The sequence below is a fragment of the Cetorhinus maximus genome, chromosome 14 (genome assembly GCF_964194155.1).
Source record: "Cetorhinus maximus chromosome 14, sCetMax3.hap1.1, whole genome shotgun sequence".
NCBI classification, from domain to species: domain Eukaryota; kingdom Metazoa; phylum Chordata; class Chondrichthyes; order Lamniformes; family Cetorhinidae; genus Cetorhinus; species Cetorhinus maximus.
The window spans coordinates 5,079,348-5,151,436 of NC_135892.1; positions in this window are offsets into that span (position 1 = coordinate 5,079,348).

The following is a 72,089-nucleotide window of genomic DNA, read 5'->3' on the forward strand; positions in this document are numbered from 1 at the left end:
CATTCTTGCCACGTGTATTTTTTTCAGCAATACTCAAGTTCTTTTCAGTTCTATCTTGGTTCTCATACTCGCCAATTTGACAATTTTTCCTTCCCTTAGCTATTATTAGGGATCGACTTCCTTTTTTGTCTTGTTGTTCAAAGCTGTCCAGATGCAGGGAATGAAGTCTGGGATTCTCCCGATTTGCATTCCTCAGTTCCTCACTCAGGATTGCAATTTTCCAGCTGAGCTATTGGGAGAGCCACAAGGATGATTTGCAAATTATTTTCCCACAAGCGGTGACACCTACATTCGAGAATGACCTAATGTTTGCGGCGGGCAGTGACTTTCAAAGCCAACTACTCTTTAGCCAACAAGAACATACACTGGATCCATGCTCTCCTACATATCTGTAATAAGTAATTGTTTTGATCACTTATGCTTCAGTCTAGCATGTCCATGCAACAAAGCTTCCATTGTTGAATTGTTCCCTCAGTTAAATTTTAGCCGACATTTTCTTTATTTTCATGTTCACTGAATTCAAGTCGTTCAATATTTAGAATTCCTTAAGTATGATCAACACCACATTCCTGACAGGATTAACTGTGATAACTATTGTTAGGGCAAAAGATTGATCCAGTAATTCAGTGCAATGTTTCACTGCACACATGTATGTTTTTGCACTGATGGTTCTGTTGAACTCCCATTTGTACAGGTCTAAAAACCTCTGTGAAAGTGCAACCTGTACACTGAATTTTACGGCATAATGAAAAATAACAAATACCACTGAGTAATTAAGAGGCTGTAATCTTATCTAATGTCAGGGGTTCAGATGACAGAGCCAAGCTTCTCAAACTTAGCTCTGATAGCTTATGACATCATCTGAACCCTTCAATTAGATTACTGCCTTGTAATCACTCCCAGGTGTCCATTATTTGATGAATACTCCAAAACATTTTTTCCTCATTAACTTTTCTTCACTCCTTGAGTCCTTACTGAGATATAATGGCCACCCTGTGGGATCTTAATCAAGCGGCTATTCTGTCTCAGCTCATCTGCTGCTGAATCCCTCACCCATGCCTTTGTGCTCCCTAAAATATTCCAATGTATTTTTGCCGGCCTCCCAGCTTCCAACCTCCAACAAACCTCCACAGTCTACGGTTCTAACTTACACCAAGTCCCATTCGCCCATTACCTCTCTGCTCACTAAACCACATTGGCCCACGGTTAAGCAACAGACTTTAAAACTCTCATTGTTTGTTTACAAATCCTTCCATGGCATAGGCTCTCTCTCTATCTCTGTAACCTCCTCCAGCCCTACAACTCTCCGAGATCTCTGCACTCCCCCAATTCAAGCCTCTTGTGCATCTCCTATTGTAATCGCTCCACCATTGGTGACTCTGCCTTCAGCTGCCAATGGCAAAAGCTCTGGAATTCCCTTCCTAAACCTGTCCGCCTCGCTACCATGCTTCCCTTCTTGAAGGCTCTGCTTCAAACCTATCTCTTTGATCAAGCTTTTGGTCATCTGCATTAAAACCCCCTTATATGACTTGGTGTCAAAATCTGTTTGGTAATGGTTCTTTGAAATGCCCTGGAACTTTTTATGACATTAAAGGGTGCTATGTAAATGCAAGTTGGTGTTTTTCTTGTGTTTTTGTGTGAGACTAGATGGTGAGAGTTGCCATGATGTCTTACCAAAGGGGAGTTTCATACCAGATCAATCCTATTCTCACCTGATTTTGACAAGTGCATGTGTTAGGATGGGACGCTGGATGATGATCAGGAGTGGAAGCCAAGGTTATTTTTCTTTTTAACTCTTCAATAATCCAGGGAATCTGTAATGTCTGAGCGATTGAGAATTACAACAGACATTTTAGTAATTTTCGAAAACATACTGTTACCCCCTAGGTTGACTGCAATTTGATTGGATCCAATATGCCTAAGATTGCTCCTACGCCAGGAGGACTTGCTCGTTGGTGGTCTCACTCCCCAATAGTGCTGTGCCGAAGGGTTCTTAGCCTCCCTTTTATCCTTTGATCAGTCTTTGATTGGTCCACGTTGAGTTTGACTTTAGTCCAAAATATCATGCATAGTTGGTTTTCCCCCTAGTCATTTCCCTGGCATGCTTAACCAGAGGATATATGATGCAATCGGTGAGTTTTCCCTTCATTGCTTTCAAAAGGGGAGGCAGTGGCATAGTGGTATTGTCACTGGACTAGTATTCCAGGGATCTAGAGGAATATCCTGGGGGCCCTTGCTCAATCCCACCATGGCAGATGGTGAAATTTGAATTCAATATAATTCTGGAATTAGAAGTCTGGGGATGACTGTGAAACCATTGATGTAGGAAACCCACCTGTATCACTAATTCCCTTTAGGGAAGGAAATTGGCTGTCCTTACTTGGACCTGACCTACATGTGACTCCAGACCCACAGCAATGTGGTTGATTCTTAAATGTCCTTTGAACAAGGGCAATAAATGCTGACCTAGCCAGTGACGCCCACACCAATAGAAAAGTTTTCAGCTGTGTCTCAGGTAGGTGTGAGATCACCCAAGTTATGAATATCAAATGCCGTTTGAGAAAACACAATAGTATGACATCATCCTGGACCATGACCATGACATTTGTCTTCCTGATGCTGATGGTCAATCCAAACCATTGACAGGTGTGAAGAGAGCCTGTCCATTTGCAGCTGAAGGTGTTCTTGGTGTGAAATGCTAATCATCAGCATAGAGCAACATTCTGAGAAGGACTTGGCATATCTTTATCTTGGATTTCAGGTGGGCAAGGCTAAACAGCTCTCTGTCAGTTCTGGTATATAAGTAGGCTCACTCTGTAGATGACCTCAAGGCATACGTCAACAGCAAAGAGCAGTGTCAACACCAGAATACTGTCGCTGGGTGAAAATCCTGGAACTCTCGCCCTACCCGCACTGTGGGTGTGCCTACACCACATGGGACTGCAGCGGTTCAAGAAGGCGGCTCACCACCACCTTCTCTAGGGGCAACTCGGGATGGGCATTAAATGCCCGTGAAGAATACATTTGTCTTTAAAAATCGAAAAGACAATTTTTTTTAAAGCAAACCACATGAATGATCAGCCTCTTTCCATTACACCCCTTGCAGCAATTGTAAGCCTGTTCTTACAGAATTTGAGATGCCAGTATTAGTGATCCCTGCTGCTACCCTTTCTGAGTGCTGACCCTGGACAGGGCCGGCGTTATGTGTCCGTCCAGCCTGGCTGTCTCATTATCCATTAGCCCATGTAAGGAAAGGAGATGAGGGGGAAGGAAATTTCAAATATGACAATTATTAATCAATAATGATGATCCACACAGCAGTACTCGGCAATTCTGTCTGTGCAGGGCAGCTTTGCTAAAGTGACAGATTTTGCCTTTCACACACATGATTGAATTCCTGTTGTCTTTTCTCATTATTCTGCCGCATAATTGTAACAAAGCACTTTCAATTTTAGTTTTGTCTACGTTTGTCTTACACTTGGCAGCTTCTTCTCTCAAACTTCTTTTTCATAAAAAAAATATAACAGATTGTCTTGTTTCGCCAAGTTCCAGTGTTCGGGGCATGGATGATGTCAGTCACAGGTGTATTGGCACAGTCCGTTCACTGAGCTCTGGGATGGCTGTGTAATTACTTCGAGAGCTCATTAGGAGACTTTCAAAAAGGGGGGGGCGGTGGTGGGGGGCGGGTGCAGTTGGTTGGAGAATGAATGTGGTACATTAAACTGTAGTGAGGGCATTGGGTGGGAATGGTCAGGTATGCAGTGATTGGGACAACACTTTGACATTTCTCTGATCGCAAAACACTTTCCAAATATTTAATTTTCATAGAAGGGTCATATTTTCTCTGGAGTAAACAGTTGTTAATCATACATTAAAGTTTCTCACAAAAGTCCAAGGCTTTTAAAAAATTTTATAAACCTGAGTTATTTCCTTTTCCAAATTATATCCTGTCCCCCACACCCTCTTCCCCACACCCTCCTCCCCTACACCCTCCTCCCCTACACCCTCTTCCCCACAGCCTCCTCCCCTTCACCCTCCTCCCCACCCTCCTCCCCAATCCCTCTTCCCCTCCACCCTCTCTTCCCCACACCCTCTTCCCCTCCACCCTCCTCCCCACACCCTCCTCCCCACACCCTCCTCCCCACCCTCTCTTCCCCACACCCTCTTCCCCTCCACCCTCCCCCCCACACCCTCCTCCCCTCCACCATCCTCCCCACACCCTCCTCCCCACACCCTCCTCCCCTTCACCCTCCTCCCCTTCACCCTCCTCCCCACCCTCTCTTCCCCACACCCTCTTCCCCACCCCCTCCTCCCCTTCACCCTCCTCCCCTTCACCCTCCTCCCCACCCTCTCCTCCCCTTCGCCCTCCACCCCACCCACTCTTCCCCACACCCTTTTCCCCTTCATCCTCCTCCTCACACCTTCCTCCCCTCCACCCTCCTCCTCACCCTCTCTTCCACTTCACCCTCCTCCCCACCCCTCTTCCCCTTCACCCTCCTCCCCTTCACCCTCCTCCCCACCCCTCTTCCCCTTCACCCTCCTCCTCACAGCCTCCTCCCCTCCACCCTCCTCCTCACCCTCTCTTCCACTTCACCCTCCTCCCCACCCTTCTTCCGCTTCACCCTCCTCCCCACACCCTCCTCCCCTCCACCCTCCTCCCCACCTCCTCTTCTCCTTCACCCTCCTCCCCACACCGTCTCCCCTTCCACCCACCTCCCTACCCGCTCTCTCCCCTCGTCTCTGCCCTCACTCCTCTCTCCACCCTGGTCAGAACCCCCTTTCCCCTTCCAACCACCTCCCGACCAACTCTCCACCCTTCTCCTCACTCCCTCTTCCCCTCCATCCTCCTCCTCACCCCTTCCCCCTCCACCACGACCCTCCTCACCTCCTCCCCTCCTCCCCTCCTCCTTGCTCCTCACCTCCTCTTCCCTTCCACCCTCAACCTCCCTACCCCCACATCCCCTTCATCCTCCTCCCCAACTCCTTCTCCCCTCCACACCCTTCTCACCCCTTCACCTTCCACCCTCTTCCTGAACCCCTCTTCCTGCTCCACTCTCCTCTTCACCTCCTCTTCTCCTCCACCCACCTCTCCACCTCCTCCTCCTCTCCACCCTCCTCCCCAACCCCTCTTCCCCCTCAACCCTCCTCTACACCCCCTCTTCTCCCTCCACCCTCCTCCCAATCCCCTCTTCCCCTCAACCCCTTCCCACCTGCACCTCCCCACCACCCTCCTCCACATCCCCACATCACCGTTCACTCTCCTGCCCACCTCCTCTTCCCCTCCACCCTCCTCCACACCCCCTTCCCCCTCCACTCTCCTCCCCACCTCCTCCTCCCTACCACCCTCCTCCACATCCCCACATCACCGTTCACTCTTCTCCCCACCTCCTCTTCCCCTCTACCCTCCTTCCCACCTCCTCAGGTGTTTATTCAATTCCCTATTGAAGGTCCACAATTGATTCTGCCTCCACTACCCTTTCAGACGGTGCATTCCAGACTCTAACCAGTCTCCGCATTAAAAAAAATTCCTTTTGTCACTCATGGTTTCTTGGCCAGGCACCATAAACCAGTGTGGTCTGGTTCTTGACCCTTAAATGGACTTTCCATCCATTAAAGAGAAAAATAACAAATTTATATCACGCCTTTCAGGTGTCCAAAAATGCCTTACAATGAATAATGTCCAGATGCAGCAAGACCTGGACGATATCCAGGCTTGGGCTGACAAGTGGCAAGTAACATTCACGCCACAGAAATGTCAGGCAATGACCATCTTCAACAAGAGAGAATCCAATCATCTCCCCTTGACGTTCAATGTTATTACCATCATTGAATCCCCCACTATCAACATCCTGGGGGTTACCATTGACCAGAAACTGAACTGGACTAGCCATATAAATACTATGGCTACAAAAGCAGGTCAGGGGTTAGGAATTGTGCAACGAATAACCCACCCCCTGACTCCCCAAAGCCTGTCCACCATCTACAAGGCACAAGTCAGGAGTGTGATGGAATACTCTCCACTTGCCTGGATGAGTGCAGCTCCCACAACACTCAAGAAGCTTGACACCATCCAGGATTAAGTAGCCCATTTGATTGGCACCCCATCCACAAACATTCACTCCCTCCACCACCGATGCACAGTCTACAAGGTGCACTGAGGGGCACACCAAGGCTCCTTAGACAGCACCTTCCAAACCACGACCAGTACCATCTAGAAGTACAAGGGCAGCAGATACATGGAAACATCACCAGCTGCAAGTTCCCCTCCAAGCCACTCAGCACCCTGACTTGGAAATGTATCGCTGTTCCTTCACTGTCGCTAGACCAGAGAACTTGTTTTTGTAATATTGATTGAGGGATAAATATTGGCCGGAACACTGGCATAAGTCTCCTCTATACTTTGACAGAGTGCCATGGGATCTTTTACATCCACTTGATAATGCTGAAGGGGCCTCGGAGTGACAGGTTTTCACATCCACATTATGTATATAAGTGCAAGTTGATAAGTGAGCTGATATTTATTTGTCCACACGATATAACTGATGTACAACTTCTCTATAAATGGATCGATTTTCATTATCACATGGTATTCCATGTCAGGAGGGCTCAGTACCACAATGGGGCTACCTGAATTTTAGAGTTACGCGCGTCACCATGGAGTTGTTATTTTCTTCCATCCATTAACTTTAGTGGGAAAGCAAATCGATATAGAAATTCCTGAAGTTCCTCAGTGAGAAGCAGACACAGAAACACAGGGGGGAATTATCTCCCCATCGGTGGGGGGCGGTGGGGCTGAGCGGGAGCGGGCGTGGGCAGGAGTGCAGCCGATTACTGCCCGTGATCGGTTGCGCGCCGTCATTTTATGTGAGCCGGCCAATTAAGGACCGCCCAGCGTGTTGCGCACCCGGAAGCGCCGAGCGCTCCTTGTGCGGGCGGGGGGGAGGAGGGAGAGTTGGGGCCTGTGGTCTTTCACGTACGCATGCAGAAGAGCGCAGAAATCTCCCTGAGGCACAGAGCTGCCCAGGGACTTTCATTTCATTGTGAAAAATTTAAATAAAGAAATAAAAAATTTCCAGACATGTTCCCTCATGAGCTGGGACATGTCAATGAATTTTAACGAAAAAATTTATTTGATTTATAAAAAATCGTGAAACTGCATCCCGCCCGTGGATGAGGTTTCATGATAAATGCGAAGGCCGCCTGGGCTCTTCGCCTGCCGCCAACCTTAAGGTTGGACGGGCAGCTCTGTTAATCCTTTCAATTAGTTTTTAAATGGCCTTATTAGGCCTTTGACAGTTCAGCGGGTACGCAGCCGATTCTGGCGCGCCCGCCAAAGTGAAGATTGGAATGGCGCGCGGTAAAGTTGGGACGCACGCCCCGATGTCACCGCGCATCATTTTACGTGTCGGTGAGCGGGGCCAGCCCCCACATGCCAACCCGAAGACTCTGGCCACAGATGTCATGATGCTCAGGTTGTGTGTGTGCAGCCTGCACTATGGTGGGGTTCAGAGACATAAAGGATGGATATGGACAGTATATTCAAGCTGAGGGCAGGAAACATATAACAGGAACATCAACTTTTATTTACTCTTTCATTGGACGTGAGCTTTGGTGGCAAGGCCAGCATTTGTTGCCCATCCCTAATTGCCCTTGAACTGAGTGGCTTGCTCAGCCATTTCGGAGGGCAGTTGAGAGTCAACCACATTACTGTGTGGGTGTGGAGTCACATATAGGTCAGACCATGTAAGGACAGTAGATTTCCTTCCCTCAAGGGCACCAGTGAACCGGGTGGATTTTTACAACAATTGGTGATAGTTTCATGCTCACCATTACTGAGACTGGCCTCCAATTCCAGATTTATTAATTGAATTTAAATTCCACCAGCTGCCCTGATGAGATTTGAACCCATATCCCCAGAACATTAACCTGGGCTTCTGGATTACTAGACCAGTGACATCACCACTACGCCACCATCTAACCCCTGTCCCACTGAAGATGTGTAACTTAGGCCGATAAACAAGTCATACGTTTACCGCTTTGGGTGAAGTCTTCCAACAATACAACAGTGACTAAACTTCAAAAGCACTTCATTGGCTGTGAAGTGCATTGGGGCATCCTGTGCTCATGCAAGGTGCTATATAAATGCAAGATGTTCAGTGCTTATGTCTCTGGTATATCAAAGCAACATTTTCATATTTTATAAGATGGCTCTCTGTCAAGCAACGTCTTGATTTTAAAATTCTCATGCCTGTTTTCAAACCCTCCATGACTGGGTCCCTTCCCGGCTATGTAATATCTTCCAACCCCAGAACCCTCCAAACCCAAGACCACCACCATCTAGAAGGGCAAGGGCAATAGACACATGGGAACACCACCACCTGCAAGTTCCCCTCCAAGCCACTCACCATCCTGACCTTGGAAATATGTCGCTGTTCCTTCACTGTCGCTGGGTCAAAACCCTGGAACTCCCTCCCTAACAGCACTGTGGGTGTACCTACACGACATGGACTGCAGCAGGTCAAGAAGGCAGCTCACCACCACCTCAAGGGCAATTAGGGTTGGGCAATAAATGCTGGCCCAGCCAGTGATGCCCACATCCCAAGAATAAATTAGAAAAAATTACCTGTGCTCCTTAAATTCTGGCCTATTGTGTATTCGAAATCATTATTGCTCCAATATTGGAGGCCATGCTTTCAGTTGCCTAGGCCCCAAGCTCTGGAATTCCCTCCCTACACCTCTCTGTCTCTCTACCTCGCTTTCCTCCTTTAAGACATTTCTTAACCCTACTTGTTTGACCAAATGTTTGGTCATCTGACCTAATATCTCCTTACATGCCTTGGTGCCATATTTTGTTTTAGGATGCTCCTGTGAAGCACCTTGGGATGTTTCATTCTGTTAAAGGTGCTATATAAATGTAGGTTGTTGTTGTTCAACCTACTGCGTGTATTTTAACAGGTGTGGAGGAGGGCTTGGGGGAACCATCCTGTCCTCACCTGATGTTTACACCTCAACACTTTCCAGTAGACCTCGATGGGCAGCAATCGGGAGAGGGAACCCCAGCTGATATTTTCTTGTCCTTAGCCCAAGGCTGCTCATCCCAACTGGAGCCCTTCCTCAGGTCACAACAGCTGAGAGAGATTGACCGACTCAATACAGACTAGAAGCTGCGCATTGAACCTTTCAGGTGTACATGGCTCAGTACATGGGGGACTTCATTCACCGATTGAGCATTCGGGGCAGTTATACCGAGTATTAACACCAACGACATGTAGAAGTAGTTCCATTTTGCTTCATTCCTCCAATCCCAGCTTTTTCGAAATGAAACATTCGCAATTTAATTTGCCGGCATCATTTTCTTGTGCAACCATATATAACTCTGTGATATTGGTGCTTTTAAATTGCCGCTATAACATATACTGTAATTTGCAGGAGCCCTAGACTTTTGCTGGCCACAATCACAACTAGCCTAGACCTTTAATCAAGAAAGGTGAATAGTGATAGAATGCAACAATTTCATAAGGACAATTACTCGTTTAGAAGCAATTGTATGGAAACATGTCTGAAACAACCCTTGCTCCTTTGAACACATTCCTCACAAAGCTAGGATCAATCCTACATACTGAGCCTATTATATAACTAATATAGAACATCTATTAAGTTCAAAACTGAGACAGACCATGTCCAGCAGTAGATGGCAGCACTGAAACCTCAAATTACCACATTTTTGGTATGCATTCGTGTTGGAGTCTATTTGTAATTAAGTCAGGGTCTCATTAAAATGAAACATGATAAGACACATATAGCTGTCTTATAAGTACTTTGTAGTCACAATTAATGGTTTCTGAAGATCAAACTGCTGGATAACAAAAATCACCCCATTCACAAGCAGAAGTGTAACACTGAGGGTATTCATGATATACGAATTAGGATTGTGCTGCTGCAACATTTTACAATATTAGTTCAAGTTGTCAGTGTAAGTTTGACTCTGCCGCTAAAATAGTACAGGCAATATTAACGGGAGGGACCTGATAAAGTTAAGTGCATTCAAATATTATGAAAAGTAGATTGTACTTTTTAACAGCCTTTGCCTATAATGCCTGTAAATATTTCAGCTATATCTCAGAAGATTATTAGTTGAAGTTTACAGCACATGAGGTGCCTGACAGTGCCTAAAGATTTAATACAAAGTGCTCCTTCCAAATGGTTTTTGCTCCCCCCACCCCATAGTACTGAAATAGCCCTAACCAAAGTCCTGAATGGTTTGACTCTGACCTTAGTACATGATTGTGGCTCATCCACTTTACCTTCTCTGCAGCCTTTGACACAGCTGACCTCACCATCTTTCTCTTCCAATGTCTAGCTTAATGAGATTGGCCTCACTCTCAGCAATCCTATCATAGCCAAAGCATATCCAGCAATGGCTTCTCTTCCCAGTTGTGTACTGTTACCTTCTAAATCCACCGAGGAGCTTTCCTTTGCCTCCCACCACCTTCTTTCACATCTACCCGCCGCCTATTAGCATTACTGATATAGGAATGACTTCCACATGTACAGTGATGGCACCCAAGCTTTGCCTGACCACCATTTCTCTCAGCTCCTCCTGTTCCTGTGCTGTCACATTGATTCTCTGGCATTGAGTCCGTGCGAGCTGCAATTTCCTTCAGCTAGACATCAGGAAAACAAAAATCAACATCTTTGGCATCCGTCACAAACTTTCACTTGTATCCTTAAGCATGGTAACTTCCTGCTCCGCAATGGGAAACTGATCACGTGAAACCCACCGTGTGTCCCCCTTCACCCCCCCTCCTCGCCCTCCTCTCCACCCCCCAGGGAACATTTTATTTTACAGGCACTATATAAATACAAGCTGTTGTTGTAAGTGCCAATAGACTTTTATTAAGTGGATTTAAATGGCAGCACCTTTGCCTCTCAATCAGACAGTTATGGGTTCACGCCCTAGTCTTGAAACATGAGCATGTTTTCTAAGTTGACACTCTGGTAGAATAATGTGGGGGAGTGCTGCTCTTTCAGCTGAGGGCTAATTTAAACCAAGGCCCCGTCAGGTAGGCCACCAAGAAAATTAGGGATCGAGGTTGGGGCCCAAGCTGTGTTCATTGTGTGCAGCAGGTCCGAGGCGGGGAGGCGCTGAGTGAACAAGGGATGCGCTGAAGAGCAGCACTCCCTGTGGGCCTGGGGAAGCCTTCGGCCTCCTCCATCCCCCAACACGATCCCAGTGTTCTCTCCTTTTCTTCTTCCTGCTGATGGTCCTGACGTCTTTGCTCCGTGTCCCCCAGTCCCGATCGTGGCCCAGAACACCCAGGCTTTACTGACTGCCAGGGAACTTTCCCAAGGGTTCCATGCACCTGGCTTCCTGCCACTTGTTTATTTTCCTGCCCGGCTGTCAATTTGGCCACCTGTCCAGCGGGAGTTTGCAACAACTTATTTAAATGAGGACCTCCACATTCTTGTTGTTGGGTATTTCCTCTCACTCCCCGTATATTCTCTACCCCCTTGCAAATACTGAGGCCAGTGTCCCTCGGGTCAAGTGCAGTGTTCGTGTCCCTCTACCCATGGGCTCTAACTGTTTGACTTGTATTCTCCCTCTCCGCTCAGTCTGTCTGAGGGCTATGCCCTGAATGTGCCAATGCTGTGCTCTATCTAACCCAGTGACTGCTGACTGCCTCTGCAATGTTTGGGGCAAAATTGTTCTACTTTGGTGTGTTAGTTTGCCTCTGGCCTTGAATCGGAGGATTGTGGATTCAAGTCCCATTTCGGAGCTGGAATACCATTGTTCAAAGTGGCATCTTTTGGATGAGATCCTAAGGCCCTGCCTACCTGTTCAGGTGATTAAAGAACCCATGACATTCTGCGTAGAGCAGGGAGTTGTCTCAGTGTCCTAGCCAGCATTCCTCACTCAACCAGCACTACCACCAACAGATTAAATGATTATTGATCTCATTGTGCTGCTTTGAGGGAAACTGCTGTATGCAAATTGGTTGTTTTATTTGCCTGCATAACAACAGTTAATTAAAGGTTAATTAGCTGGGTGTGAAATGCTTTTGGCCTGTCCTGAAGATGCGATGGCATGATGTAAACATGGCTTCTTTTCTTTCCCTCTTACTTTGCTACCATTGTAATAAAGAGTTTTTTTTTTGTCCTGAACTTTTCTGAGGTTCTCCCAATCTCCTGCCATATCTTTGGCAGAAGATGGGTGGAAAGCCTGGAGATATTGCTGTTTTTAGCCAGTTATACCACATTTCTGGGAATGATGCCAATATCCTGTCAGAGAGGCACCACAAGTAGAAACTTCAAGTATTTCTCAAGAAGCTGTTAATTTTGTAAACGATCTTTCACAATCTGGTCAGATATCTAAGTAAAGCTATTCTGTACCACAGCATATGCAAGTACAGAGGAATTCCTCCTCTTCTTTGAGGTACTGTACTCTAAGCAGACATTGACAACTATGGACTTCTATTGGATTGGTCCATGATTATGCTTGGCAAAGTACTGCTGTGGTTTGCTTCTGTAGCATGGCTGACCAGGAAACTCTCCTGCCCTTACCGCCTGCCAGCAGGCATAATGGAATTTACAAGCTGATAATCAACCGATTTAACCATGTGATGAACACACCTCCTGTGACCATCAAGTCCAGAAGTGGGACTTGAACCCAGGGCTTCTATGCCTAGAGGTAGAAAGGTTACCATTGTGCCACAGGTCTACAATGGAGTTGCTAGGTTAAAAGAAGGCCAATGTCTATCCAATTCACCTTCGACCGTACAGGTAGAATGATGTAAGGATAATGGAGTTATTGATGAATCACAGCAATCAATCTCTATCAACTCGTCTAAAACAGCCCCCGACAGGACATGAGGAAAACTCCAGTGGTGGAGGACTTTGGGAACCACAGTTCCAAGGTCACCTGTTCTTCCCAAGCTATACTACATAACTTAGAAGTTACAATTTGAACAGTGGGTCAGTTTTCCTTTCTCCTCTAGTGAAGGTTTTACCACATACTGAGGCACCATCAACAGACAGCACAAGCTGACCTTTGCTCATGGTCATTGAGTAGTCAGCACATTATTCAACTGTGGGAGCATCATAGTTAGCTATGGTCCTATCCTAATCAGTGCCAGAGCAATTCCAGTTATGTAGGCCATACATTGCAAAGATTGGCTGATCAAAACAAACAACAAGTTACTTTGTTTGTTTATAACAGGCAACTGAGACTAACTTCTTGGTCCAGGTTGATTTAATGAATTGAAATTCTCCAACTGCTGTGATGGGGTTTGAACTCACATCTCTGGATCATTAGGCCAGCTCTCTAGATTACCAGTGCAGCGACATAACCACAATGCTACTGAACCCTATGGCTAACTACATGACCAGGAATCAGATGTACCAGTTAGGTCATCTGACTTTGCTACTCCTTTATCATTAAGTGCACCAAAGCTGTTTACAAACATTATGATTACCAGCTTGCTATTAAATAGCCAAGGGAATAGAACGTACGACCTGTTCCTTCATGGTCAGGGTAAAGGGATACTCCTTCTGTCATAAGACTATCTGGGAAAGGAATGTCTATCCATCATATAGATCCCACCATGAGTGTCAGGAGAACAGAATTTATATCCCATCACTAGATTCTTATGGAAAAGGAGCTGTACCTGAATATTCAACAACACAACAACTTATATTTATATAGCACCCTTATCTCTCTTCCTAACAGCACCGTGGGTACACCTACACCACATAGAATGCAGCGGCTCAAGAAGGCAGCTCACTACTACCTTCTCAGGGGCAATTAAAGGTGGGAAATAAATGTGGGCCTAGTCAGCGATGCCCATGTCCTGTGAATGAATAAAAAAAAATGTAATGAAATGTCTCAGGGCCGTTCATGGGAGCATTATAAACCAAAGTATGACATCAAGTCACATAAGAGGATATTAGGTCAGATGACCGAAAGCTAAGTCAAAGATGCCGGTTTTAAGCAGTGTCTGAAAGGAGGGGAGAGATGTTGGGAGGTGGAGAGGTTTAGGGAGGGAATTCCAGAGCTCGGGGCCCGTGAAAACACGGCCACCAATGGTGGAGCAATTAAAATTGGGAATGCACAAGAGGTCAGAATTGGAGGAGCGCAGATATCTCTGGCTACAGAGATAGGGAGGGAACAAGGTCATGGTAGGATTTGAAAGCAAGAATGCAATTTTTAAAATCAAGGTGCTGCTTGCCCAGGAGCCAATATAAGTCAGCGAGCACAAGGGTGATAAGGCAACGGGACTTGCTGTGAGTTAAAACTGGGCAGCAGAGTTTTGGATGATCTCAAGTTTAAGGAGGGTAGAATGTGACCAGTCAGGAGAGTGCTGGACTTGTCTAGGGGTACCAAAGACATGAATGAAGGTTTCAGCAGCAGATGCATTGACGCGGGTAAAGTTGGAGATGGGAAGAGGTGGAAATATGAGGAGAAAAAGCCAGGTATCACATCACTAGGGAAAAATGCCACGTACCCTATCGCTAGACCAACCCTCCAGGATTGGCCTGGACTCTCCACGAATTGAAGATCAATCTCCAGGTCACTGCTGTGTACAACACTGTAGAAAAATCATCGGGACATTCAAAAAGATAGTTTCCAAAAAAAAAAAAATTCTTTGAACATTTCTCTTTACCAGATATAAAAATATTGACAATGGAAAAAATAAGGCTGTTTGGCTGATAGTCAAGAATCATGTGATTGGGTAATGAGTCTTTTTGCTTTCCAGTTGGCAGAGGAAGGCAGTACATCACAAGGATGGATGTGTTGGCCGACTAATGGCTGGAGTGTGGGGGCAAGTCATGTGATTAAACCTTTAGGAATACATTTAATCACAGCCGGCAACCCTACTAGATCTTTAAGATAAAGGGTCCTACATCGAATGAGTAGGTGAAAGGACTGGGTACTCCACCATTAAAAGTTATAGGAGAAAGATCCATAATCGTCACTAGGCTGTCATGGAAATGGGTGTGCACCACGTCACTAGACTCTCAGGGAAAAATGATACACACCCATCATTAAGCTTCTTGGAAAAAGGGTTGTGTCAGCTATTATTGGATTGTCGGTGGGAAGGGTTGGTGCCCCATCAATTTCCTCATTCTTAGTGAACATTCCCTACTTTAATATGAGACCATGTTCACTTGCTTAAGAATTTGCAGAGAAGCCCAAGAAACCAGCAAGGTTTTGCCAATCTGACGACAGGTTTAGCTCGCGACAACAACAGAGGAAAGCAAGAAAATGGATCACTGTGAATTGTGGAATGCTTAGCGATTACATCAACATCTTGTAATGTATTGCTCAAGCCTTGCTAAATTGGTTTGATTTAAGAGTGGATCATCCCGTGTTGCTAACTGAATAATGCCATAACTTGCCTTCCCACTTAGCTAGGTTGCTGCCTTTGTCACGGCTCCTACTCAAAAGTCATTTTAATTCCTGTGGTAAATCACAGTGAGTTTAAGCAGCAAGAACCAGGCAAAGCCTGTAGCATCATTTCAGAAGCTTTCTATTAGCTGTTATTAATATGAAGGATTGCCTGCAATTTGAACTGAAATTTTTAGACTTATTCGTCTAGCAGTTTTGGCATCTTTTATGTATGCCAGTAATTATCCACAATTTTCTGATTTGTAATGTCGATCCTTGAGCACAAAATGGTTGATACTGATTGGAAATGGAGTTCGTCATTCCAAATATCTGCCTCTGTTCCCCATTATGTGTACATCTCCCATAAGGGCCGTGGAATTGGCATTGGAAAGCGATTTCTGAGATAGGCAGGAACTCATCTGAGTATGTTAGTGAAATCCTGCTAATGTAATTTGGGCACATGTCTGTCAATGAGACCATCTAGCTGCTCATAAAGAGTGGACGCTCAGGGTTGTGAAGCTGTATGTACAGAAATTCAAGGACCACCCTCTGGTGCTGCTGCATAACTTTGCCCTGCGAGGAAGTACTGTCATGGAGAAGGCAGGCTCTCAGCTGGATCTCAGTTAGTCACAAAGAGGAACAGGAGGAGATTGAAGAACAAACCCAGGACCTCTACCATCTACAGGGACAAGGGCAGCAGACGCCTGGGAACACCACAACCTGGAAGTTCCCCTCCAAGCTCACACACCATCCTGACTTGAAACAATCTCGCCGTTCCTTCACTGTCACTGGGTCAAAATCCTGGATCTCCCTTCCAAACAGCGCTGTGGGTGTACCTACACCACACGGACTGCAGCAGTTCAAGAATTCTCAAGGGCAATTATGGATGGGCAATAAATGCTGGCCTAGCCAGCGACGCCCATGTCTCATGAATTAATAGGTTAGAAAAAACTATCCAGTTTTAGCTGTTCTGAGCAATCTCATAAAGGGTACTCTCTCCTAATTGCAAATGTGGACACTCCATTAATGATGAAGCTTATATCCTTCTACATCCATCCCCAAAACCCTTCACCTTCAATGTTTTAAATGTTACAGGAAAATCACACATTTCACACAGGAACATCGGAATTGCTAGACAAGAGAAACCAAAGTTTTGGCCCAGGGGAATCTGGCACCTCCCGTATGTCTTGTTATTTGAGCCCTAGCAAGCACTGGGGACCAGAAAGTGTCAGGGATATTCCAAAAGAAATAAAAAACATTTTAGCCCATGGACTCATAGACGTTTACAGCACGGAAGGAGTCCATTCGGCCCATCGTGTCCGCACCAGTCAACAAAGATCTGACGCCACTAATCCCATTTTCCAGCGCTTGGCCCATTGCCTTGGAGGCTATGGCAATGCAACTGAATATCTAAATACTTCTTAAATGTTACGAGAGTTTCTGACTCAACCACCCTTTCAGGCAGTGAGCTCCAGACTCCCACCACCCTCTGGGTGAAAAAATTTCTCCTCATCTCCTCTCTTAGCCTTCTACCTCTTACCTTAAATCTATGCCCCCTGGTTATTGACCCCTCTACTAATGGCAAAAGTACCTTCCTATCCACGCCCCTCATAATCTTATACACCTTGTCCTTGTACACCTTATATACCTTAGCTTGTCCAATTGATTTGAATTTTTGGGCTTGAAGCACAGAAGAATGGGGAAGGAAGCTCAAACCATAGCACTTCCATGTTACACAACATGCTTTCACACAAATTTTCTTATTAATGCACAGTAGATTAAATTGGAAAGAATGAAACATTTACCCTTGCTCCCTTATTATCCCGCGCATTGTTAATGAATAGAATATTATTTATGTATTAGCAGGATTGATTGCAAGCCAGGTAACCTTTGTGTTAGAGCCAGATACAGATACCGATAGATAGATATTTATGTTGAAACTCCTCCCACTCGATCTCCCCGAGCTTCCACTACACACTGCCCTCCTTGGCACCGAGCGTGAATTAGTGTCCATGATGCCACTTTACTCAGGTGCCATCATTCGCAATGCTTGATCGACTTCCTTACCAGCTGTTCTTGGGTAATAATTTATGGGACAACTTCTCCCTAGGTGCTTTGGCCTGCTTTGCTTCCTGGGAGACATTGAGGGGAAAATACCTTTCCAGGTGTTGCCATCTGCTTTTGCATCCCACTGTAGGTAAATTAAACGTTTAATCGCATTTAATCTGTTGCTCAAACCAGGGCTGGAAATTGGGTTGTCAACTCTGGCGAGGCAGAAGCCGGGAGGCGCAGTGAGAATGTCACGGAATCCTGTCGGCGTGGGGCAAGCGTTTGAGCCCATCCAGGGTGGGGCAAAGTTCAAAGCCCTGAACACTAGCGGGGCGGGTTGGGTTTCTGTGATACACATAAATGAACAGAAGTACTTTGTATCCTTGTTTGGAATTGGCTAGTTCAGGGTACTCGCTGTAAGCACGATCGTGTGTTCCTGCTGAATACGAACATACGAATTGGGAGCAGGAGTAGACCACTGGGCCTCTCGAGCCTGCTCCACCATTCAATAATATCATGACTGATCTCTCCCGCCTACCCCGATAACCTTTCACCCCCTTGTTCATCAAGAATCTATCTACCTCTGTCTTAAAACTATTCAAAGACTCTGCTTCCACCGCCTTTTGAGGAAAAGAGCTCCAAAGACTCACGACCCTCTGAGAGAAAAGAAGTTCTCCTCACCTCTGTCTTAAATGAGCGACCCTTTATTTTTAAGCAGTGACCCCTAATTGTAGATGCTCCCACAAGAGGAAACATCCTCTCCACACCCACCCTGTCAAGGCCCCTCAGGATCTTAAAGATTTCAATCCTCGCCCCTTTGGCTCAGACTCCAGACTTTCCACTTGCCCCCCACCCTACACATGCACACCTGGTGGCTCCTGAAGGATGCTCCCCCGAACATACACACACAGAGGGCACACAGAGGGCACCATCCACACTGGGTTCCAGTGGCGGCTCTGGCCTGTGCCCTCATGATCTTTACATTGGCAAACTTGCGCGCTCTGACCCCCCGGGGCCTTGGCATCGCGGCCCATGCCTGCTTCCTGCAGAGGTGCCGATTCCGCTTCTGCCTCACACTGCACTCACCTCAGGGCTGGTGGGAGAAACACAGGCAGGGCAGCAAACAGAAATGTCCATGGGCTCAGTACATGAACAGGGCTGCGATGAAATGTGCCATGTCGTCACGCTGGCTGCGCCTACGCACAAGTGCTTCCTATAGCCTGCCGGTGAAATGCCGTTCAGTGAAGTGGAGTCTGTTGCTGCTGGGACGGGAGTCGATCAATTAATGGGGACCCCATCATTTTAAAATTTCCCACACTGCTTTTAATAGCCGCCGGGAGACAGGGGCGTTTCTGGGAGTCTCCCGGCCATTCTGGGAAGGTTGGCAAACCAGGCTGGAAATGATAGGTAGATAGAGAGACAGATAAATAGATGAACAGATAGATAGACAGACAGGCAGGCAGGTGGGCAGGCAGAGCTAGACAGAAGCTAGACAGAAGCTAGACTGAAGCTAGACTTCATATTGGACCGGTGCACAGACCGCCTGGAGGACCCTCGCGGACCACACATCGAGAACCCACTACCCTAAAGTGTAACTCGGCAGTGACATTTAGCTTGTCGCTTGATTTGGGGAAGTGCTGATTGTTCTCTGGAAATACTGTACTCTAATCTGGAATATTTAAACAAAGGGCTATAGCTGCCTTTCAACATCTTCAATCGTTTGGAAAAGTTGCAAAAAAAATCCGTTTTTGCACTTTAACAGTATGGAATCCAAAACATAAAGTCACATTGTCTGGCTGAAAGTTTTCACTGAACAGCTCAACAGGAAGTTTCAGCTGCAAGAATTTAAAATTAATCTTGAGGGTGAAGATAGAAAATTGCTTGTGGCTTTCTTTATTGTTTTAGTTTGTCGTTACTTGACTGTCATGATATTAAATTAGCAGGAATTCATGTCTGTTTATTTTATTGTAAAACTTTCTGCGTTGTGGGATATTCCCCGGTGGTAGAAAATACTCCAGGGGAAGGAGGATGCTCCCAGTATAGGATGTTTCAGGGAGGGTTAGTGTTGGTTTCATCCCAGCTATCGTCAAGATTTCACTGGTCGTGCCTGGATTAGACTCAGACATTGGGAAAGTGCAATTTTTTAAATGCTTTGTGGGTTTGAGTTGTTCTTTTGAGACTGAGTTGTCTAAGGATCCAAATTCCTCTGGGTGTTCTGCAATCGTGTGCCCTGCTGGGTGTTGTCACATGCTTTTGCATCCCACTGGAGGTAAGGTTAAATATTTAATTGTATTAACTCCGTTGCTCAAACCAGAGCTGGAATTGATAGATAGATAGACAGACAGACAGACAGACAGAGAGACAGACAGGTAGATAGATAGATAGACAGACAGACACAGACAGATAGATAGATAGACAGACAGACAGATAGATAGAGAGACAGCTAAATAGATAGACAGACAGACAGACAGATAGATAGATAGATAGATAGATGAAAGTCACCGTAGTCCCAGAGGACCATAGGCTGCTCTCTCATCAGAGAGCGACGACTGGCAGTGAGTTTAACCTGAGGGTCACCATACCTCAGTTGAGGGGCAAGGCTGAGGAGGCGGGGCCTTCATGGATGACCTCAAACAGTATGAGGATTGAACCCATGCTGTTGGCGTCAACTCTGCATCACAAACCAGCTGCCTAGCCAGATAGACAGACAGAGAGTCAGGTAGACAGACAGATAGATAGACAGACAGACAGAGAAAGAGAGATAGATTAAACAGACAGATAGATAGAGGGATAGATAGAGACAGATAGATAGAGATAGATAGAGAGAGATAGATGGATGGATGACAGACAGATGATGGCAGACAGATATAACTGAATAGAACCTAGATAGACCAACAGGCAGACAGACAGATGGAGAGAAAGAAAGGTGCAATAATAATTTTACATATTGTTACTACCCAGCAAAATGGGCAACAGCTTAATTTTGATATCATGATGGATGTTAACGCTTTCCGATGCAATTTTTGTCCTTTTAGGATGGGATCACACTGTGCATTCTGCTCACTCATCTGGAGTGGGTCTAAATAGTAGACCACAAGGTGGATTTTTCCACTCCACTCCTGGGGCTTGAGCCCAAAAATCAAGGTTGACACTCCAGTGCATTACTGAGTGAGTGCTGCACTGTCAGAAGTGCAGTCTTTCACATGAGATATAAACCAAGGTCCCATCTGCCTGTTTGGATGGATGCAAAAGATCCCATGGCACCACTTTGAAGAAGAGTGGGGGTGTTATTCCTGGTGTCCTTTTCAACCATTAAAAAAAAACCAGATTGTCTGGTCACTATCATATTGCTGTCTTTAGGAGTTTGCTGCATGCACATTGGCTGCTACTTTTCCTGCTTTGCAACAGTAACTACACAACAAAACTTAGTGGCAGGAATGGCCATTGCCACTGGGGCAACCCTTTGTGGGCCATGGAGCACCCATCAAGGAGGGCCCCACACAACCACCTCCCCCGGGTACCCCAGGGAGGCTGCCAATGTTTACCTCCAGATGTGAGAAAAATTCTACTGGGGACAGGGAGTGGCCCTTTATCAACCGCTCAGTGGGCGGCCATGTTAGTGAGGTGCCCACCGTTGGTAATATGCCATGGCAGTGAGAAGAAGTCGGGCCCTCCACCCTGTGGCTTCCCCCACCAGACTGCCAGTCCCACAGCCTCCTGGCTGGTCGCCACAGGGTTGGTAAAATTGAGCCCATGGTTTGACCACCTCTATGGACTTCTCTGCATGGCTGCTTCATCCGATCCCCGCTGGTGATTTTTAGAATCAACTCATCAACTTGCGGTGGTTATCCCTTGTCTCCTGGCAGCCAGCCTGGGACATGCTGCTCCTCGCTGGACTGAGGGTTGCTAGAAAGCAGGAATGCACCTACCCGAACCGCAGTCGCGGCTAGAAATCAAGGCAATGGTTGTGATTCGGGAAAGTGCCCTGCTTGTGGGAAGGGACCCCAATGGAATGGCTGTAACAGCTGCAAACACCCATAGCTCTTTCTGGCTGAGGTCTATGGGAACACAGTGAAATCATTAGCCCTGGCAAACACTGTGTCTGTGGCCTGCTTTGTGAAGGAATTCACTGATATTGCCTCTCCCCAGCTACAGCCTAAATGACACCAGATGCGTAGAAATTCAGGGCTACAGTGACCTTAACAGCGACAGGTCCTGCAGATTTCTAACTGCTCCAGCAATTAGCACTCACTAGCCCCCATTGGGTGAAAGTGCCATTGGGTTCCGATTGATGTCAGAAGATTGTGATTTACATATTTTAATGAAGCTCCTGCCTGTTTCAGGCAGCTGCAGTGGCCGCCTATGTTTAGGCCCTGATGAAAATGGCGGCGAGGGGATTGGCGATGAGAGTGCGTTTTGAGCCTTGTGCTCTGAATTTTTTGAGCACCCTCGCCCCAATCGCACCCAAGAACAGTTAGGAAAATTGGCCCCTCCACGTGCCAAGAGGCAGAAGCATTTTTTGCCCGATTTCCATAGATTCCTTTAGCTTTTTTCTCAGTGGTGTTTTAGTGCCGGGTTTCTTGGCGTCAGAATGGGTAAGGAATATTTGTGTAGAAGTAAAAATAGCGAAACATTGTCCTCAAAGTTACCACAAAACAGACTGTAATTGAGGCATTTACAAGCGTTCGGCAGAACAGGAACAGCATACAAGGTGAGGGGATATGAAAATGGGCTCTTACAATTCAAACCTTCATTGCAGCTCAGGGAGCGCCAAGGCATGTAACTGCAAGGTACAGAGCCCCATGCCAGTTGGCAAGCTGAGTTAAAATTAATGATGGGGCATGTTTTTAAAGTGGAGAAATGGAATATTTCATGGCTAAAATAATCCATGAGGAATGATGGCCAAGGATGTTATCCATACACCACAGCCTGCACCAGTCATCATACCAGCAAGCGAATCGAAAGGCCCTGGCACACCCTGTCTGGCAAATAACCACGTGAAATTGGTTCCATTGGCTTTTGAAGGCATAGGCGGAGCTGAGACGTCTACTGCAAGAGCACTTGCCCCAAATCTGCAACACAGGATTGGCATTGCCAGTGGTTGCCAATGTCACACCCTTCCTCAACATTTTTCATTCTGGCTCCTTCCAGGCTAGCATAGGGGTCACCTTCAGCATCGGCCAGTATGCTGCCCATGCACGCATCAAACCTGTGGCTGATGCATGAATGCAGTCATCGCCTTTTCTTCTGAATAGTCACAGCAGCTGGTTTCACCAGATTACTGCAATTCCCAAACAGGTGGGCAACATCGTGACAGCGATAGGGCTAACTGGGCAGCATATTTGTGTTGCTTCGCTAGCACAACTACTTGATGCTCCTCACTACTACTAGCACGGCTACTTGATGCTCTTCATATTGTACCCCCACCCCCCCTAAAAAAGCTGCTTGCAAACTTCGGGCATGTGGTTCCGTCAGGTGGCTCTTGTTGGCATGCAGCTCTTCCAGACCTATGACAGAAAAGGAACAAATGTTTGAATGCCAGCTCTATGATCTCTCTTCAGACAGAGCTTGCATTTTAAGATACCGTGTGTGACCTTTGTGTGTCTATGTTCATGCCTGTTCATAAGTGAGAAAGGGGACAACACATAACAAGAGGAAGGCGATACCATTACCGTGTTGCGTAGATGGAGTGAAAATACAGAGCAGCCATGACCTAATTGAATGGCAGAACAGGCTCATCAGACAGAATGGCCTCCTCCTGTTCTTGTGTTCCTATGTTTCTATTCCCTGAGCGTGGGAAAAGTATGGTAGTTTTACCTTCCCCAACTCCTTCAATATTCTTCAAAGTAACAATGCGGAAGGCGAACTCTTCAAAGGGAGTGAAAGGTTTCACATTTCTGTCTTATCTTCCAGTTGGGTGCGTTGCCCCTTGTATTATGATCCAACTTGTTGCAAAAGCGAAAAAAAAAGTAAGCTTGAGATGTGGTAAGTTGAAGGAGCACATGCACAATGAAAAACATGTGCCCAGTCTGCAACCCAGACTGTGTGCCAGTAGCTGCCAATGCAACATGCAGTGTTTACTGTAGAATGATTTGCTGTGTGACATTGGTGTAGTGGAGGTTTCAGTTGTAAGCTGGATCATGAAGTACCTTGCCGGAGTACAGGCAACACGGTAAGGTGCAATTTTGTGAGAGTTTGGCATGGGCCAGCACTAAAAGTGAAGCAGGTTCACTTTTCAGGAATCACTGGAGTCAAGGAGGGTCCCAGGGGACTGGAAAATCGCTAATGTAACCCCCCTGTTTAAGAAGGGAGTGAGGCAAAAGACGGGAAATTACGGGCCGATTAGCCTGACGTCGGTCGTTGGTAAGATTTTAGAGTCCATTATTAAGGATGAGATTTCAGAATACTTGGAAGTGCATGGTAAAATCGGGCAAAGTCAGCATGGTTTCATCAAGGGGAGGTCATGCCTGACAAATCTGTTAGAATTCTTTGAGGAGGTAACGAGTAGGTTAGACAAAGGAGAGCCAATGGATGTTATCTACTTGGACTTCCAGAAGGCCTTTGACAAGGTGCTGCACAAGAGGCTGCTCAGTAAGATAAGAGCCCATGGTGTTAGAGGCAATGTACTAGCATGGATAGAAGATTGGCTGTCTGGCAGGAGGCAGAGAGTGGGGATAAGGGGGTCCTTCTCAGGATGGCGGCCGGTGACTAGTGGAGCTCCGCAGGGGTCAGTGTTGGGAACACAACTTTTCACTTTATACACTAATGATCTAGATGAAGGAACTGAGGGCATCCTGGCTAAGTTTGCAGATGATGCAAAGATAGGTGGAGGGACAGGTAGTATTGAGGAGGCGGGGAGGCTGCAGAAGGATTTGGACAGGTTAGGAGAATGGGCAAAGAAGTGGCAGATGGAATACAACGTGGGGAAGTGTGAGGTCATGCACTTTGGTAGGAAGAATAGAGGCATAGACTATTTTCTAAATAGGGAGAGAATTCAAAAATCTGGAGTGCAAAGGGACTTGGGAGTCCCAGTCCAGGATTCTCTTAAGGTTAACTTGCAGGTTGAGTCGGTAGTTAGGAAGGCAAATGCAATGTTGGCATTTATTTCGAGAGGACTAGAATATAAAAGCAGGGATGTGCTGCTGAGGCTTTATAAGGCTCCGGTCAGACCACATTTAGAATACTGTGAGCAATTTTGGGCCTCGTATCTCAGGAAGGATTTGCTGGCCCTGGAGAGGATCCAGAGGAGGTTCACAAGAACGATCCCAGGAATGAAAGGCTTAACATATGAGGAACGTTTGAGGACTCTGGGTCTATACTTGATGGAGTTTAGAAGGATGAGGGGGGATCTGATTGAAACTTACAGAATTCTGAAAGGCCTGGATAGAGTGGACGTGGGGAAGATGTTTCCATTAGTAGGAGACACTAGGACCTGAGGGCACAGCCTCAGAATAAAGGGAAGACCTTTTAGAACAGAGATGAGGAGAAACTTCTTTAGCCAGAGAGTGATGAATCTATGGAATTCATTGCCACAGAAGGCTGTGGAGGCCAGGTCATTGAGTATATTTAAGACCGAGATAGATAGGTTCTTGATTGGTAAGGGGATCAAAGGTTAGGGGGAGAAAGCAGGAGAATGGGGTTGAGAAACTTATCAGCCATGATTGAATGGTGGAGCAGACTCAATGGACCAGATGGCTTAATTTCTGCTCCTATGTCTTATGGTCTTATGGTTGATAGATGCCATTTTGCAGCATGTGTATTTCAGTTTATGGTAATGTTGTGCAAAGAACGAAAAGAAACAACTTCCATTTATATAGTACCTGCTTGTCCTTAAAATGGCCCAAAGCAATTCACAACTAATGGAGCATTTTTCTCTGTTGTTATGTAAGCAATCATGGCAACCAATTGGCAATTAGAAGGCTCCCACAAACAACCAATGAGCAATGATTAGTTAACATGCCCTTGGTGGTGTTGGTTGAGGATTCGTGGTTAGCTCGGAAACTGAGAAAACTCCCTGCTCTTCTTTGTACCGTACGATGCAATCTTTAACACGAGAGAATAGATTGGGCCTGAGTTTAATGTCTGCATTTTTAAGACCTGCAATGGGCTTTGAGCTCCTGATCGGCTGATTCAGATGTAAGAATGCTGCCAACTGAGTCAAAATAAAACTTGCAAAAAATGAATAAATTGGGCTACATGGGACAAATAACACTTTGTTGTCTGTTAATTTCAACAAAAGTGGAAAAACAGAAGATGCTGGAAACAATGAGCAGGCGGCCCATTAAAAGAATGAAAGGTGCCACGCAGTGGGGGGTGGGTAATTGGACTGAAGAGCGTCCTTTACGTTGGCTCAGGTGAAGGATCCATAAGCCTGAAACGCTATCTTGACCTTCCCTTCTGCATGGATGTTGCCTGGTCGGCTGAGGGTTTCCAGCATTTCCTGTTTTAATCTCAGATTTCCAGCATCTGCAGTGTTTTACTTCTGCTTTCCCTGTGAAAAAGGTCTGTTAAATGAGGGAAAGATTTCCTATATTTGCTGTGTGATGCAAATGTGAGTATGAAAAAACACCCTGGTTTCACTCTGATCACTGAAGTGAAATGTCATTCCCTTTCAAAAGTACATTGTGAGGGAATAATGAAGCTGCTGAAGTAGCTAAATGTACTGCTTGGTGTGACATGGAGATCTAACATTGGAAAGATTTTAGATTCAATCTTTGGTCTTTGCTAAGTTACTTGATCCCAATGGTAGCCGCAGTGCTACAATTGGTCTTAACTTTTACTGGCCGGGATTACTATTGTCAATGTGTTAGAGTACTTTCCAAATTTATGGTCTTTAGAGAATAGAAATGATCAGCTGCAAGCTACTCTCGTAGTTCTGATGACATTTATAATCAACTTTTGCTTTGGTTTTTTTGATTATAACATCATCAAAATTCCTTAATTACATTACAGCAAATTAGCTACTCAGAATCTAAGAATACTGCACAGAAGGGAACCATTTGGCCCATCATACTGTGTTAGCTCTTTCCAATCTGTCAAATCCCCCTGCGCTTTCTTCATAGCCCTGCAACTTTCTCCCTTCAAGCATTTAATTGCAGTTGGTCAACAGTAGTATCGATTGTAATAGTAACGGGCAGTATCAAGAGTAATGTTAATCCAAAGTACTTGTTAGTAGTATTAATCTGAAGTATTGAATTTAGAATTGCACCTATATTTTACTTGTCAATTACGTGTCTTGGATGAACTTGTAATCAGATACCAGCTTCTGTGCGTTCACAAGGTAATCAAAATTATTCCTTTGTAGTTTTCCACAAACAGAGACATATAGGAGTGTGTAGCTAATGTGTGTGTGCATGTTTCTAGAAATCTATTAATATTTTACACCTTGTTGCCAAGTTGCCATCGCCTTCAGGTTACACAATACATAATAAGCTTTTGAAAAGTACTTTCTCGTCAAGTTCAGGTCTCTGTTGGAAAGGGAGGACACTTTTTGATAAAGTTAGGACAAATTAAAGTCCCAGTCCTTAAATTTGCAAAATATGATTTATTGACAATCTTCTCATCAATTCCAAAGTTTGAACCTCTCAATTTAAGACAAGTGGCACTTCTAGAAGCTGAAGGAGAACGAATGGCTGGGGATTTATTGCCAAGGCGTATAAACGGTTAGTTAAGGTAGAAAGCAAGAATGTGCAAGTCAATGGAATTCCAATTTCATACACACTCATAGTGCATCCCAATCAGGAATTGTTTCCAGGAATATTGCCATATAATTTATCATGTCTTTTTTCGCATAGCCTGATTCTAAGATAAGATGCTTTCTCCTGCGTCAGAATGAGTAGATGGTTTTGGTTACATCAGTATCAGTGGCTTCCATACTAAGTAGGTGTCTTTTATTGCATCAGAGCGAGTAGACTATGAGGTGGTAGTCTACAGTGCTTTGTGCAATCAACATGTAAAGCCTTACATCTTACGTGAATAATACAGTATTACTGGTGGGAGCAGGCATAGTTATTCCATCGACCATACAATAGCGGCAGTGGTTTGTAAACCTTCTGGAATTGGAGAGCCGACCAAAGACCTGGGACAAAGACCTTGCAGGGGACAAATGAATAAAAGAAGATCAGGATAAAATCAAAATACTGCAGTTGCTGGAAATCTGAAATAAAAACAGAAAATGCTGGAAATGCTGAAGGCCACTGATACTGATGCAACCAAAGCCATCTAACTCATCCTGATGCAATAGGAACCATCTTTTCTTAGAATCAGAGCTCTGAAGAAGGGTCATACGGACTCAAAACGTTAACTCTGTTTCTCTCTCCGCAGGTGCCGCCAGGTCTGCTGAGCTTTCCCAGCTTTTCCTGTTTGTATAGCAAAGATCAGGGCATTGAAATGGAAGTTAGGTGGTCTTAACCGGGGAATGGTGGAATTTCAAAGTTAGGCTTTGCTATGATGCACTACACAGGCCGCATTTCCAGCCATTAGATGTCAGGAACCTCATTGTAATACATCAGCACATCATTATAAGGCCAGCTCACTGGACTCATCCCTCCCCGCTGGATCATCTGCCCAGGTCAGCAGGAAAACACACCAATGTGTTTCACAACAGTACATAAGCGACGTGCACCTTATGGGCTGCACTTCACTTGGGACTTCAAGGTTTGTTTGCCTACCTTGCTTTGGTCCGCACTCGCGGTCATCAGTGCCAGGCTTCACAGATAGCACCATGACACCTTTAGGGAGGCTCACGGGTAGGTCTATACCTACCAGATCAGCCACATGTGGGGGGCTTTTCAATGGCTGCAGGGCTGGGGCTTGGTTGGGGAAGGGGGTGAGGTGGCCTCAGGCAAGGGAAGAGGCTGCAGGGTGAGGGCTGTACTGGGGAAGGAGGGTATCCCAGGGTGTGTGTGGGGGCACATGTTGATCTGTGCAAGTGGCCTCAAGATGGTGAGGGCTGAGGAGGCAGTCTCCAGGGGAGATGAGGCCAGATGGAGATGTGAGGGTGTGTGTGAGAGAGTGAGTGGTGATGTCCCTTGAGCTGGCAGCGAGTGAGATGCCACTGAGTGTGTGAGTTTAGAGTGATGCCATATCCTGGCTGCACGGATGAGATCATTCATCCTACATCTGCATTGGATGGCCAACATCTTCTGTGCAGCATTGGCACTGACCACCGCTGCCACCACCTGCCATGCTGGGTTGGGGATGCCGCTGCCCACCCTGTGGCCAGAGCAGGGGTAGAGGACATCTTGGCGGGCCTCCATGGCATCCAAATGGCATTCCAGTGATGCTTCATTAAACCTGGGGTCTTCGGTCTTTTTGCCTTTTGTGGGCATTTCCCTGCAGTAGTCATGGGCTGGAAGCACTGAGATGTTTGCAGATGGCTGGACTTTAAATATGGTGCCTAGCAGGATGAAGCGGTGAGGTGATGGTGTGGCAGGCGAATGAGAGTCTGCCCGGCATGGAAACGGTGTGTTTCCTGGCAATGCATAAGTAATGCAGTGGGTTTGGGATGATACGGAGTGGAAACTTGCCAACGCAGCTGGTGGTAAAACATCATTGTACCCGCCCGCTACCACACTTAGTGCAAACCTGGGGTGATTCCTCCCCTAGCTCCATTATTCATACGTTTTAGGAAATAACTTTTATTTTGGGGATTGGAGTTTTATTTTTAATGCAGATCAATAGAAATGCTTGAGAAACAGGTAACAACCCGAAGGTAAATGCAAATCAAACAAGCCTGGATTAATTACAGTTAAAGGTAGCCTATGTTTACTCAGCAAGATCAGCGTTGGTAATGGAAAAACCTTAAACAATGGATGAGCCATCATTGAGCTTTTGGTAGAGTGAGCATGTCTACAGTTGTTCCAGTAAAGGATTTAAATTATTCATGTAGTCCCAGATCAAAAGCAACGTTGTAAATATGGGGGTTTCTGTATAGAACCAGCGAGTCTGGAAAAAAGGCAATTATATCCATCAGAAATATAAACTATTCATGTGGGTTACAGAATCAAATAGTTATGCTGAAGGTAAAAACAATTAGATTACATTTCTGTTTGGAGCATTCCAAAGCATGTCATTGTAGCCATGGAGATGGGCTGTTGGGGTTAGGAAGGTTCCTTTGTTTAATTTATGTGTATGTGATGCTCACTGAGACTATCAGTTAGATTGGAAGCAGCCAGCTTGATCAGTCTGCAGTCAGTTGTGGGACCAGAAGCTGTACAGAAACTGAAGGAGCAGACTGGGAAAAGCAGTCTTGGTCTGTCCAAAGGACAAGGAGCAAAGAGGGCCATTAGGAACCGGGAGTGTTCCTAATTCTTAAATCACTAAGCAAAAATGCGAGTGAGGTCATGGTTGAACTGTGGAGTCCACAGTTTTGAGGTCTTAAAGGAAAGTGGTACGCAATGACCATCTCCAGCCAGAGAGAACCCATTCCTCTCCATTAATATTCAATGGCATTACCATCGCTGAACTTCCCACTATTAGCATCCTGGAGGTAATCATTGACCAGAAACTGAATGAGGCCAGGCATATAAATGCCGTGGCTACAAGAAAATGCGAGAGGCTGGGAATTCTGTGGTGGGTGACACACCTGCTTAATCCCCAAAGACTGTCCACTATCTACAAGGCATAAATCAGCATTCTGGTGGAATACACTCTACTCGCCTGGATGAATGCAGCTCCAACAAAAGTCAAGAAACTTGACACCATCCATGATAAAGCAAGCCACCTGATCGGCACCCCATCCACCACCTTAAACATTCACTTACTCCGCCATCGGCGCACAGTGACAGTAACGTGTACTATCTTCAAGTTGCACTGTGCAACCTGGCAAAGCTCCCTGAGCAGCACCTTCCAAACCTGTGGCCTCTACCACCTAGAATGACAAGAGCAGCAGATGTATGGGAACACCACCACCTTCAAGTTCCCCTCCGCACACCATCCTGACTTGGAACTATATCGCCATCCCTTAATCATCGCTGGAACGAACTCCTGAAACTCGCTGCCTAATGCATTATGGAATTTCATTCACCAGGCCGCAGTGGTTTAAGAAGACGGCCCACCATCACCTTCTCAACGTCAATTAGGGATGGGCGTTAAATGCTGGCCTTGCCATGAATGGATACATTTTTTTTTAAATGTTACTAAATAGAGCTGTGTTTTGCAGTCTTGAAGGCACCACTTTGCTGTGCTGAAACATGTTCTGGGCACACTGTAGGAAGATCCCCACAGAAAACATAAATAGTCACAACTTGTTCAGTCTTTCCCCAGACAGCAGACAGATAGGTCTGTCCCTGACAAGATTTAATTCTGTTTTAGCTGCAATATGGGTAACAATTGAGCAAATGAAACAAGCTAAAATATGCTTCTTCGCAGGGACATTCCCTTTTACGTATGGCTGTAATAATTCAAAGCATGTAGTACAATAACGCAATGTAATTGGCTCCCAGCACACACCCGGTTTGCAAAAATCATTTAATGAAGCAAATTAGATCTCAGCAATGAAATATTCTAAAAGATATTTGTGTTGATTATCTTTTCCCAACGCTTGTGAATCTTCTCCCCATTACAACCCCTTTATAATTAGCTTTTGGTTACTCCACAGCAGATGGAGGAATGGGTGGTGTGCTATACCTCTGTGGATGTTGGTTGAAGGCAGGGTTGGGCTTGACTGTTGTACTCTCACAGTGGAAAAAACTTGTTGCTACGCACTGTTTAGACTTAACATACATACAAAGATATGAATTAGGAGCAGGAGTAGGCCCTTGAGCCTGCTTGGTCATTTAATAAGATCATGGCTGATCTGATTGTGGCCTCCACTCCACATTCGGTCTACCCCCGATAACCTTTGACTCCCTTTTAGTCAAGAATCTATCTGCTTCTGCCTTAAAATTATTCAATGACCCAGTCTCCACCACTTTCTGGGGAAGAGAGTTCCAAAGATTCACAACTCTCTGAGAGAAAAAATTTCTCCTCATCTCTGCCTTAAGTGGGAGACCCCTTATTTTTAAACTGTCCCCCCCTAGTTCTAGACTCTCCCAACAGTGGAAACATCCTTTCAGCATCCAGAAGAATGGCAAATAGCAAAGTCAGCTTATTTAAAGTAATAATTTGATCAGTGTGCTCATCACCTTCAGACATCTTTTCTTTGGACCCCTCCTCTTGCTGATCTTCATGCTGCCCTTGGCGACATCATTTTAAGATAGTGGGGAGAGCTTCTGAGGTGTGGCCAGGAGAATTTTCTACATCAGTGTGTTCCTGGGCCAAGGAGAAAGGGAGCATTGCTGGGTCTGGTTCTAGGGAACCAGCTAGATCGAGTGTCAGTAGGGGAACACTTAGGGGACAGTGATCATAAGCATCACAAGGTTTAGGTTAGCTATGGAAAAGGACAAGGAGCAATCCGGAGTAAAAATGATTAATTGCGGGAGGTCCAATTTCAATGGGGTGAGAACCGATCTGGTCCAGGCAACTTGGAATCATAAAGTGGCCAACAATCTCTTGGATAAGTGTGGCTTAATCAAGGGAAGCCAGCAAGGATTTAAGGGCAGGTCATGTTTAAAAAAAAACTTGCTCGAGTTCTTTGATGAGGTAACAGAGAAGGTTGATGAGAGTAATACTGTTGCTGCAATGTACATGGGCTTTCAAAAGGTGTTTGATAAAGCGCCACATAACAGGCTTGTCAACAAAGTTAGAGTGCTTGGAACAAAAAGGGCAGTGGCACCCTGGATACAACTTGAGGTTATCTTTGCATGTATGCTATTGACATTCAACTCGACTTCTCTGCCAAGTCTCCTCACCCCTTCACGACAGTGTTGTCATAAGATGTTATCTCCTCTCCCTTCTAGAGAAATTTAGTTCCGTGGGTGCTGGTAGATCTTCAATATCTTCCCTAAGTTGCTATTCTTCAGAAGTAGCCTCTACAGAGAGTGTCAATAGCTATTACAGCTGAGATTGCCATCTCTACAAGCACACATGCACGCACACACTCCTGCACCTTCCAACAGGGGCTACTTGAGAGCAATCAGCAGCTTGAACCCTGGATATTCCTTTTCGCAGCCTAGGGAGAGTTGAGATCAGTTAACTAAACACCCTTACAGGCCGCAACTGACACCAGGGCCAGAATTTTGATGTTGGTGTGCGGGGGCGGGCCCGACGTGTAAAATAACGCGCGGTGACATCGGACGCTCACCTGACGTCACCGCGCATCATTTAGATCTTTCGCTCGGTGGACGCACACCAGAGCCGGCTGCGCGCCCGCCAAACTGTCAAAAGCCTGTTAAGGCCATTAAAAAACTAATGAAAGCACTTGTCAATGCTGCCCATCCAACTTTAAGGCTGGCGGAGAAAATGTTGGGTGAGATGGTGTGCCGTGCCCGTCATTTGGTCAGTGGCAGTAAAGGTGGCAGACGGCATGCCTGCACCCCCACACACCCACCCTCCCCTCCCCCCACCGAGCCCAACTGAGCCACTCGTGGCAAATTAAGGGCCTCTTCTCACCACCACTCGCTAGCATTTTGCCAGTGGTGGTGGGAGTCCACTGCCACATGGGGAGTCTGCCAGGCAACTGCTTCCACTGGGCTCTGGGAAGGGACCCCTCTTTTCGGGCACTCTATGGTTCAACGAAGCCCCCTCCCCCCACCTCACCTCATCTCACTTGTGACCATCCCTGCAGCATTGGCATCGTCTGCCCTCAGCGACCACCAATTCCCTATTCCCCACCTCACTGAGGTCGACCTGGCTGACCCCCATGCTCCCAGACCCCACAGTATTTTACTTTGAGGGTCCATCAATGCTTCCTCTTGCTCCAGGTGGAGCCCCAGCACTGGCCACCTATAGTGATGGCGCTGCTGGCCCTCTGACTAGGCTGGCAGCTCTTGAGGGGAAAATGGCAGCCCCAGTGGCAGTATCTTAATTGGCTCCAGGCCCTGCCATCTGCTAAAGCTGCCTGTGAAGTTTTTGGGACAGAAAGAGTTATATATTCAGCCAGAGACATATAGAAATAGAATTGCATGAGCTGTTAAACATGGAGCCTTTATTTATTATTATCTTCCTAGCAGATTCCCTCTGCTGGTAAATGTGTGTACGGTAGCCTCAAGTGGGCAAGATGCACAATATGCACATTGCAATATTCAATATACTACACTCCTTCTCCCATCCATTTCTCAAGCTAATGGTGGAATTTCTGCCACCTTTGAAAAATTCTGGCCAACATTCCAGGTTGGAGGTGAAAGTGTTAGCAACGTAGCAGTTTTTAAGCAGGATTCAGAGGCAGAGAATGGGAGAGGAGGAAAGGGGAAAGGGGAAGGCCTATGGTAGAGTGGAAGGCAGAAGAGATTAAACAACAAAAAGGATGAAAGTGATGGCGAAAGGGAAAAGAGGGTGGTAATGGGACAAGCAAAAGGACAAAAAGATGGGTCCAGAGGATGTATAAATGGCAGCAAGAGAATCATTACCGGCACCAACCGTCTGAAAAAAATGGGAGCAGTGGTTATTCCCTGAAACTGCTGAACTCAAATTGAGTCCAGGAGGCTGTAAAAGTACATCATTGAAAGATGAACTGCTACTCTTCAAACTTCCAGTAGATATGGTGCAGTTCTACACCAGTGCTTTTATTAACTGAGCCATCAATAGAGATTTTCAAACAAAATAACACTGAGGTGGTTGATACAACTTATTATACTTCCCCTGCATCTCAACAGCAGTGAAACACCAGATCCAAATACAATCAAGGTGTTTTATTAGAACATATTCTTAAAGGCAATTTGGTTTCATTGTCTTTACAGGAAGATCTGGGCCCTGCGCTATGCACAACACATTGTTGTCTAAATTCCAGTTCAAGGAACAGTTAATAACTCTTTTATGGTTAGAGTTAAATCTTTGAGGTGGGGCACCATGGCACTCACATTGCTGCTCTTTATATTACAAATCCAAAAGTTTGCCAGTGCCTGCAGCCTGAGCATAATGCATAGATTGTTGTGCATATGAGTCACACCTCGGTCAGTTTAGAAAGAGCGACACCTTTATTAAAAAGGACTATGGCATGTACAGCCACACTACAGGCAGAGTGCACCACCACAATCTTTATACTAAAGCCATTGAAGTGCACCATGATGGCTGACACCACTCTGGTTATGCACCACTTAACTAACATAAGAAATGTTGGCAACAGAGAACCTGCTCTGGAGATCTGAAACAATCAAAAATTGGCCAGCTTTGATGTGTTTGAACCAACATTTTTGAAGAACAAATTTTCTTTTATTTAACCAGTTTAAGACTTCAGTTGAGCTCATAACATTTACGCTTGCTAGAAATGATATACATTCAACTGCAGGGACCCATTCTCTGCAACATAAGGAATACGTTTAAGCCTTGCACCTTTTTGAAATTACAAAGAATCATGGGAGCCTATAGTTCCCTGTTGCTTTCTCCATGGCAACGGTCTGGCTAATCAGAGTTGACTTGCCAACCAATCAACACTCACTTTTTCTGTAATACAAATTGTTGTGTTGGTTTGAAATTTGATATTCTTGCTATTGTCCTGATGAGTAAAGATGAAAAGATTCAGCAACATTTTTGGCAAGTTTCAAATTGTTTTCTACATCATTGTTCTCAAAGGTTAAAAAAATAAAAAATAAATAGCAGAATTGTACTTTCTATTAGCAGTTAGGTAACTTGGTTCAATCCAAGATAAAATAGCTGCTATTCCATATGTGAGAGGTTTCTTCAGTCCTATTCATCCTTTGGTATCAGTGACTAACTAAACTGGCAAAAGGAACTTCACCTCAGCTTCTCACTCCTTCTTTCATTTTAAAAAAAACATTTTGCATACTTTCTTGCAGCTTTTCTATTGGTAGAGTACATAGTTTATATGTGTTGTGTCATTTTAACAACTTGCATTACATGTGGTGTGAATCCTCTGGGAACTTGTATTGGTATATTATGCATTTGCCAGCCAGGAGATATTGTAGGGAATATTAAGCAGGTTGGTTAAACCGCATAGGAATAGCAACTTGCAAGAACAGAGGTGGGGGAGGCAGTTGGACATGGAGCAGGGAGCAGTAAGATAGGTGCAACAGAACAGGTAGGCAGCTGGGGAGAGAAAAAGAGCTGTGGATATATTCGAAAGTGAAAATCAAGTTCTTGAAGGTGGTTAGGGTTAGGGCATACTATAGCTTGCTGCATGAACTGAAAGATATGAGGGAGTGAAAGCAGGGCAGCATTTGAGAAATTGCGTTTTGAGGTGATCAGTTCTCGAGGTGGGAACAATCAGGATGAGATTTTAGCACTGGAGGATTAAGACCAGGGTAGCAGCTGAGAATGCACCAAAGGTGAAAGGAAGGTGTTTCAACCAACTGGATTCCAAGTAGAAAGCTCTGCTTGGGCTAACTAGAACCCTGAGCTCATAGATCATAAGGCTGAGCCAGAACAAAGAGTCAGGGAGGTGGAGCTGAAAACAGGCAGCTACTCTTCAGGACTGAATAAGAGGCAATTAGTTTAGTTGATATAAAATAGTCCAAGGGTGTGACTCTTCAAGATTCAATCTTTGACAGGGGCTTCAGTTAATACAGCAGTAGTCCTCGAGACAGTCATGGTGACAAAGAGGTAAAATTGGATGCCATCAACCTATGTGCTTATGGATAGCATCACCAATGAATAACATCTAGATATGAATGGTAAGGTAACAGTGGCACCTCAGATTTTAAAAACTTATTTCACAGGATGTGAGCGTCACTGGCTAGGCCAGCATTTATTGCCCATCCCTAATTGCCCTCGAGAAGGTGGTGGGAGCTGCCTTCTTGAACCACTGCAGTCCATGTGGTGTAGGTACACCCGCAGTGCTGTTAGGAAGGCAGGTCCAGGATTTTGACCCAGCGACAGTGAAAGAACGGCGATATATTTCCAAGTCAGGATGGTGAGTGGCTTGGAAGGGAATTTGCAGGTGCTGGTGTCCCCATGTGTCTGCTGCCCTTGTCCTTCAAGATGGTAGTGGTTTGTGGGTTTGGAAGGTGCTGTCAAAGGAGCTTTGGTGAGTTCCTGCAGTGCATCTTGTAGATTGTACACACTGCTGCCAATGTGCATCGGTGGTGAAGGGAATGAATGTTTGTGGAAGGGGTGCCAATCAAGCGGGCTGCTTTGTCCTGGATTGTGTTGAACCTCTTGAGTGTTGATGGGGCTGCACTCATCCAGGCAAGTGGTGAGTATTCCATCACACTCCTGACTTGTGCCTTGTGGATGGTGGACAGGCTTTGGAGAGTCAGGAGGTGAGTTACTCACCGCAGAATTCCCAGCCTCTGACCTGCTCTTGTAGCCACAGTATTTATATGGCTAGTCCAGTTCAGATGTGACTGTGTGCAGGAAAAGGAGAAGAAGTGAAGGGAAGGTAGTGACACAGCTCTTGACTATGAAGGGGGAGGAGCAAAAGTGAATGGAGTGGTCAACAGTGCTACTGATGCCAGAACACATAAGAAGAGGAGAAAAGGGATTAATCATTTCTGGTCACAGTTACACATGACATCATTGGTGACTAGAACCAATATGATCTTGTTTTCATGGGCAGATGGGAAAGAGCATTGGAGAGGAACTAATTGCCAGGGTAAGTGTAAAGTGTGTTGAGGAACCTCAGAGAAAGGAAAGATTGGAAATAAGGTGGTAATTTATAATGATGGTGTAGTTCAGGTCACCTTTATGTTGAGAAGATAACAGTGGTGTTACCAAGGCCTGACATAGTTTTAAATTAAACCTTCAGGCGTCATGACTGAAAGACACCTAGGGCAGAAATTTCCTGTTGGGGTGGGACCTGATGCTGACGTGTAAAATGACTCACGGTGACGTTGGGCGAGCGTCCCGATGTCACTGCGCGCCATCGCAATATTCCGTTGGGCTGGTGTGCGATGATATCTGATTCACGGCCGCCATTAATTAACAGGCCAGTTAAGGCCCTTGAGACGCCAATTGATGGCGATTTTTAGGCCCCGGTGCAATCTTCAGATCATCGTACGGGCGCAACTGGCAGGGGTATAGGAGACATTTGTATAAACCTCATCCACGGGTGGGATAAGAGGGCTCAGTGGGGTCACGAGTGCGCTCTGTCAAATATTTAATTTGCAAAGTTACTGACACTTGCCTGTGTGAGCTGCAGTACTTCAAAATGCATACCAGCTGCCTGGACTGGACTCACAACCTTCAGGTCAGCACTCTGCAGTGAAGAATCATTTTTGGGCCTGCAGGCTTCAGGAAGCCTTCCCTTAGCCTGGGAATGGGAGTTGTGTTCTCCACTGGAGGCACCTCTTCTGAGGAGGAAGGGAGGGCTAGAAGGGGGAGGAGGCCAGGAGTGCACATTCAGCCTCCAGGGGAGCCATCTTTAGGAGGACAGGTGCAGCCACAAGGGGCACAGGGCCAAAAGGAAGTCCAAGGTGGAAGGGGCCACAGAAGATGCCACTATCCTGCTGCCAGGGTTTACAGGTGGTGAAGCAGCTACCTCAATATGTCTGAGGTGCAGTGCCGAAGGAGGCTCCGTCTCTCAAGGGAGACAGTCAACTATATCTGTCAGATGATTGGGCCTGAGATCTCCCCTAACTGTGTGGGCGGACACCCCATGCCAGTGGCTCTGAAGGTCACAGCTGCCCTCCACTTCTATGCCTCTGGCTCCTTCCAGGGCTCGGTGGGTGATCTTTGCGGTTTCTCCCAATCAGCTGTCCACACTTGTGTCAAGTAGGTTACAGACGCTCTGTTCAGACGGGCATTGACCTTCATCCACTGCCGTTAAGACCAGACAAGTCAGACACAGCGAGCCAGAGGCTTCGCGGCCATTGCTGGCTTCCCCCGTGTCCAGGGTGCTATAGACTGTACACATGTGGCCATCAAGGCACCAGCAGGTGAGCCCGGTGCCTTCGTCAACAGGAAGGGCTTCCACTCCATGAACGTGCAGATAGTGTGTGATCACAGGATGCTGATTCTACAAGTCTGTGCAAGGTACCCAGGCAGCTCCCACGATGCCTACATCCTCAGACACTCCCAGGTGCCGGGGCTCTTCAGTGCTCCAGCCCGGCTGGATGGATGGCTGCTGGGAGACAAGGGCTATCCCCTCAGAAGTTGGCTCATGACGCCTCTCCGCCATCCAAGAACAGAAGCTGAGCAGCGGTACAATAGGAGCCAGGGCACCACAAGGGCTGTGGTGGAGAGAACCATCGGTCTTCTCAAGATGCGCTTCCGATGCCTGGACCGCTCAGGGGGCGCACTCCAGTACCCCCCAGATCGTGTGTCGGTGATAGTGGTTGCATGCTGCGCTCTCCACAATCTTGTGCTGGAAAGGGGGGACGCTGTGGACAATGAAGACGTTGACGCAGTGTCTGCGGCTGCACACGATGAGTCCAGCAGTGAGTCCGAGGATGAGCACACACAGGGAAATGCTGAGGGGGTAGACACTGACCTGGGCATACTGCAGGTAAGTAAGGACACCCAGAAGGCTTTAATCCAATGAACCTTAAGCTAGCATACCATTTATGGACCTCCAGGACAAGCCTGGGCTACAGGCTCCATATTCGATAACTGAGAGCAAAATCTGCCTGGATAGGAACATTAACTAAGGGCCTTGTTAATAAAGCTGAATGTCCCACAAATTACTCATAACACTATAGATAACCGTCCACTTGCAGAAGAAAAGAGGCACCCTCAGCCGTGGTGACATGTCTGAATTTAATGGTATAACAAAAGGAGTTTAAGAGAACAAAATGACAAAGGTGTTCAACATCACACCAACTCATAAGACCTAATTGCGGGCCAACACAAAAGCACCAGTGATAAACCCGTGGTGTGCCTAAGGTGCCTCATGTTTACGTTTCCGGGTCCTATGTCTTGGTGCTGCCCCATCGCTGGGAGTGGTATCTGAGACAGCTGCTGACTCTGCTGTCCTGTTGGCCTCGATGACCTTGGCGGTCGTCCTCTGGCCCGTGGAGCCTGTGCTGGCCCCGCCTGGGAGGGAGCTGCCAGTTCCACAGCTGGCACCTCCCCAGTCATCGCAGCCTCACCGGATGCAACGGTCACTGGCGGAGGGGCGGAGGAGCTGCCGCCCTCATCCGGAGCATCCTGAGAGGTGCCCACAGAGACGCCAGGCAGCTGCTGCGCCGACGTGAGGTCAGTTCGGACCTCCCTGCTCACCGTGGATGGATGAGCACCAAGCTGGGAAACTTGGTGCCCAGACCATCACCCACACTGGCACTGACCAGCTGAGGGCTTGCTGGTCTGAGCGCATCCCCAGGAAGCCCTGATGGGTCTCCTGAAGGAGCCTCTCCACGAGAGTCGCCACTCTCTCCATGGAGGACGCATGGCGCTCGGACATGAGGCTCATTGTTTCGGCGAGCGTCCGCGTAGACTCCTCCACCACAGAGACCAAGACAAGCATAGCCTCATGTATCTCCCCCAGATGCTCCCACACACCCGGTCGCATTTCCTGCAGCTGCTGCATCGCGGACGACTCCAGAGGTACATCATCAGGCACCGACCGAGCATGTGCCTGGTCCCCTGCAGTCCTCCAACTGCTGGCGCCAATGGGCACTCTCTGTCTCTGCCAACTCCTCAGCGACTGTGAAGTGCCCTCACCGCTGTGCCCCGGGACACTAGCTGATGTTCTATTTCCCACCGAGGTGCTAGTATCTGTGCTGGTGCCTGCCTGGCAGAGATGGTGTGACGCTGGTGAGACTTCAGGCCCCTCAGGTGTGAGAGGGGGGTCTCTGCTGCTCCTCCTCCCGGCCCTGCTCCGCTGATGCTGAAAGGAAGAACAAGGATATTGGATCAGTTACCGTGGAGACAATGTCAATGTACATCCCTGTCCCCCGGATCATTATGAGCTCATCCTTTCATAAGCAATGGTCAAGCCATGTTGCAAACTTCAATCACTGAACATTCAGCACTGCCATGGCTGTTGGGAGAACAATGGTGCCCTCACTGCTGGGCAAACATACCTGCCCGTGGCACCCCAGCCTCACCGACACCGGTGGACCTGGGCACATGGCACCTCTCCAGATCCAGGGCCTCCTGCTCGAAGCAGCTAAGCATCGCCACCTGGGCTGGCCCTCCGCCAGTCCTCACCCGCTCGGGGGCATCATGTTCATTCATCTCCTGGAAAGGAGAGAAGAGCATTGATTAGTGCGACTTGTACCTGGACTCTCTTCATGGACGGCCCACCCCAACCAGAGTGGGACATTGCAGGGCTCCAGTGCCTCCTCACCCCGCTGCTGCCCAACACTCACACAAAGATGCCAGGCCTGCTCCCCACCACCCCCCACCACCTCGGCCAAATGCTGCCCACATCACATTAGGCACCACACGGTCTAACCTTCCATAGCCAGGAGGCACAAGCACGTGGAGCGCAGAGGACAGCAGATCGATCGGTGCCAACGCCACCTTGAAGCTCCCCTCCCAGCATCACCCTGACTTGGACATGTCCTGGAGTTCCAGCTCTGTGCCTAGGGGCAGGTCCCAAAACAGTCATGTGGGTCTCAGTGTACCACATGCTGCGGGGGCACAACCCATCTCTTCACCACCCTCTCAGGATGACCTCGGCATGGGCAATATCTGCTGGCCCACCCAGCGAAGGACACATCCCGTCAATGATCAAATGCAGTCACTACACTCAGACTTGGGGGGAGAGGCGGGCACCGGGGGGGAAAGCCGACCTGCTGGGTTAAGTGACCAATGTCAACATGGTCCTCACCCTTCCTGAGCGCAACAGGTCATTGAAGCGCTTGCGACACTGGATCCAGGTGATCCGCACGACGTCATGGGAGCTCACCACCTCCTCCCAGGCAGGTTTGGTCATGTGGGGGGGTCTCTTCCTCCCATCTTGGGAAACCAGCACCTCACCCCGTGCTGCCACCTCCTCGAGGAGGGCAGCAAGGCAATCATCAGAAAAACAAGGGGCACAGTCCTCCCCCTGCCCCACCCTGCTGCCCCCCTGCCCCCCCTCCTGCCCCCCTGCCCCCTGCCCCCCCTCCTGCCCCCCTGCCCCCCTCCTGCCCCCTGCCCCACCCTCCTGCCCCCTCCTGCCCCCCTGCCCCACCCTCCTGCCCCCTGCCCCACCCTCCTGCCCCCTCCTGTCCCCCCACCCCACCCTCCTGCCCCCCCGCCCCACCCTCCTGCCCCCCTGCCCCACCCTCCTGCCCCCTGCCCCCTTCCTGCCCCCCTGCCCCTCTGCCCCACCCCCCCTGCCCCACCCTCCTGCCCCCCCTCCTGTCCCCCCACCCCACCCTCCTGCCCCCCCCGCCCCACCCTCCTGCCCCCCTGCCCCCTGCCCCCCTGCCCCACCCCCCTGCCCCCCTGCCCCACCCCCCCTACCCCCCTGCCCCACCCCCCCTGCCCCCCTGCCCCACCCTCCTGCCCCACCCTCCCCCCCGCACTCTGGGCTTCCACTGACCGGGATTCACAGCCTTGGAAAGGCTGCAGCAGCTTTTTAAACAGGCGGCCGGGTCACCATTGGACCCAGTGGTCACTGCAGTCCCACCACCGCCCGCCCACTCCCGCTGTCCTCGGGAGCCGCGATCCACGCTGGGAGGGCCTTAATTGTCTCGTCAGCATAAAATGCTGGCAGGGACCCGATCGCGGGCAGCAATCGGGTCCGCACCCGCTCCCACTCCCGCTCCACCCGCCCGACAGGCTGAAAATTCTGCCCCTAAGATTGATCAACAGCAGCAGCCTGGCATTTCCTCAAAGATTACATAGAAGTGACATTGAGTATGGCGTAATGACGATTTTTGACATAAAAGATGAAGGAAATTTGAAGATGAAAGATAGATGCCAAATTTTACACTGCACCTCAGTCTTTTTCTTGGAAAATCCGCATTACGTTGTGGTTTTGTTGTAAGCTTTCAGGAAATTGGTGGATAGTACAGCTCTATAACTAGGATCTAGCTAATTCTAACTGTGGCTGCTGAGGGGAGAATGTGTTCAATGTCTGATAATATGCAGAGGTATGAAAGTTGCAAACAATCAAGGATATAATACTATGTACACAGTAATGTACCCTTATGTTGGTGTAATTACAAACTAGCAGAAACTGAAATCAGATATTTACCGCATCACCACAGATGGCAGTTCATGCAGAAATTTTAATGAGATTTAAGAGAAAGTAAAGGGAAAATTGAATCAGGACACTGTTCTTCAGTTCTCTTAAATAGTGTTTTACATTGTGGTGTTTGTGGCATGTTTTTATTCCTGCGCGTACCAAAATTATTTAGTAACATTTCGAAAAAACAGATGTCGACAGAGGTCAGAAACATTCCAAGTATAACCGAAACATCTTCCAAGCCTCTCTCCCGGCAGAAGCTGGGATCTGACCCCCTCAGAGCGCGCTATAGTTGCGCTTGTCCCACCTCCCCACCCTCAAGCCCCTGGGAGCCGGATAATTCGAGTGATCTAGAAAGCTCATTTTCAGGGATAGGTTTTCCCTGTAAAGGTGAAGAGCAATCAAGTTTTAACTATATTCGTTCAAAACGTACTGAAGGTTATGGTGCCCCTGGTGCACAGAGTAAATCCCCCTTCGTCTTTCAGCTTTGTCTCTCAGAAGAATCATTAAATTTGGCCTGGTAGCAAAGCTGTAGTGGTTTCTCAGCTCAGGTTCCAATTAAAATGCCATCGGGGTCCTATTGATACCAAAGGACATAAATTCCTAAGGCCCCCACCTGCAATTTTTGAACTGCCCACCTGCCCTGTTTATAGCTGTAGGAAGGATTAAAATCAACCCCTTAATCTTCGCCACACGTTATACATTCTCTGCTAGCCTTTCCCATCAAAATAGATATTCCACCAAGAAAATACAGTTACAGTTTTTATGTTTCCTGTTCTGTTGGGGGTAAAATGATCAAACCATACATTTATCTTGTAAAAGAGTATGTGTGCTCTATTGCATACTCTAGGAGATACTGGCTCCTGCAATATTCCTCTAACTGCAAATACAGATTCACCCAGTCCCTCCAGTGTTCCATCTTGTCAAAAGACAAACAATGATGCTTTGCGGCCTCTTCATATTTCTACGCGATATCTCGCAGGATGGTCAGGGATTCCAATACAACACAACCAATGCACTGGATTAACAAATGCACCAGAATAAAAACAGGGAATCCTGCATACACTCAGCGGGTCAGGCAGCGCCTGAGGAGGGAGAACCAGCGTTAATGGGTGGAATTTTACATCCCTGTCACGGTGGTGGGGGGAGGGGGGGTGGGGGGTGCGGGAAGTGGGTGGAAAATGCGGCAAGCTGTTCAAAAGCCCAATTTCGGCAGGACCGGTAAATCCCACCGGCGGGAAGGGCCGCAAAATTCCGCGGAGCATTTCGGGTCGCTGACCTTTGATCGGAACTGCGAACTCTGGAACGTTAACCCCGTTTCTCTCTTTACAGGTGCTGCCTGAGCTACTGAGTATTTTCAGCATTTTCTGTTTTCAATTTCAGTTTTCCAGGATCTGCAGTATTTTGTTTTAGTGAATCCACCAATTTTGTCCTCTGATGACCTTTCCTTCCCTCCTCTAACGAAAGCTGGGGTGTAGTTCCTCATGGAACTGTTCCTTCCGCCTTAGATTTTCCCAATTCCTGGTAAGCCCAATGAAAATTCAGGAGAAACTCCTTTACCCAAGGAGTGGTTAGAATGGGCCACATGCTAGCACAAGGCTGAGGCAAGTAGCATAGATGCATTAAAGGGGAAGCTGGATAAGCACTAAGGAGGGAGGAATGGAAGGGTATGTTGATGGGGTGAGGGGAAACTGGCATTGAGCATAAACACTAATATGGATCTGTTCGGCTGAATGGCCTGTAAACACTAAGCAGGACATAATGCGTGAACCTTGAGATGGATGTCCGTAAACTACTTTTATTCATTCATGAATAAACTCATGGGTGTCACTGGCTAGGCCAGCATTTATTGCCCATCCCTAATTGTCCTTGTTCAGGAGGCATTTATGAATCATCCACATTGCTGTGGTTCTGGTAAGGGCAGCAGATTTTCTTCTACTGTCCAGGGATTTTCTTTCCCTAAAAGGGGCATTAGTGAAGCAAGTGGATTTTCACAACAATCGACAATGTGGTCTTCATCAGACTTTTAATTCCAGATTTTTAATCTGCTGTGGTGGGATTTGAACCCAGGTCTCCAGAGCATTACTCTGGGTCTCTACAATAACACTATGCCACTGCCTCCCCCCATAAAGATTGTATACTCAAACATCAAAAAGAATAATACGGAGAGGCTCAGATACTGGAATCCTGAAAGATGGAAGGACCCATTGATAACATTTATAACATTGACAACAGAGAGTTCCTCGGTTTTATAAACAAGGCCATCAAGGACAAACCTAAAGAAATAAGGCAAGTCCTGGACAAGTCATTGGTCAGGCTGTGGCTGGAATATTGTGTCCAGTTTGGGGCACTTTTATGCCTTCTCAGTGGCACTGCTGTGCAATCGAGCTGCCGGCCTCTGATTGGCCAAGAGCTCTCAACAGGTGGGACTTCCTTTCTTCGGCCACTCATTTTAGTTAAACGGTTTAAACCAAGGCCTGCATTAAATGAGTGGACAGAGGAGTATGATGCAAATACGTTAAGCACCAAATGCCATTTGGAAACGCAAAGGCGTCATTGCTTAATTGAGTGCTCTGGGTGAGGCAGGGTGTGAACATGGAGTGTAGTATAAGATTTTTCAGCCCATTGAAACAAAAAGACAGCAACATGGACTGTGCACCCCGGTTTCCTGAAGTACACTCCCTGCCAGTGCTGTTTTCCTCTGGGAATGCTGGATAATGGAATTGACCGAATAAATGTCAGCATATCTTTAACTGTATCATCATCAAGGGCAACTTACTTTACTAAACTGTTCTGCTGCAAGTCAAAAAAAAGCATTGGAATCCCTTCACAATAATTCAAGAGCAATGGCATAAAAAGTGACATATCTGAAAAACAATTTCAAATTTTCATATTGAAGTTTTAAAAAATGTACACAATTCCCCAGGGACCTTCAGCATCACACAGGAAAGAGACACTATTACTTTATATCTATATATGTATCCAATAAGTACAGTAAATGAAATGAGTGATACTTTCCCTCTGTTGATCAGTGAAATTTATTTGAGGGTCCATAAAGCTTTCTCTGAATGAGATTTGTCAATTATTTCTGTATGCTTTTTGCTTAAATGTTTTATATTTATTCCAAATGGATCTTCTAAAGGTTACTAAAGGCAACAAAGTAAATATCAGATTTTTTAAATTAAAAAAACCCTTCAGTTTGTTACTGGTTTTTGTGGTTGTGACTTTTTTCAGTACTGTTTTGCTTCGTTTTAGATTTAGAAAGAACACATGGGTCTAATCCTCTGAATTGACTTAAAATATGCAAGACAAGCTACCAGATGCAGACAACATATAATTTGAAAATATACTTGATGTGGTACATTAACCATGTGAGCACTGTGGTAGCAATCTCATGTTAAAAAAAATTTAACAAAGTTCATTCTTTTCCATGAACTTGAGAGGAACATTCCGATGAAAACGTTTGCTTCTGTTTAATCTAGCTTCATTATAGTTGTTTTCCATTCCCAGCTGTTTGTTTGTCAACAGCCCTTTCTCCTAATCCCTGCTTCCCTTCCTTGTTCTCTCAAAATGCCACTTTGTACCACTCCCGAGTCAATGTCATGCCAAACTGAGACATAACTCTACACTCAGGGTATGGTTGGTTAGTCATAGGGTCATTACAGCATCAAAGGAGGTCTTTGGCCCATTGAGTCCAAGCCAGCTCTCTGTAGAGAAATCCAGTCAGTCCCATTCCCCTGCACTATTCCTGTGGCCCTGAAACTTTACGTCCCTCAAGTGCCCATCTCATTTCCTTTTGAAATCATTCATCATTTCCATTTTACCACCCGCTTAGGCAGCAAGTTCGTGGTCATCACCAATTATTCTTTTTTAACATCCTCCTGCATCACTTGCCCAAAAACTTAAATCTGTGATTTCTCCCCTAGTCCTTGTACCATCAGCTAATGGGAACAGCATTCCTTTGTCTACCTTATCTAAACCTGTCACAATCTTGTAGCCCTCTATCAAATCTCCACTCAATCTCCTTTGCCCCAAGGAGCACATCTCTGGCTTCTCCAGCCTAACCTTGGAGCTAAATTCCCTCGGCTCTAGACCAGTCTGGTAAATCTCCTCTGCACCCTTGAGGACCCTTGCATCCTTCCTAAATTGTGATGACCAGAGCTGAATGCAATACTCTTGTTGTGGCCTAAACAGATCTTCAGGAAGTTTCAGCATAACTTCCCTGCTTTTGTCCTCGATACCGCTATTTATGAAACTTAAAGTCACATATGTTTTGCTGACCACTTATAATATTCTTAGAATACATATAATATACTAAATAATATATCATTAAATATTACATTCATTATATTATATATTATATATTGTATTTACTAAATTATAACATTCTTATACTACTTACAATATGCTCTACTAGCTTCTATGCACATGAGCCACCAGGTCCTACTTTCCCTGTGCACCTCTTACAATGGCGTCATTTAGTCGATATTGTCTCTCTCTCTATTCATTCTGCCAAAATGTATCACCTCACACTTCTCTGTATAAAATTCCATTGGCCACTTGTCTGCCCATTCTCCCGGTCTATCTGTGTCCCATTGCAATCGATTGGCATCATTGTCTGCCATACCTCCAAGTTTGGCATTATTGGCAAATTTTGACATTTTCCTCTGTATTCCAATATCCAAATCATTTATGGTGTCTCCGTTTGATGTGCCAAGTGTGTGCGGTGTCCAACCTTCTTGTCACCTCTTGCTTCCAGCTCCCACTGCTGGCTAGCAGTATAACTATTGCAAAAAGAGACCATATTGTGTAAGCCTCTCCCGCCAGTACATAGCCTCTTCATCAGCAAGCCCTATGTAGTGCCTCCCCATGGTGGCATATGTAAACATGGTACCTCGCAGAGCCAGGCTAAATTACATGGAACTTGGAGGGGCCCTGGTCCCCAGTCCCCAGACGCGTAGCATGGAGGCCCACCGGCATGTAGTTACGCCCCGGAGCCCATGAGCCAGACCCCCAGTTATAGCTAAATAGCCCCAGTGCCTTTGCGGATGCCTTGGGAGATAAGAAGGCCAAGGGAGTAAACCCTGACAGAAAACCTGGAGTGGAGTCCTGCATGTGGTAGTCTATCAACTATCGGGCAGTTTTCCAGCAACTCTTGCAGCAGAGCTGGTACCAAACAGTGCTGGTTTCACCCTCCCCATTAGACAATACTAGCAAAGCCAAGAGGGGGGCACTGATGCTTGGGCAACTCAGGAGCTGCATATTATTTGCCCAGGCCTGTGCCCTGGAGAGGACACTCCAGCTTCGTGGTTAAGTTGGCACAAGACAAGAAGGAACAGTTACTAGTTATAAGCTCTCACTTGATTGGCATAGAGCACGTGCGCCAGGAGTTACAAAGGGCAGTGGGAGAGATCACCACATCTCAGTTGATAGCTATCATTCACCTCAGGCTTCCCCACCACAGGCTGCTTGCCTCAATGGGTGTTTGGAGCTTAGTCATCTCTTGACAGGCAGGTTGTTAGTCAATGCACCAGGCAAGACAAACTCAACAAAGAAGATGCCAATCTTTCACATTGCAAGTTGGAATGTAAGGATCTTGTGTCCTGGTTTAACAATGACCTTCTGCAGGTTGATGACGCACGCAAGACAGCTTCAATACGGAAGTGACATTCACCATGGGTGCAGTCCATCATCTCCCGAGACGGACAGATGCCAAAGTTTATATGCATGTTAGGAAAGATTATTTGGTCAAATGTGCACCTCAACCGGAAGTTGGGGTGTGAGGGGTGGGGAATGGGAGGGTGGCGGGGGGGGCAGGGTGCTGCTATAAGAAGGGAATATGCTCTTTTAAAGTGCTGACATACACCCTGGTCACCTTGCTGTATTTCCTGGATCAGCTGTTTCATCATCCTGTAGCCCCGAGTGTGAAAACTACCAATGATTGGGAGCCAATTGCTGGACAGGAAATCAGTTGCAGAGTTTAAGAAAAAGCAGGCAGGAGCTCAAAGGGAGCAGGAATTGGAAGCTCGCAGATTTTCTCTCAGTTTTTGGAAAATACAGTACACTAAATATGCATGGCCCCATGCAGTTATCCTTCCCTCACTTTATCATTCAAACGTAGGCATAGATTTCCACTATGGAGCTGGGTGGAGTTTGTTCCTCCCATCTTGCCCTGAACGCGTTCCTCCAGACACATCCTTACAGGTTTAGGTCTTAGACTTAGGAATTTCCTTGTGTACTGGGGTGTTAGTCATTTGTGTAAATGGACTGTGCGTCTTACATTAGGGGTGTAACTGCCCATAAACCCAAAATAAAACCATGCAATAGTGTAACACAGGGGTGTGGTGATTGTGCTCCCTTGTGATCTGAAGCAGATATCTGTGTATATTACTATCAGAGCAGGGTTAATAACTGGTGGATGATTCGCCAGTGCCTGTTCTATGCTCAAAGTTGAATTTCTCTCCTCATGTGCCTATTTCTTAAATCTAAGGTGCTAAAAGTCTTCCTATAGCTTACTTACACTTTCAAAGGATTATTTCTTTGCGCCCCTTGGTCTATCCATTCCCACACCGCCTGCAGCACCTTTCCTTTAATTAATGTTTACATTTGCATTTCAATGGCTCCAATTGTTCCGTCAAATGGCCCTTAATGGTCATAGAGTAAGATGGGGTACCCCCTTACCTGGCATCCCAATATTCAACCACGGGTCACCCATTTCTTAAGCTGGGATTTGAATGACTTCCTCACTGGGTCAAGCTGGTCTGTGGTTCCATGGACCTTGGTGACCCTCTTGTGCCTGATCCACTGGCCGTTCACCATTCTGTTGGAGTTGGCGATGCCAGTGGGATGCTTCGGTATTTGAATGTCTTCAAATGTCAGGTGGTGGGGGAGGGGGAAAGAATTTCTGCAGTGCTCCCATTCCTTGATGATACAGTCAACAAGGCTCTCACAGGGAGGTGGCTATGCGGTTCTGATTCATTTCCCACCCCCCCCACCCCTACCCCCGATCCCCCAACGCCAAGCAAAACATCAGCAACTTCTGTGTCCCTCTGTAAAGCGGATCACTGTAAAACGCAGAGAGGATTGCTTGGCCGATTCTTATCTGGAGCTCAAGCTGCAATCCCACCCGACACCCACAATGAACTCCCGGCTGATTGACCGGGAGCCTGGTGTGCCTGTAAGTCTTAGATCGCTAGGTGTTCTGTGAGCCAAAGGTATTGAAGGACATGGAGCCAAAGCAGGCGAATGGAGTTGGGATACAGATCAGCCATCACCTCATGAATGGCTTCATGGGCTGAATGGCCTACCCCCATTTCTATATTCCTACAGCTGTCTAGATGTATCAGCACCGTAAGTCCCAGCATGGCTTTCAATACAGGAACTCCTACAGTGTCCCTACCTCTTGCCCTGGCCTTGGTTCTGTCCCTCTTATGTCGTTGGTCTTATAAGGAGGGGGTGAAGTCTCTATCCCTTCAAGGTTCCCCCAGAAACCCCCAGCATAACCAGGTCCCACTAGTTTCTGATCATTTTTCTGGACTTCCAGCCATGTTACAGCAGGGAGAGCATTGGAGTCTTGGAGCCTCGGAAAACTAATCCAGTAATTTGTGCACATTAAGTTTGACCCAAATTTCAAGCCGTGTCGAGGGACCCTGTGGTTAGTTTCTTAAAAGCTACATTGCACTATTTAATCTTTGTCTACCTATTGTATGAAATGACTGCATGCATATGTAATACCTTAGCAATTTTACCTAGCGTAGTGCTTAGTAGAGCTAAATTATAGATATTCTAATTTATTACTGCATGCTACTAGTTTGTATTTACAGTTTTTTAAATACAGTAATGTTAATGGGTGTAACAGATTTAGTGCCATTACTTCATGAACCCATCCATCATCATTACAAATGATGTAATCCTGCTTCTGAAATATTTTCCTTGCCACTCAAAAGTGAACAGCTAATCAAACTCAAAGGAATCACTTGAAATGATATGGAAGCATATCCTTCTATACGGTGTAAGGCAAGTGTGTAGGCACCACCTGTAGTTTAAACTGCATGTTTGTTGGAGCTACTGCATCTGAAAAGTGTACACCAGCGATAGTTATTTTGTGTAGCAATACTGATGAAGCATCAGCACGTTTTGTCTATGTAACTAAATTTGCTGAGTAGATGCTTGTAACACGGTGCAGGAATCCATGGATCATATTTTCTTGAATTTGGTAATATTGGTTTATTCACTGATTAGATCAAAAGTCCCAAAGTCAATGGGTAGATGGGACTTTGCATTCTCAGAGAAAATTTCATGAGGTTTCCTTCAGGTCAGGCAATTAGACAACAGTGTATGATCCATAATAAAATAATCTGTACACTGTCTATAAAAGGTGTAGAGTCCACAAACTGAGTCATCATTTCTCATTCCATTCTTTCTCAACCAGAAAATTGAATAATTTGGCCTGGTTCTGAGTAGAGAATGTTAGTCAATTGGATTTGTGTCATTCAAAGTATTGGTCACCATATAATAAGAAGTTTCAGGTTGGCTAATTCTAGAGTTTTCTGACATTTAGGAGGTATCATTTCATTTGGTTAGACACTGGAAAATGTTCTTAGGCAAAATTCTTTTGAGCATCATTTTAACAGTTATTAAATAATCATAGGTTAAAGACTGCATTAAGATAGTGTCAACCTATGTGTGACCAGGAAATGCTGAATTCTCGGCAACACACATAGAATGACAGAGGCAAATAATGTCTGCCACAAATAAAATCTATCACTTCTAAACTTGCCTCAGGGGAGGGCATTAAATTCTGCCCACTAAGTTCTAGCTATGTTTTTCTTTTATATTCTATTCCTCTGTTTATAAACCCATGCCATGATTCTGCCTATTTGTCCCTGAATGCCTTCCACTTCTCCGTTGCTGGGTTACCCAATCTACCTGTGCTAGGTCCCTTTTTAAATCACTGAAATTAGCTCTTCCCCATTCGAGCACTTTTACTTCCGATATTTTCTTCCCATAATTACTCTACTCGAAATTCTGTTGCGCTGACTGTTGGTTAAATGATCTCTTCCTGTAACACACTGCACTTGCCCTAATTCATTTCCCAGAACAAGACCTAACATCCCCTTCTTCCTTATTAAGGAAGTTTTCCTGTACGCATATCAGAAATTCCTCGCTTTCCATGTCATAACATTTACCTAGTCTATATTAGAATAATTAAAGATTCCTTGTTACACACATTTGAAATTTGCTAACAGATTTGCTCATCTATTTCTGTCACACTCTTTGAAACGCTATACATTGTATAAATATATATATATATATATAATATATACATATAAGCAGCAATGTGACAGTTCCCCCTCTTCCTAAAGGCAAGCCAAATAGATTCAGTCTAAGAACGATCTAGAATACCCTTTCTATTTAGAACTGTAGCATCATTCTCAATCAATACTGCCATCTGGTTCCTCTTTTTCCTTCTCTATCATTGCTGAGCTCTTGCTAACCAGGAATATTAAGAACCTATTTCTGATCTTGTTTGAGCCATGCCTCTATTAATGCAACCATGTGATCATCCCATATTAAGAATTTCCGACTGCCGATCGTCAACCTTATTAGTTACTCTATGGACATTGACATCTATACAGTTTAATTTTTTAAAAATTTCATTCATGGGGTTTGGGCATCGCTGGCTGGACCAGCATTTATTGCCCATCCCTAGTTGCCCTTGAGAAGGTGGTGGTGAGCTGCTTTCTTGAACTGCTGCAGTCCATGTGGTGTAGATACACCCACAGTGCTGTTAGGGATGGAATTCCAGGATTTTGACCCAGCGGCAGTGAAGGAACGGCGATATATTTCCAAGTCAGGATGGTGAGTGACTTGGAGGGGATCTTCCAGGTGCTGGTGTTCCCATGTATCTGCTGCCCTTGTCCTTCTGGGTGGTAGTGGTCGTGGGTTTGGAAGGTGCTGTCGAAGGAGCCTTGGTGAATTCCTGCAGTCCATCTTGTAGATGGTACACACTGCTGCTACTGTGCGTAGGTGGTAGAGGCAGTGAACGTTTGTGGATGTGGTGCCAATCAAGTGGGCTGCTTTGTCCTGGACGGTGTCCAGCTTCTTCAGTGTTATAGGAGCTGCACTCATCCAGGCAAGTGACAAATATTCCATCACACTCCTGACTTGTGCCTTGTAGATGCTGGACAGGCTTTGGGGAGTCAGGAGGTGAGTTACTCGTCGCACGATTCCTAACCTCTGACCTGCTCTTGTAGCTGCTTTAATACCGCCTTCATCATTTTTTTTAATCCCCTCAATCTGCTGCCCGCAATTTCTGGGATGGTTCTAGTTTTATTCTTCTTTATGTTTCTATGTCCTCTGATTTCATTGCTGTTCCTTTTTTCTAGTTTCTAGCTCCCCTCCCCTCCAGTCAAATTAGTCTAACCTCTCCTCAACACTACTAGTTAACCTGTCAGAGAGAACATTTGTCCTGGCTCTGTTCAGATGCAGCCCCATCTTGTACAGGTACCCCTTCCCCCATATCCCAAGAACTTGAAACCCTCTTTCATGCCCCCATTCTCCAGTTACAATATCTTCCTGCTCTATCTTCCTATTTTCTAAACTCATTATCACATGGCACTGGGAGTAATCCTGAGATTAAGACACTTGAGGGCCTGTTTTTGTTAACCTGTATCCGATAGCTTCTAAAACCCTGCCTGCAGGACTTCAACACTTTTTCTACCTATGTCATTGGCTCCAAGGTTGACCATAACTTTTAGCTGATTCCCTTTCCCTCACAGAATGGCCTGCAGCAGCTCAGTGATATACTTTATCCTGGCTCCAGGAAGACAACATGCTATTCAGGAACCATATTTACGAAAAGCTCCAACTATTGAGTTCCTTACGACTACTGCATTTCTGCAGTGTTTTCCCCTGTGTGCAGTCAAATCTCCCTCTTTTCCAGGGATTTGATTCTTACTGCACTCCTCCAAGGAATCTTCACCCTCCCTGGTGTTCAGACCTGAAAACTGTGTTTGCCGGTGGCCGTGTCTGGCGTCACCCATTGCCCCACCTTGTGTGACAACGGGGTGACCATCTTCTGGAAAACTCTCAGACCCCCGGTCAGACTGTGGTGACTCCAGCTGTATCTCCACCCCACCCTCCCACCCCCACCTCGCCTCCCCAAGCAGTTGGTGGCATGTCCTGTGCACATGGTTGCATGAAGTGTCCTAGAGTTCCTACAAAGAACAATATCCACAAGCAGCAGGTGTCAGGACACCTAATACTCTCGACTCGGGGGTGAAATGGAATCTATGCCAGAAGTGCAGAATGGGTTAACAGTGAATGGGCAGCACCACCGCCCCAGTCCCACCCTCATTTTCACCAACAGAATGGAAAGCCTGACAACATATAAAGCGAGCTGCTGATTCTGCTCTCATCCAATTTCACACTGCTGCCATGGACCAATTTCACGTCTCCCTTGGATTCTGGAGTTCACCACGAATGGAACATGTGCGCATTTTCGGAGGGAGGTTAATTCTGAAAAGGCAGTTTTGGGAGCTTCAAAATGAATTGAATAATGTACGCAGGCGTGCAGATTGATGGCAGGTGAAATTCAATGTGGACAAGCGTAAGACACTTTAGAAAGGAAATGCGAATGGGGGTATTGAAATAACTGGCAAGGTGAAAGAGATCTGGGGGTTTCAATGGATTCAACGCTCAACGTATTCAATCACAGCGGAGCACCTATCGACAAAGCAAGTAAAAATGTGAATCGTATCGCCAAAACCAGAGAGGACAGCTCGGAGGAAGTCCACGTCCTGTGTACTGTATCCCACTCTGGTGACTGAGGCACAAAGAAGCCATTCAGGCCGTGGAGGCAGTTTAGGGAAGAACTACAAGGCTGATTCCTAGGAACAGAGAACAGAGAAATAAAGAAAAGCTGGAGAACCTTGGGCTTTTCAGTTTGCAAGGGATGTGACTAAGAAGCAGCACCATGGAGGGATGAAAGATCATAAATAAATAATAGAGGGAAAATTACTTAAAGAAACACTTGCATTTAAGGAACACTTTCTATGACCACCAGACATCTTAAAGCACTCTACAGTCAATGAAGTACTTTCTGAAGTGTAGTCACTGTTGTAATGTAGGAAACATGGCAGCCAATATGTGCACAGCAAGCTCCCACAAACAACAACGTGATAATAATCAGATAATCCGTTTTTTGCGATGTTGGTTGAGGGATAAATATTGGCTAGGACACTGGGGCTAATTCCCCTGCTCTCCATAGCAGGGGAGTTAGCCCCTTCAGGATCCTTCACATCCACCTGAACAGTTAAACAGGGCCTCAGTTTAATCCATTAGACAGCACCTCTGATGATGTAGCACACTCTCAGTACTGCACTGGAATATCAGCCTTGATTTTTTTTATTTGCACTTATCCCCAAAGTGGGACTTGAACCCAGAACCTTCTGACCTAGAGGCAAGAGCGCTACTAACTGAACCACAGCTGACACTCAAACTTCAAGAGTGGGCCAAAGAACGTCGGTTCAAACTAGTTAAAGAAAACTTAACATTGACGTAAGAAAGCTCTTCTCTGTAGAAGAATGACTGACACATAAAATGGGCGTCTGTAGCAAAGTCAAGGTAAAAGTGCCGCAATCATTTAAGAAGCAGTTGGTTGTCTCTATGGTCTAACTGGACAGTGTTCATAGATGGATGAGCTAAGATGGATGCAGTGACCCACGGTCGTGTGTATGTATCTTATGACCTTGTGACCTGATTGATTAACTGTCCCACTGACAAAGCGTTCTACCGCTGAAAACATCGTTATTGGCCCCCGCCACGATTCTCCTGTTTGTCACTGATTCCACTGGCCTCACCCTATCCATTCAGGCTTATTCATTCAGGCTGTGTATGAGCTTGGCATTCTGGCTGACCCAGCTTCAAAACCCACTCAAAAACTACTTACTGTGACAAGATCGCTTTCCTCTGTCTCTACCTTACCCCCCACCTCCCCCCCATGATTGTCAAAACCCTTACTGACACTTGTCATCTCCTGATTCAATTTCTCCAATAGCCTCCTTGCTGGCCTCCGATCCTCCAAATTAAATTCCAGAATTTAGCCACCCTTATCCTGACCCACATCAGGTCCCACCCATTCACCAACTTCAGCGTCACTAATTTACATTGTCTCTCTTACTGCACTGAATTGAAACTCCACATCTCCACCTTCAAATGCTTCTTGTGGTCTCGCCCCACCCTACCTCTGAAATCTCCTCCAGGCTTATGCCTCCGCATGCAATTTTCAGCCCTCCCACTCTGGCCTTTTGTGCAATTCCCTGCCCCTTTCTTCACTCTACATTGACAGTAAGGCTTTCAGGTGTCACCACCTTGATCTTGGAACTTCGCTATCTAAAAACCTATCTTTCCAACCAGACTTGCAGTCACCTGTACTAACGCTTTCATTACAATTTAGCCTCTGTTAGGTTTACATTTTTTATCTCTGCATATCTGTCTATCTCTCGTAGGAACAGAGGAAAATAGGAGCAGGAAGAGGTCATTCAGCCCATCGAGCCTGCTCTGCATTCAATATGATTATGGCTGATCATCCACTTCAATGCCTTTTTCCCACACTATCCCTTTACGTCCTCGGCAATTAGAAATCTGTCAATCTCTACTTTACACATACTCAATGACTGAGCTTCCACAGCCCTCACTTTATCTATCTATCTATCTATCTATCTATCTATCTATCTATCTATCTATCTATCTATCTATCTATCTATCTATCTATCTATCTATCTATCTATCTATCTATCTATCTATCTGTCTGTCTGTCTGTCTGTCTGTCTGTCTGTCTGTCTGTCTGTCTGTCTGTCTGTCTGTCTATCTGTCTGTCGTTCTCTCTCTCTAAATTACACCCTCTGTAAAGCCCCTTGGGACATTTTCTATGCTAAATGTGTTATCCCATGACTCTGACTGGACAGAGAATGCAATCAATGACAGATTGCGGGTGAGGTTAAAATCAGGTTTCACAGTCGAATAGTTTTCTGGCATTCATTGGCTAGCCTCACACACACTGTGCATCTGCTGGGGTGATGGAGTGGGACCAACATGAAGGGAACCAGGATTACGAGTCTACATGAGCAATGGGAGGCAGGAGAGGAGAACATTGGAGGGGAAAACCGCTTGGAATTTTATCTTACTATAATGTAGCTACCATCTCCCACAACCAACGGATCAGATCTAAGCTTTGCAGTCCTGCTACATCCAATCGTGAATGGTGGTGGATAATTAAACAACTCACTGGAGGAGGAGGCTCCACAAATATCCCCATCCTCAATGATGGGGGAGCCCAGCACATCGGTGCAAAAGATAAGGCTGAAGCATTCGCTACAATCTTCAGCCAGAAGTGCCGAGTGGATGATCCATCTCGGCCTCCTCTGGAGGTCCCCAGCATCACAGATGCCAGTCTTCAGCCAATTCAATTCACTCCACGTGATATCAAGAAACGGCTGAAGGCACTGAATACTGCAAAGGCTATGGGCCCTGACAATATTCCAGCAATAGTACTGAAGACTTGTGCTCCAGAACTTGCTGTGCCCCTAGCCCTGTACTGTTGTTCCAGTACAGGCTACAACACAGGCATCTACCCGGATATGTGGAAAATTGCCCAGGTATGTCCCGTACACAAAAAGCAGGACAAATCCAACCCAGCCAATTACTCTCGATCATCAGTAAAGTAATGGAAGGGCTCATGAACAGTGCTATCAAGCGGCACTTGCTTACTGATGCCCAATTTGGATTCTGCCAGGGCCACTCAGCTCCTGACCTCGTTACAGCCTTGGCTTAAACATGGACAAAAGAGCTGAACTCCAGAGGTGAGGTGAGAGTGACTGCCCTTGACATCAAGGCAGCATTTGACCAAGTGTGGCATCAAGGAGCCCTAGCAAAACTGGAGTCAATGGGAATCAGGGGGGAAACTCTCTGCTGGTTGGAGTCATATCTAGCACAAAGGAAGATGGTTGTGGTTGTTGGAGGTCAGTCATCTCAAGCTCTAGGACATCACTGCAGGAGTTCCTCAGGGTAGTGTCCTAGGCCCAACCATCTTCAGTTGCTTCATTGATGACCTTCCTTCCATCATAAGGTCAAAAGTGGGGATGTTCGCTGATGATTGCAAAATGTTCAGCACCATTCGCGACTCCTCAGATATGGAAGCAGTCCAAGTCCAAATGCAGTAAGACCTGGACAATATCCAGGCTTGGGCTGACAAGTGGCAAATAACATTCGCGTCACACAAGTGTCAGGCAATGACCGTCTCCAACAGGAGAGAATCCAACCATCACCCCTTGATGTTCAATGGCATTACCATCACTATCCCCCACTATCAACTTCCTGGGGGTTACCATTGACCAGAAACGGAACTGGACTAGCCATATAAATACTGTGGCTACAAGAGCAGGTCAGAGGTGAGGAATCGTGCAATCAGTGACTCACCTCCTGACTCCCCGAAGCCTGTCCACCATCTACAAGGCACAAGTCAGGAGTGTGATGGAATATTCCCCACTTGCCTGAATGAGTGCAGCTCCCACAACACTGAAGAAGCTGGACACCGTCCAGGACAAAACAGTCCTCTTGATTGCCACCACATCCACAAACATTCACTCCCTCCGCCACCAATGCAGAGTAGCAGCAGTGTGTACCATCTACAAGATGCACTGCAGGAATTCACCACGGCTCCTTCGACAGCACCTTTCAAACCCATGACCACTACTACCTAGAAGGACAAGGGCAGCAGACACATGGGAACACTAACACTTGGAAGTTCCCCCCCAAGTCATTCGCTATCCTGACTTGGAAAAATATTGCCGTTCCTTCACTGTCACTGGGTCAAAATCCTGGAACTCCCTCCCTAACAGCGCTGTGGGTGTACCTACACCACAGGGACTGCAGCGGTTCAAGAAGGCAGCTCAGCTTCTCGAGTGCAACTAGGGATGGGCAATAAATGCTGGCCCAGCCAGCGAAGCCCACACCCCGTGAATGAATAAAAAAAATCTCATTCCAGCCTATGCATACCAAATACATTTCAATTTAATTAATTCAGAAAAAAGGACCACAGTTACAGATTCTAAAGGGTGGAGAACTGGACTTGATTTCTTTTTATTTCCCACATTTTGAAATGCTGCCTGCATCAAAACTGAGGATCGTCTGCCCACTGCATTTGCCTGAGAAGCATGCCAGCTCTTGAGGTATTTGTTGTAAATCCCTGCTCTGTAGAAGCATGCACATGCAATGTGTCATTAAGAAGCGCATGACACTAATTGTGTGGAAACGTTCCTAAATCATTACCAAGGTGGGCTAATTAAGATTCATTAAATTGTAAATTGCCCTTGGAGTTTACTGCTGAAGAAAGAGAGGTTGGAAGGCTTGACTTTTCTTTTAATAATCCTTGTTGTGAAAAATAGATTGCACAGCAAGCCAAACCGCAAAAAGCAAACTAGATTGCTCCCACATCTCGAGTCTAATTGTGTAAAGTCATAAGGAATGCATATTTACTCCTGTTGCTCTCTTTGTCATTGCTAGACAAAGGCAGTTTATCAGTCACTGGAAATTAAGCCACCACATTACTCAGTCAAACAGGACAAAAATAAATGTCCTATATATAAAACTTAATGACCAGGAAATTTCACATATTACAAGCTAAAGGATAATTCCTGTAGCTTGCTACAATCCAAGCATAAAACCAATTTTCATTCCTTGCCTCAGCATTGGTTAGGGTTCATAACACTTATTAGAAAATGGAATTTGCCAAAGGCTGGATGAATCCTGTTGATTTGTTTTCTCCTCCCCATAACTGGCTAAAGTAACAACATAGGAGAATTGAAATTTAGGGATGAGTGAAACCAATTCATGATAATAAGCACTGAGTTACTCATCCTCTGCTCAAAACCCAAAACAATTAAATAAAGCCTCATGAACTTCTTCAATTTGCCAATTGGGGTCAAATTAATGTAATGCAGTTTTCCTTAAAAGAACACAACAGTCTAGTACCCTCAAAGGATTTAAACCCACCTTTAGGGGTGAGGCATGATCACCCCCATGACATGACAATGCAGTCAAGGGGGTGACTGCATTGGGAGTTGCATTGACAAGATTACCGCTAAATCTTACATTAAACTCTGAAGTTGCTTTCATCTAAGTATACCTCCATTGGATGAATAGTCTTCAGCAGAGAGCAATGAAATTGCACAGGGGGAGGGAATTATCTTTAACATGGCAATTAGACAATCTATCTTTATATACAAGTAGCAAGTGCCCGCTGCACTTCAAAGTATAAAAGAGGCAAAGAGAGCCTGTCATTTCTTTTTATTTTTTTCTCTCCTCAGGATGTGCCTTGTTAGGCGCCTCGCCTACAGACGACTCAAAGAGTGGCCCTAAAGGCACAGGCCAGATTGAACAACAGTTTTGTCTTTGTGTGTCCCATGAGTGCTCCCAAGCTTTCATGTCATGGGAAATCAGAATGCGCTAATCCCATAAATTCTCAAAATAGCCAGGACTAGCAAGGCGACAAGGGTCATTGATTAAATGTATGTAATCACAGGCATGATGCTCAATTTCAAGTCACTTTCATGGCCTCGAAACCAACAAAGTTAGAATATGTGTAGTTTTTAATGAATGTGAGAAGTGTTAAGTATAAATGAGTGCTCTGAGTCAACAAAGTCCAGAAAGGGACAACACTCTTTTTCTTTATAAATGATACAATTTAACACCTTATCTAAATGAGAATGCAGTTTAATCAGAATGGGATTGAGGGAACGGTTCTTCAGATTCCAAGTATCAGTGAAACCAATTCATGATAATAAGCACTGAGTTACTCATCCTCTGCTCAAAACCCAAAACAATTAAATAAAGCCTCAATAACTTCTTCAATTTGCCAATTGGGGTCAAATTAATGTGATGTAGTTTTCCTTAAAAGAACACAACAGTCTAGTACCCTCAAAGGATTTAGTTGACCCTATGATAGATGTATGACTACACATTGAAGAAACATTTAATCAGATAAAATTGCTGAAACAGCTTCATGTGGTAGATGCATTTGTGCTTGAGGCCTCTTGTGTTTTATTGAGTCAAGTTTTATCCTGGACGCTGCAGGTTTTGCCTTCTACAGGATTTGTTATTGTCTTCTCCTTTCTGAAGAGAAAGAAGCCAGAAGGAATACTTACTGTTGCTTTCTTACCTATTCCTTCCTTAGTACTGATGTCAGGTGAGAACAGGATTGGACTTGCTCTGATTCTCTCTGACAACACCCATTTATTTAGGCTCACACAAGAAGAAAGGGAAAGAAGAGAGGCTTAGATCAATAAAGCGATATATTAGCAAGAGCCAATGGGGGCAATTTTTTGGGGGCCCTTCCGATCTCTTGCCATAACCTTTGCAGAACATTCATGAAAACACTGTAGAAATAGTTCCTTTCCCCTAGGTTTCCATCAATATCTTCTGCTGAAGTTGCAGTGAGAGGTCAGGAGAATCCTGTGCAAATTCCAGCTGAAGTCCACCAAAATTCCAAGTTGAAACATTCCCAAAATATAAGGGAAAATCAGGGGAAAGTTTGTAACAGGAGAAAGGGTAAAATTTGGGTATGAGAAGTCCTGCTTGATGCCTGATGTGAATAGGGTTTGAGTGCAATACGTGGGCAAAGTAATTACAACTGACATATATCTGGTAAATAGAACGAATTTGTTGTCATTGAATAAACATGTACCATTACTCCCAGAATGAATGGCATAAGTGTTTAAATGACTCCAATTAGTGGGCAACTAATATCGATAAAAACGTATGCAATACCATCACTCGAGAAGAATCCCATCATTTTTTTGCAGTAATTGCTCTTCCTGTATTATGGGGATTTTGGTTAAATCGTCACCTACAGAGAACTGGAGTCATTGCATTTGACTGAAGTATGTATGTTCTTGACCGTTCAGCTCCTGCATGTGAAAAAACAATAGTTGGCAAAAGGTAACAAAGAAAGAAATCAAGTGTAGGGAGATGGTTGTAAAGATTTCAGGAATAGCAGCAAAAAATTGAGCGCCAAGTGAGAAAGCAGTGAGTAGAAACATGAGCAAACCAGGCGACTGGCATGAAGTAATACTAGAAGAGACATCATAAACAGAAACTGACAATGAAACAGATGTTTTGGTGAGGAGATATCAGTGAATAGAAACTAACAGTAAAACAGATGATGGTTTGTAATACAAAAATGTACATATGTAGAAAGTATTGGTGAAAACTACAGCAGTAATGGGTACACCATATGAAGAGCCCCTGATACTTCATTAAACACTGCTGACTTATATTTACATAGGGGAGTGAAATTAGTCTACACCAGTAGCACAAAATAGGTTCATAGCAAATTGGCAGCACCCTTTTCACTCTTGGTGCTCTGTAGTGTGGGATACAGACAGAGACAAACATACAACCCCACTCTCACACATACATGCACACAAAACATATGCAAAATACCATGGGATAAGTATCTGCTGCAAGTATCAATCATCAACAACCAAAACCAGGAATTTCCAATTACGACATTTCTTCATTGCACAGGATTGATTTGAATATTTTTAATATTTCACTGATGGCAAATTGTAATGTGGCATAGCCTTCATAGCTGCTTGATTACAACACAATAAATGATAGACCAAGTATGGAACTCTCATATGCTTAGACTAACGTCGGCTTGGGTGTGCTGCGAACTCTGTTTTACTCTCTAGCCAGAGCAAATACACTGTGTATTGCTTACATGTAAGAACTCCACTCAATCACATTCCAATGGCAGGGAGGTTTTAGTGTTAGTAAAGAGCTGGTGGTGCAATCGACTCTGTGGGAAGTATTCAAAATAGTATTTGGTGTGATCCCAAAACCAGTGCACGCTTCTGAGAGGCAAAGGCTCCACCCTATGGTGGAGCAACCATGGCCAACAAAAATTAAAAGCTAAAGCTTAGACAATTGCACAGAAAAGTGGATATTCAGCAGGAGGGAGAGAGGGAGAGACATGGAAAGTACAGTTCAATACTAGTTGTGGGGAAGTTACTGGAATCCAGCATCAAGGACAGAGCAACAGAGTTGATCAAAGAGAACCAGCATTGATTTCTGAAGGGTAGCTTAATGTCTGACTAATCTGATTGAATTCTTGAGGTCGGCACTTGCATGGTGAGTGTCGATATGGACTTACAGAAAGCATTCAATAATGTTGAGTGCCACAGCTTATTAGCAAACACATACAATTGGAGCTGATCTTGTGGCATGGGTTGGCAAATGGTTGGAAGGTAGGAGACAGCAAGCAGGAATGGAGAGAACGTTCTCTGACTGGTGGAAGGTGACAAATGGTGGTCCGCAGAAATCTGCGCTAGGACCTCGCCTTTTTACCATATACATGAATGAAATGGATAAAGGAATAGTGAGTTGTATGTCTAAGTTAGCAGAGGAGACAAACAAAGGGGCATAAGAAGATTGGAACAGGAGTAGTCCATTCAGCCCCTTCATGGAATCATAGATTCAACAGCATATTTTGCCGTTCAGTTAGATCATGAATAATCTGTACCTTAACTCATTGTATCTACCTGTATTCCATATCTCTTACCTAATAGAAATCTGATCAGACTCACTTTTGAAAATTTCAATTGATCGAGTAGGCATAGCGTTTTAGCGGGGAGAGGGCTGGTCGAAGAATTCATTACCATGGTGATAGAGTGCTTCCTGATTTCACTCCTAAGTGGCCTCATTCTAATATTAAGATTATGACTGGATTCTCACACCAAAGAAAATAGTTTCTCTGTATCAGCACTATCGAATCCCTTTATCATTTTCATTGTTCTGTTAATATATGCTCTACCATCTGATCTAAGTGTCTTTGATCCTATCTATTACTCTGTGCAATTTACCTTACAGTGAAATTAGCAGCTCAATGATTTAACCCAAACTTTGTCTCATCTAGTTTAACTTTGTCCACCTTCAGAATAACTGAAACAATACGCATACGAAGCAGATGAATATCTGATCCAGAATTTCCAAGGGATGCCACTGGGTTATTTGACCAGAAACATGGATAGTGGATGGCATGACTTAACTCCCATAGATGTGAGATACGCAGTCCAGATGATGCCACTGAATCTAAGAAGGCATCTACAACTCACCCAAATTCATTACAATCTTAATGAGATTGCTCTCAATGCAATAACTTCATTGAAATTTGACTCTTAAATGTGCGCTGATTATAAGAAATCAGTTTTGCTTCACCAGTTTGAACTATTTCATTTGATTATTGCTTTTGGCATCCATTTATTCTTCGGAAAAGATTCTATCTGGCAGTCAGTGAGTAATTGGAAATTGATGATCAACAATTTAAATATAAAATCAAAATTCTACATCATTTAAAGGTTATAGAGTAAGTCGTGCTTTTTGTGTGGTTGTTCAATGTTAAAGCTGATCCAGTGGTTTCCAGATTTCATTAGGTACGAGGCACTCAGCAAGGACATTTATTCCAATGTTCTTTTATTTGGTAACAGCTCAGAAATGGACTCCAATAACGAAGCCAATGTAATTAAGGTTGGTGTAAGAGGTTTGTCTCACTTGTAGCAGGCTCACTTCTGTGTCAGAGGGTTGAGAGATCCTCATTTCAATGACTAGAGCATGTTACCTTGGCTGATATTTCAGTACAGCACTGAGGGAACGCTTCTCCATTCAGAGATGCTGCGTTTTGGGTGAGTTGTTATAGAATCATAGAATCACAGAAGACCATTCAGCCCCTTGTTCCTGTGTCAGCTCTCTACAAGAGCAACTCCGTTAGCCCTATTTTCCCGCCTTTTCCTACAGCCCTGCAAATGTTGTTTCTTCTGATAATTATCCAATCCTCGTTTGAAGGCCTTGATTGGATCTGCTTCCATCACACTCTAAGGCATTGCATTCCAGATCCTAATCGCCCACCGTGTTTAAAAAAAATGTTCTTCCTCATGTCGCCATTGCTTCTTTTGCCAAACACCTTAAATCAATTCCTCCAATTCTGGATCCTTCCATCAATAGGAACAGTTTCTCCCTATCTATTCTGTCCAGGTCGTTCATGATTTTGAACACCTCTATCAAATCTCCTCTTGAACTTCCCTTCTCCAAGGAGAATTGCCCCAGCTTCTCTGAGTGACCCTCTGTCCTCTCAGGTGGAAATAAAAGATCCAGTGGAAGTATTTGAAGAAAATTAGGAGATCACCAGGTGTCTTGGACAACATTTATCCCTTAGCCACTGGCACCAAAATCAGTTTATTTGTCCATTTGTCCTATTGCTGTCTATGAGACACTGCCATGTGCAAATCCCTACATTATAACAGTGGCTGCACATCATGGATAATTAATTTGCTAAAAAACACTTAGGCTGTGAAAGTCGCTATATAAACACAAATTCTTTTTCTTCCATCAGCCTCCTTTGGAACCTTCTGCCACTCTTGGTCAATCTGCAATACATAAACCTATCTGCCATGGACACAGGTGTGTGGTTACCACTGGATACCGGGAGCGGAGCACTATGGTTTAGGTACGTACAGTGGTGGGCAAGTATTTCAAATTTTACTCAGCATATAATAAGAAAAAACAACTCGCCCAAATCAATTTTTATCTGTTAAACAATTTTTATTTACATTTTAAGCACAGGAAATTAGTCTTGAGATGGAATACCATTTATCTTGATTAAAAGCTGCTCAGTATGGTTTTTTATATTCAGCTGGATGCTTGGTATGTGTGAAAATTCCCTCATCATGTTTAACAGTCCCTGAGCCATGTCACTGGGAATCTATACCCACCTGTACTGTTTATGTTTACCCTGTATGGAATGCTCAAGTCTTCCGGCGTATATAGAGCCAATTAGGAAGGATCTCATACCTCATTGACAGGTCCACCATTTCAGTTTCTATTTGTCACCTAGACAAATAGAAAATTACCTAACGATGAGCTCTTTATCTACATTAAAGATTGGCCTTTTCATGACTAATTTCCTGTGTTCAGCAAATAACCCAGGAACACTGTGGACCTGCCTGGTTAGGTATCACCTAATCAAACCTACCACAGAAGCTTGACTCACTCTGAGTATTCATCGGCAGGAATGTCATTTTGGAGCCTGCTTGACCTCAAAAGATCATGTTTGCCTTCCCTGCAAGTGTTCATTAGATGTTTGAGTTTAAACTCTCACTCAGTAAACATTGGGTACCAGGAACTCTTCATGAGCAGTGTGAGTGAAATGTGTGTGAGCATTGCCATTATCCTCCTGATCACAGCAGGCATACATACACTTTTCCACTGAGTGGCACGGAGTATTGGAAGCAGCTCCACACCTCCCTGTAAACCAAGCATGAAAAGCACTGACCCTCAGTAGAATTTCATACAATCAACCTACAGGTGCTGCATTCTAGCAGCTATCTTGCAAATCACAGAGCTTAGTCATTGGCTAATGCATGGAATCTGCTTTGCAAGTGGTGGAACTTTCAGCCAATCAGCTTGATGTTGTAGATATCCACAGCTAATGGCATGTATCCGGATTACTCGTCACCAAGTATGCAATCCCTGCCTTTAATAATGAAACACATCACGATGATGCTTTCCTTCCTTTCCAGTGTACACAAGACCAGGTTGGTGTAGAGCTGAGCCCTCTCTTCTCCAGACAATTAACAAACTTTTTTGTCATCAATCCATCTCACTCTTGGTGCTGCATTTTACAGATGGGTCAGATGTAACCCTCCCAGTTTAAAGTTTAAATGAGGACTATTTGGATGCATGTCCTGCATGCCTGGACAGGTCAGCGATGGTCTTTACAATACAGTCTGCTACCATCAACACGATCATTGCTGACAGGGGACCTGATAGAGGTGTACAACATTATGTGGGGCATAGATAGGGTAGATAGGAAGAAATGTATCTCCTTAGCAGAGGTGTCAATAACCAGGGGGCATAGATTTAAAGTAAGGGGCAGGAGGTTTAGAGGGGATTTGAGGAAAATATTTTTCACCCAGAGGGTGTTTGGAATCTGGAACACACTGCCTGAGGGGGTGGTAGGGGCAGGAACCCTTACAACATTTAGGAAGTATTTAGATGAGCACTTGCAACGCCATAGCATACAGGGCTATGGGCCAAGTGCTGGAAAATGGGATTAGAGTAGGTAGGTGCTTGATGGCCGGCACGGACACGATGGGCCGAAGGGCCTGTTCCTGTGCTGTATAATTCTATGACTCTATTGCATGTCCTGTATGCTTCATGACTTTACTATCTAAAGAAGCCCAATTATAGAGCAGGTGGAAGACAAAGTCCGTAACAGGGCAAGACAGGGGCTGATCATGCGGAAGCTAACCCCACTGAAACACTTCTACATTGGAGAGACCAAACGCAGACTGGGTGACCGCTTTGCAGAACACCTTCGGTCTGTCCGCAAGCATTACCCAGCACTCCTGTCGCTTGCCATTTTAACACTCCAACCTGCTCTCTTGCCCACATGTCTGTCCTTGGCTTGCTGCAATGTTCCAGTGAAGCTCAACGCAAACTGGAGGAACAGCACCTCATCTTCCGACTAGACACTTTACAGCCTTCCGGGCTGAATATTGAGTCCACCCCCTTTCCATTTCTTCCCCCTCCCTTTTGTTTTTTCCAATAATTTATATAGATTTTTCTTTTCCCACCTATTTCCATTATTTTTAAATGTATTCCACCCATGGTTTATTTCACCCCACCCCCACTAGAGCTACCTTGCTTTGTCCTGCTCTCCATTCTTAATTAGCACATTCTTTTAGATAACATCACCACCTTCAACACCTCTTTGTTCTTTTGTCTGTGACATCTTTTGGTTATCTCTACCTATCACTGCTTGCTTGTCCCAACAACAACCCCCCCCCCACCATCTTCCCCCCACCCCCCCTTAAACCAGCTTATATTTCACTCCTTTCCTATTTCCACTTAGTTCTGTTGAAGGGTCATGAGGACTCGAAACGTCAACTTTGCTCTTCTCCGCCGATGCTGCCAGACCTGCTGAGTTTTTCCAGGTATTTCTGGTTTTGCCCACTGAAACACTGTTGGACAACATGGTCAGCAGTGCCATAGGGTGCAGTGGCAGACCTGTCCGCATGCACAGAATGCAGCGGTAAATGTTGGTTATTGCGCTAAACCAATGGCCCAGGATGCCTATCCTTCAGTCTGCTGATGCATTATTCTGTAGCATGATAGAGTTGATGTAAAATGCAATGGGCCTTTAGGGAATTAAAGTCATTAGTGTATGTGGCAAGTAATGGTTTACCCCGGTACTTTCCCTTAGTGATAATGTATGTTTTGTGTTTTCTATGTCCTAATCTAGATTTGGTTATGGGTGTTTTCCTGGTGGTCAGAAGGAGCGAGTTCAAACATGTCACCTAGGGTCTGAGTAAACAAGCTAAACAGCTGTGCTTTTCCTTAGCCAATCGCTGTGAAAGATTGGGAGTTTAACAGCATGAAGATTGAGAAGAAAAGAGAGATTTGCATTTACGTAGCACCTTTCTCAACTGTGGGAGATTCCAAAGTACTTTACAGCTAATGAAGTACTTTTGCGCTGCAATGTTGCAGTGTAGGAAACACAGCTGCCAAATTGTGCACAGCAAGCTCCCACAAACAGCAATATGATAATGACTAGATAATCTGTTTTACTGATTTTGATTGAGGGGTAAACATTGATCGGGACACCAGGGATCCTGGTCTTCTTCAAAATGGTGATGGGATCTTTTATCTCTGCCTGAGAGAGCAGAAGGAGCCTCAGTTTAAAGTCTCATCGAAAAACAACACCTTCAACAGCAGCAATCCCTCAGTCCGGCACCAGGAATGTCAGCCTAGATTTTTGGTGCTCAGATCTCTGGAGTGAGAATTGAACCCATAACCTTTTGACTCAGAGGCAAGTGTGCTACCCACAGATCTATAGCTAAATTGGAGTGAGTGAATTCAATGCCAAAATCAGGTATAGAAAGAGAAATGTAGAGATGGACAGAAAGACTGGATTAAGAGAGAATGAGAAAAGAGGCAGAGAGGAAAAGGTGATAGTGTGGTGGTGTTTTTACTGGACTAGTAATCCAGAGACCCAGGGTAATGTTCTGGGGATGTTGGTTTGAATCCTACCACAGCTGATGGCAGAATTTGAATCCAATAAAAATCTGGAATTAAAAGCCTAATGATGACCATGAAACCATTGTTTTAAAAACCCATTTGGTTCACTAATGTCCTTTAGGGAAAGAAATCTGCCATCCTTACCTGGTCTGGCCTACATGTGAGCCCAGACTCACAGCAATGTGGTTGACCCTTAAATGCAAAGCTCACACCCTGTGAATGAATAAAAAAAGTGCTTTTTTTTTTATTTAAAAGAAAAATTACATTGTTAAAATCTCCTACAATTAAAACCTGAATAAATGGGACACAATGTTTGTAATGGTTAATTTTCAGTGCCAAAGAGGGTGATTGGCAGTAATAACATTGTTAAATGGGTACTTAGAATGGAATGGATAAGACTTTACTTTCTGTGGCGAGTTTAATTTGTATCTACTATGCAGCACTTTACACCACCCAATTTCAATGAGGCAGAGAGCGAAATGCTCTTTTTGCAAAGTTAATGCTGGAGTGACACACCTTAGACTTTTGGATATCTGTGTTTAACATTGCATCTGCACCTTGCCTGTTGCTGCTGTACTAATCATGTTTAAATAATGGCAAGTGCCATTAGCCCCTCCATTACTTTGACAGGAAGACCTGGGCCAATGTTCCAATTACTCTGTGTACCAGGGATTTTAAAGTATGGAATTTCATAAACTAATTCCAGGAAATTCCAAGCAGCTATCTTATATGTGGGACCCGCCACACTTTCTACTTGGAAAGGAATTAAGTAGAGGTGTGCCTATTTTCTTGTCTAATGGACATGCTGAAGCTCTGAAAATTCATTGGTTTAAATGAGATTCCTCACACTTTTTGGGTGGATCCCAAATTTTATTCACCTGGTGGTGTTGGATCTAATGACTGAAACAAGTGGGAGTGAGCGTCTTCTGACTTACTCATTCATGAGTGGGATAGGTAGTAATTGTGATGTGTTTTAATGATAATGCAATGTGGTGTGGGAGAAACAGCCCACAAATATTTGGTATTAAAATATTAAGCATACCTTGGGCAATAATTATTTTGAAACCCTGGTACTTATCTTTGAAAACTAGGTGTTATATATGAATTTCGTATTTAGCGGACTGGCAATATTATCAGAACTACATTTTCAATATCAATGATGTTCAATTGCACAGCTATTAATCTGCTATCTATAGATTTAGGTGACTGACTAGCCATAAACTAATTGAACTTCTTTCACAGACAGGCAGGGACCATTACGGCAAATGTTATACTGTGATTTTTGACAAAGTCTCACCGCATTTTAGAAATGACTGTTGGTGATGCTAGCAGTTGAGGCTTAACACCCACTATCTTAATTTGTTACTTTAAATGGATCAATGCCTGTTCTAGATAAGAATGCCATTAAACCCATAATATAACACAAAATCTGAAGGAATGAAAGTCAATGCTTGTAAAATTTAATTTTCAGTACAAGAGAGGCTGATTGGCAGTAATTAATGCTTAACACCTCATTCAAAATGTATTTAGGATTGAAATGACAAGACTTAACTTCATGTGGAGAGTTTAGTGTTAAGCGACCACACTAATGCAGCAATTTAATCACGCCATTCAATGAATTTCAATGGTGAGCCAGGCAGCGGGATGGCATTTCCACAAACGGTAGAGCGGTGCAATTCAGACAGCAATATTTGGATATCTATCTTTAATCGGCCATCAGCCCCTTTCCTGGAGTTGCTGTGCTATTTGCGTATTAATTATAGTGAGGTATTTGGTGCTTTCCACTGTTGGCCTCATCATTTTGACCACAAATATCTGATCCAATGTTTCCATTAGGACCTCAGTTAAGTGTTAAACTACCAAGTTTGACAAAAACGGTTTCTAGCCTTTGGGTGGAATCGTCCCAGATTTGCACTAAGTGTAGTATTGGGCGGGTTACCTGCTGGCCTCAGTGGTGGCTTTTCACGTTATATTGTCCTAAACCCGTCGCATTTAATTATACATTCTCCAGAACCGCGCCGTTCCCATGGCGGGCGGGCTCTCATTCGCCCGCATTGCCAGCACCTCGCTGCTTCATCACGCCGGGCGCCATATTTAAAGTCCAGTTGCATGCACACCTCTCACTGCTTCCAGCCCACGACTGCTGCAAAGAAGACATGGCCCTGAAAGGCAAAAAGACTGCAGCCCCCAGGTTCAATGACACGTCCCTCGAGCGTCTTTTAGACATGGTGGAGGCTCGTCGTGATGTCCTTTATTCCCTCTGTGGCCACAGGATGGGCAGCAACCTCACTAGCCCAGCTTGGGAGGCAGTGGCATTGGTGGTCAACGCCAATGCCCTTCAAATAATCACTGCAGCCACCCAGTGGCGTAAGAGGATGAATGATCCCCTCCATTCTGCCAGGGTAAGTCACTCCTCTCATCATTCTCAACTCACACACTCACAAACCCATCACACATCCACAGGGCCCTCACTCACTGCTGGTTCAAGGGACATCACCATTCACTCTCTCACACACACCGTCATTGTCCTCATCCCGTCCACGGGACCACTCACTACCCACACATGCCAGGCATACTTATCACCTGACCTGGCAGGGGTCCTGCTTACACTCTCTCCATCTCTATTCGTGCAGGACAAGCTGGCACACAACAAGAGGGAGAGGTTGCAGACCGGTGGAGGAATGCCTGAAATCCTCACGGACTTCGAGAACAGAGCCATCCAGTTGGCCGGCGAGGATCTGGACCGGTCCTATGCTGATGGTGAGGTCGGCGGTGCTCTACCAAGTGAGGGTCCAGTAATGCAATATCCATCAGATAACCATGCTGTGAGTGATGTGTCCTGTTTCACAGGCCACCGCCATGCACTAATTATCTCTCCTTGCTTCCGAAGACACAACTGGGACATAGCCGAAGGAGTCCATAGCCCAGGGCCTCCAATCAAACCCCAAAGAAATCTCTGAAGAGGAATCTGGAGGCACCCTCCTTGAAGTCCCATCACAGTGGTCAGACACACCCTTCAACAGCGAGTTTGCTTTGTGGGTTTGCCATTCCATTAGGGCAATACAATAGTTCCAATTTGATGTGGCAGCAGTGAAATGTATTCTGCTGCAGTAGGGGGGTGAATGTGAAACTTGAAAAGACCTTTTCCCCTCGAGCTTGAAAACATTGGTGAAACAGGATCAGAGGAGCCTTAGCAACTAGCAGAGTTTGCCGATCAACTACAATAGTGTGATGCTGACTAGACTTTCTGTGGCAGATAATAAACTAGTACCTCATCTGCTCCTTTGAAATACACTCACTCTCAGTGGTAGTCCTGAGTTCAAGTTCCACATTCAGAGGCTGGAGGACACAATCTAGGCTGACACTCCAGTGCTATTCTGAGGGAGTGCTGCACTGTTGGCGCTGCTGACTTTCAAACAGGATGTGGTACCTTTCCGGAGGAAAGCAGAGGAGGTCTCCCTTGTG